At 55.6% G+C, this 69,968-nt stretch overlaps 1 protein-coding gene and 2 long non-coding RNA genes across 6 annotated transcripts; 1 reads left to right on the top strand and 2 right to left on the bottom strand.

Annotated features, from left to right (window-relative positions):
• Nucleotides 1–40,218: 40,218 nt before the first annotated feature.
• Nucleotides 40,219–52,582, bottom strand: LOC132678984 (uncharacterized). Of its 4 annotated transcripts, none has more exons than XR_013554059.2 (5): nt 48,562–52,582; nt 47,818–48,406; nt 44,319–44,456; nt 43,580–43,761; nt 43,351–43,457 (listed from the first exon to the last, which is right to left on the bottom strand). It is a non-coding gene; the product is annotated as an uncharacterized LOC132678984 (long non-coding RNA). The 4 variants fall into 4 exon arrangements; XR_013554062.2 differs by having other exon boundaries at nt 44,319–44,442; XR_013554060.2 differs by lacking the exons at nt 47,818–48,406; nt 48,562–52,582 and adding an exon at nt 40,219–40,326 and having other exon boundaries at nt 43,261–43,457; nt 44,319–44,889.
• On the top strand, nt 40,321–47,676 carry LOC132678985 (uncharacterized). The gene is made up of 3 exons (XR_013554063.2): nt 40,321–40,646; nt 40,707–43,470; nt 47,418–47,676. It is a non-coding gene; the product is annotated as an uncharacterized LOC132678985 (long non-coding RNA).
• Nucleotides 52,583–52,687: 105 nt separating the features above from the next.
• On the bottom strand, nt 52,688–64,403 carry RAMP3 (receptor activity modifying protein 3). Its single transcript, XM_060632060.3, has 3 exons — nt 64,184–64,403; nt 57,496–57,628; nt 52,688–53,331 (listed from the first exon to the last, which is right to left on the bottom strand). Exons 1-3 carry the CDS (start codon nt 64,245–64,247, stop codon nt 53,076–53,078), a joined length of 453 nt encoding a protein of 150 aa, XP_060488043.1. The 5' UTR covers nt 64,248–64,403; the 3' UTR covers nt 52,688–53,075.
• Nucleotides 64,404–69,968: the final 5,565 nt, after the last annotated feature.

The following is a 69,968-nucleotide window of genomic DNA, read 5'->3' as shown; positions in this document are numbered from 1 at the left end:
GCCCACCTTGTTCGGGCCACCTCTTGCCGTATTCCCAGGTGGAGAGGAGCAGGGAGAAACAGGTGTCCGCCATCGTGCCCCGGCTCGAGGTCTCACTCGTACTATTTTTACGTGGCAGAACTTTGGTGAAAACTCACACCTTTTACCCTACTTCTCCCCCTGCGCCCTGTGCCGTGATGACTCTTGAAGGCAAGTTTTTGAGCAAACGGGCAGCCTGACAATTCAGACGGTTAAGGGATTCCGACGCCATGAGCCCCTGGTGTTGTCTCAGAACTTGCGAACGGATCCGTGATACTCAAATGGGCTCCACTCCCCACAACACCCCGGGTGGCCGCGTGGACCGGCCTGCCCACATTGTTGTGAGGTTCGAAAACACCAAAAATCTGCCTTCTCTCAAGAGAAGATGGAATGTGACTTAAAGCCCTTGACAAACGTTCATTATGTAAATCTATTGTCACACCCAGTGTAGAAATAATAAAAATAAAAGAACTCAAGTCAATCCTACATAGACCAGCATCGTAACCATGACGCCAGGGCTCCAGGCCCCCCCCCAGAGCCCTATAATTAGTGTTCTCACCCCGCTACACCCCCACAGCCAAATGCTCGGTTCTCAGGGTGTGGCTGGAGGATGGGCCCACGGTGTGTGAGCTGCTATCAAAAACCTCGACCCCAGCTCCCTCCTCCTGACACGCTTCCCAGAAAGGCCGGCAGCATATGCCGTGCCTCCCTCTCCTCACAGAGTGTCCAAATGCCACGGATGGAGTGACGGGCCGAGGGTGTCACCAGCAGGCCACAGCGGCACACACAGCTCACTCCTCCCGCTGGTCCGGGAAAGCTCGAGGAGCTTCTCTGAGCCACACACACTGTCGAGGGCGCTCCAGGAGCCTTAGAACCCACAGGAAGACCCACACTGAAGAAGTACTTACAGATCATTAAACAAGAGAAAACGCTAGCAGCACAATTGCCCCGTGCAGGGGAACAGATGACCGGGCCCCATCTTGGTCTGGGAGTCAGAGAAGCCCAGGCTGAGGGGCGGAAGCTGGACAAGACACACAGTCTGCGAGTGACCAGCAGCCTGAAGGCACCTGTGACTGTCCCTACTCTAGGCCACGGGGCCATCACAGAGTCACCCAGAGCCAGCCTTCTCAGGGTCCCTCCAGGACTGTCCAGACTGGCGTCCCAAAACTAGTCCTTCCCTGATACATCCAGACCAGTTTTCCTACAACTTACCTCAGAAAAGCATAAGCCGACAGATTAAAGAGGCCCAGTGAACCCCAACCTCAAGAATGGTGATGAAAACTACACGAAGTCATATCATAGCATCTTGCCCAAAACCACTGACAAAGACAAAATCTTAAAAGCAGCAGAGAAATGAGACATCTACACAGAGAGGGAGGGAGGTGAGGGTGACAGCTGGCTTCTCGTGAAGCCCGAGGACAGTGAAGAGACTTGTTGCACGTTCGAAGAAAAACGACTGTCAGCCTAGAATTCTTTACCCAAAGAGAGTATCTTTAAAAATGAAAGTAGAATAAAAACTTTCCCAGCCACACCCTAGCCAGAAGAATTTACCTCCAGCAAATAGAAGAAGAATTACACCAGATGGGAATCTGGACCAAAGCAAAAGACAGCAAAGTGGCAGAAATGGCAACTCCATGGGAAATTAGAAAGACTTTCAAAATGAATTACCCTTTACAAAAGATGGCTGAATGTGTACACCAATAATACCCATATATCGTGGGATCTGTGACGTGTGGAAAAGTAAAATAATTATAAGAAGCCACAAAGAACGGAAAGGAAGAAGTAGGAGCATGTTGTGTAAATTCCCATTCACATCCTGAAGGGTACGGTCCACCCAGAGGTGAACTGAGATCAAGAACAGGTCATAAACCCTGAAGAAACTAGATAACCCACTAAAGTATCACAACAAAAAATAGCGAATAACCTAACAAAATAAATGCTATGGAATTAGAAAAAGAAACGATGAATCCAAGAGAAGGTAAAGAAACAAGGAAAAGAGAACAAAAGAGAGATAGGACATAAGTTTCAAGGTGACAGATTTAGACCCAGTCATGTCCAGCATCAACCTTCAATGTAAATGGTCCAAAACCCATTTAAAAAGTAGAGATGGTCAGATCCAGTGAAAAACACAGCCCAGACACATACCACCTACCAGAAAACTACTTTTTTAAATGTTTTTTTAATGTTTATTTATTTATTTTGAGAGAGAGAGAATAAGAGACAGACGTCAGATGCTCAACTGACCGAGCCGCAGGCACCCACTACTTTAAATATAAAGTCACAAGGGGCACCTGGGTGGCTCAGTTGGTTGAGCATCTGACTTCGGCTCAGGTCACGATCTCACGGTTAGTGAGCTGGAGCCCCACGTCAGGCTCTGTGCTAACAGCTCAGAGCCTGGAGCCTGCTTCGGATGCTGTGTCTCCCTCTCTCTCTGCCCCTCCCCCGCTCATGCTCTGTCTCTCTTATTTTTTGGAAATGCAATTTTACAAAAAGGAGAAACACTGGATTGATAGCAGCTACTTTTTGGGTGGGAGAAAAATAAAGGTTGGGAAGGCTGGGGGGCTCAGTCGGTTAAGCATCCAACTTCAGCTCAAGTCACGATCTCACGGTTCATTAGTTCAAGCCCCGCGTCGGGCTCGGTACTGACAGTGCAGGGCCTGGAGCCTGCTTCGGATTCCGTGTCTCCCTCTCTCTCTCTGCACCTCCCCAGCTCATGCTCGCACTCTCTCTCTGTCAAAAATAAATAAACTTTAAAAAAAATTAAAAGTTTATTTATAAAATTAGAATCTCAGGGTACCTGGATGGCTCAGGTGGTTAAGCATCAGACTCTTGGTTTTGGCTCAGGTCATGATCTCATGGTTCGTGAGTTCAAACCCCGCTGACTCTCTCTACCCCCCTCCTCCCCTGCTCATGCTCTCTCTGTCTCTCTCTGTCTCTCTCTCTCAAGATAAATATATACACTTCTAAAAAAATTAAAAACTTAAGTTAACCACAGTCCCAAATGTAAAGCCTAAAACTATCACACTTCCACAAGAAAATACAAGAAATGTCTTTTTTATTTTGTGTTAGACAAAGATTTCTCAGATACAACATAAGTATGAGCCATGACAGCACAAAATGGTAAATTAACCTTCATGAAAATGTACAGCTTCTGCTCTTACAAAGAATAAAAAGACAAGCCACAGATGGGAAGAAAATATTTTCAAAATATGTCTCAGGAAACCACAAAACTAAGGGAAGAAACCAAGAAAGAGAAAGACAGGCACCCTACCAATCAGAGAGCAAGCAGGAGGGAGCTGAGGTGTCTCCCAGGATGCTGGAAGGAAGAAGTCCCCAGGTGGCATTCTGGGGCGTTTAGGGGGTTTGTCAGGGGGCCAAACAGGAGAGACGCCTCCAGGACCAGCAGTATTTGCCACAATGGCCACTGTGTTTAAATGTGTTGAGAAGATTTTTCCACTCAGGATGAATTATTGATGGTGTGGAGGTTAATTTTATGTATCAGGTTGGCTGAGGTATGGTGCTCAGATATCTGGTCAAACACTTTTCTGGATGTTTCTGTCAGGGTGGTTTTGGATGAGATTAACTTTTATTTTTTTTATATTTATTATTTTTGAGAGAGAGAGAGAGAGACAGAGCATGAGCAGAGGAGGGGCAGAGAGAGAGGGAGACACAGAATCCGAAGCAGGCTCCAGGCTCCAAGCTGTCAGCACAGAGCCCGACGTGGGGCTTGAACCCCCAAACCATGAGACCATGACCTGAGCCAAAAGTCGGATGCTTAACCGACTGAGCCCCCCAGGTACCCCAGGATAAAATTAGCTTTCAAATCAGTCAACTTCAAGGAAACCAGATTACTCTCCATAATGTGGTGGGCCTCGTCCAATCAGGTGAAGGCCTGCATAGAACAAAGTCAGACTCCCCCCCGAGCAAGAGGGAATTCTGCTCTTCCTGGGTCTCCAGCGGCCAGCCTTCTCTAGCAGATTTTGGAGTCACCAAGTCTCCAGCATCGTGGGGGCCAACCCCTTAAGGTAAATTTATTTACACACACCCACCCCGTATTGGTTCTGTTTTTCCGCTCACACAGACGCTGTCCAGACCACCACATGCTTGGTCACCACCAATGGCCAGATTTCTAAGCCAAAGTCACACATGAACCACTGTGGCTATGGCAGCATCCTGCCTCAGGAACCCAATGAGTTTGTGTCAAGTAAGCGGCTCTAACAGAAAGCTGTCCAGATGCAGCGGCCTGAAAAATAAAGAGGCCCAGCCCCCCAACGCAGTGGCTCACTGCGAGCGTTCAGGTGGCTGGGCTGGAACCAGCACGGCACAGCTTCCCCCCGAGTTCTGTGCCCCTGTCTGCATGGGCTTTGTCGTTACCGAAACAGGACGCTGGCTTCATGGAGCTTGTTGTGGGGCGGGGAACAGTCCAAGGTCGCTGTGGCCACTCTGAAGGCCTTGGCCGGGGAGCTCGCCGCTGTGCTCGCATTCCAGCAGAAAGGAGCCGGTCAATGGCCACGCTTCCCTGAGAGGAAGGCCAGGAAACACCATGCGGCCCCAGAGCCCGAAAGACAGGACAGGTGTCACTGAAGTATAACATGTATAATTTAAAGAAATGAATGGAGCAAGAAGAACCTGAGTGAGAGCCAAGAGAACTTGGGTCCAGCTGTGAGTTTGGGTCGAGGCACTGCTGGGCTAATCAGGGGCAGGACCGACACTACCCGCCTTCAAGACTTCCCGAAAATCTGCGGCAATCAGTACGACGTGTCCTAGGGAAAGGACAGACAGACACAGAACAGGGCACAGAACAGGGAGCCCAGAAACAGACCCACCCAAATACAGTCCGCTCCTTGACAGAGGCAAGGGGGCAAACATGGTCTCTTCCAGAGGCGCTGCAGAAGCAGCCGGACATCTGTGAGAAACTGTGACTCAAGACCTGCACAGACCTCAGACCTGCACATCAAATACAGAACCATAACTCCTGGAAGGCACAGCAGAAATCCAGTCCACCTGGGTCTGGGGATGACTTTTCAGATGCAGCCCAAAAAGCACACTATCCACCGAAGAAAGCACCCATCATCGGGATTTCGTCAACGCTAAAGCCTTCCCCATTCCGGAGGCTGCCTTTCTGCCTTGTCGATGGTTTCCCTTGCTGGTCGCCAGCTTTCTGTTTGGGGATCATCCCAACAGCTGCCCGTCAGAGAGGGTGTGATAGGAGATCAATGAAGTACAGAATTTTATCAAATGACTTTCTAGCTTATATTTAATTTCTAGGGTAACCGTAAATAAAACTCAAGACTGAAACAGAAACTGGGGCACCTGCGTGGCTCAGTGGGTTGAGTGTCCAACTCCGGCTAGAATTTAAAAATTCTTAAAACTCAAGGAAACAACCTGATTTAAAAATGGGCCAAAGACCCTAACAGACACCTCCCCAAAGAAGGTATCCAGGTAGCAAGGACGCACATAAAAAGATTCTCCATATCATATGCTATGAGAGAAATGCGAACTAAAACAATGAGAAGGCAGCACTATATACCGATGAGAAGGGCCCAAATCCAGAACCTGACGACGCCCAGCTCGGGCAAGGACGCAGAGCGGCAGGAACGTTCACTCACGCCGGTGGGAGCACAGAATGGGGCAGTCGCTGTGGGGGACGGTCTGGGGGTTTCTCACAGAACTAATCACACGGGGCACCTGGGTGGCTCAGTCGGTTAAGCGTCTGACTCTTGGTTTCGGCTCAGGTCATGATCTCACGGTTCGTGGGTTCGAGTCCCATGTCAGGCTCTGAACGGGTAAATAAGGTGTGGTCCAACCAGACGATGGAGTATTACTGAGCACTACAAAAGAAGTGAGCTGTCGAGCCACGAAAAGACATGAAGGAGACTTACACCGTGTCACTAAGTGACAGAACCAATGGGAGAAGTCCATCTGTGGGAACACAACCCTGCAACATTCTGGAAAAGACACAGCCATGGAGACGGTAATGAGATGGCCAGCGGTTGGGGGAACAGGAGAAAAGGGACGAGTAGGCAGAGCACAGAGGGTTTTTAGGGCGGTGAAAATATGCCACATGATGCCACGAGGGCAGACACATGTGGTTATTTGCCGGAACCCACAGAACACACGACACCGGGAGTGAGCCTGTGTAGACCACGCGTTCTGAAGGATGGTGATGTGTTCATACAGGTGCACGGACCACAGCGAGTGCACCATTGAGGGCAGGGGGATGTTGATGACGGGGAGACGGCGTGAGGAGCAGGGGGTGATGGGAAATGCCTGTACCCTCCTCTAAACTTTGCCGGGATATAAAACTGCCCTAAAAAGGTAAATAAAGTCTTTCCTAACCAAAAACAAAAATGATGAGCTACTGGCACAGGTAACAACCTGGCTGTGGGAAAAATCATCTCCCAAGGTTCCATATTGTATTATTCCCTTAAAATCATGGGGGAAGTTGGATTTAAAGAGAATGAGATACCACTTTCTGTCCATCAAACTGAGGGAAAAAACGTATGAAACTCTTCCTCCAGTTGAGCAGCAACGTTGGGAAAATGGCGCCCTCACACACCCCTGTGACAATGCCCCACAGACAGCCTTTGGGGGGGCACTGGCACATACATTTAGGGGTGCCTGGGAGGCTCGGTCAGTGGAGTAATTGACTCTTGATCTTGGCTCAAGTCATGGTCTCACGGTTTGTGAGTTCGAGCCCCACATCGGGCTGTGTGCTGACAGCTGGGAGTGTGGAGCCTGCCTCATATTCTGTGTCTCCCTCTCACTCTGCCCCTCCCCTGCTCATGTTCTCTCTCTCTCTCTCTCTCTCTCTCTCTCTCTCTCCCAAAAATAAATAAACATTTTTTTTTTAAAAAGTAATTTTAAAACTTGAATGCGTGAAAATCCCCAGCCTCTTCTTCCGACCAAGGGTGGGCCAGCTGGCCGTCCAGTCCGTGCTCCATCCTGGGCTCCCTTCTCTCCCCAGGCATGACCCCCGCCACCTCGCAGCCCTGCCGGCCCTTCCCGGCCCCCTTCCCCAGCCTTACCCCTCACCCCTGAGCTACATCCTGGACACAGGTGGGTCCTTCTGCTGCCAGCTGGCCGGGCAGAGCCCACCCTTGACACACCCCCACCTTGCCCTCTGTGCCTCGCTGTCCCAATGGGAAGAAGGGGATTCGGGCAGCTCTGTTCACAGTGGGAGCATGGGGGTCCACAGGTGGTGGCCCAGGGAGGGTGCCCCCATGTCCCTGAGCTACAACCACCATCAGAGTGCCTGCCCTACCACAGCCCCCCACCAGCAGACCCTCCCGCTCTCCTGGAGCCCTAACGTCCACCGGGCTGTGCTATGGGCTCGGGGCCTGGGCCCCTCCCGGTGCTGCCCACCCTGGCGGGGAGACTCCAGTCCCCAGTGGCCCGCCTCGGCCCCTCGGCCCCTCGGCCCGAGATGCATGAGATGTGTGAGCCGGGGCTTCCAGAAGGTACTGATCACCGGCAACCCCTCCCCCGCATCTTCAGAACGGTTAGCACATCGTCCGCAGTGACATGCACTCAAGAGTTTCTAGGCTCGCTGTTAATAACTTGGAGTCTTGCCTTCAGCATCTGCATTTTAATAAGGGGCATGCTCTTGGCCCCGAGAACCACCACGTTCCCCGAGCGCAGTGAGGACTCCGGGGCACGGTTGTGGCAGAGCCGGGACCCAAACCCAGCAAGACAGCGAGTCCAGCTCGGGGACATGGCCACACGCACGGGCCACGCAGACCCACGTTCTCCCGCCCTGGTCTCCTCCCCAGGCCTCCCGGCGACCAAACCGGACCCTCGGGGTTTCTGAGGATACATGGGGTGTTGGGGGTCCCTGCCTGGCCTGGCCCCGACCCGAAGGCTCACCTCCTGCTCTGGTCTCACCCTGCTGGTCTGTAAGGCGAGTGTGTGGAGGGCGCCAGGTCCACCCATCTCTGTGGCCACTGGCGCCCTGGTCTCTGCGGCCCAGTGTCACCAAGATGTGTCCATGAAAACAGACGTCAGGAGATCTGGCACAGAAGTCCTCCTAAGGGCAAGACCCTCTTCTCTCCTACACGGTCGAAGACGGCAGCCTCTTTGTCACCACACCTGGGACTTGAAAAGCAGCAGGGAGGGCTGGCATCCTTCCCCCCCCCCCCACCCCACTCCTGCTGGAGGGGAAAAAGGATCCAGTGCCGGCCCAGCAGCAGGCCACCACCAGAGGGCAGCAGAGTCCAGGCCAGGCCACAGCCCTGTGCACCAGGCCGCTCTGTCTGGGATGCTGGGTCCAGGGTACTGGGTCCAGGGTGCTCTCTCGAGGATGCTGGTCTGGGATGCTCTCTCTAGGATGCTGGTCCGGGATGCTCTCTCTAGGATGCTGGTCCAGGGTGCTGGTCCTGGATGCTCTCTCAAGGATGCTGGTCCAGGATGCTCTCTCAAGGATGCTGGTCCGGGTACTGGTCCTGGATGCTCTCTTGAGGATGCTGGTCCGGGATGCTCTCTCTAGGATGCTGGTCTGGGATGCTCTCTCAAGGAAGCTGGTCCAGGGTGCTGGTCTTGGATGCTCTCTCGAGGATGCTGGTCCTGGATGTTCTCTCTAGGATGCTGGTCTGGGGTGCTCTCTCTAAGATGCTGGTCCGAGGGTGTCTTCCCTCCACTAAATGCCTCGGGGCCCCGCCCGAGTCGTCACCTCTAGTGCAGCCCCATCCTACGACCTCGTGAGCAATGACCAGTCTTGTGGCAGAATGCTCACGAGACACTGCTGAGCGACAGCCTGTGGAAGGGTGTGTGTGGGATGAACCCACCTCGCTGGGCAGCAGAAGCTTGCGTCTGGGAACGGTTCTCACACCCCGAGCCCTCCTGATGGCAGAGGACAGGGCCGCTTAGCATGTCCCTCTGCCCCGGAAGAGCTGGCCGGATCCAGAAGCCAGTCACATCTGCGACCTCTCAGAGAGAGGCTGCTGGCCTTATTTGCAGAACAGTGAGGTTCTAGTCTATCCTGTCTCACTGACCAGCTGGAAATTTCCATAAAAAGGAGCTTTGCATGTAACCCCTCCTCCTTCCTCTGCTGGTTGTCAGTGGCCCTGTGGCTTTCCGCTGGGATGGGACGTCCCTGGCTCATACCCCACTTTCCTGTCTCTCCCCGGAGCCCCTGCCCCGCGTAACGGGACATGGCTTCAGGAGACCGCAGGCCGGGCACAGAGGCAGTTAATGGGTCAGGATTTGGTTTCCGGGCCTTCGTGCAGACAGAGTGAGGAAATAGGTGTATCTTTAAAGGCAGTCCGTGTTCTTGTAGGGAATGGTCAGTGGGGTGAGCACAAGAGGAGCAAAGAGTCAGGAAGCAAAGGTTATTGTGCAGCAGATCCTGTGAATGGGAGACACGGCACTGAGGCCACAGAGAGGCGCGCCAGCGTGATCAGGAAGAGGGGAGAGCAGAGCCAGCCGTCCTCATCGGGGTTTCCACGGGGAAGGCAAGGCAGAGCAGGGGGAGTGGCTTAGGTTTGGCTCCCTTGAATAATTCCAACAGGCTGTAGGCTGTAGGGTGTCCCCAGTTGCCTGGGGGCCCTGGGGTGACGAAGGCAGGGGAGAATTGTCCCCTGGGCTGCGCGTCCAGACGGAGGAGGAGGTGTGGCTCCGGGATGCTTAGTTCCAGCATTGAAGACAAGCTCCCGGATGAACTTTTGCTGTCTCTAAGAACCTGCTTACCCCGAGGGTCGGTCTCTCCCCAGCCAGAAAGGGGTTTTAAGTTGCCAAAACATCACCATATCCAGAACAGACATTTTAGTATGTGCACGACAAAGGCCCAGCGCACGTGAGTTCATACCGATATTTCGAAATCCAACGCAGGGCCTCGGGGTCTCTGTATCGTGTTACAACTTACTCAGTATGGTGTTTACAACGCCTTTGTCTGCTGTTTAAAAAAAATGTTATTTACTTTATCCAATATTCCATGCACTGGGTTAAATTTGGACTCCAAATGGGTTCAGGACACAAATACATAAACAGATGTAAGATAGAATATATAATATATCCTGTTCATCATTTCCTATGTAATATTTAGCCTTCAATAAATAAACATAATGCCTCACACTCTGTCTCTCTCTCTTTCGAAAATAAATAAACATTAAAAAAAATTTTTAAGAAAAGGGGCGCCTGGGGCAGCTCAGTCGGCTAAACGTCCAATTTAGGCTCAGGTCAAGATCTCATGGTTCATGAGTTCAAGCCCCAAGATGGGCTCTATGCGGACAGCTCAGAGCCTGGAACCTGCTTCGGATTCTGTGTCTCCCTCTCTCTCTGCCCCTCCCCTGCGCATGCTCTGTCTCAAAATTAAACATTAAAAAAAATTTTTAATAAAATAAAATAAATAATCATAATGCACAAAATATAGTCTACGAGGACTTTAGGAAAACACAGCAAACAGAATGATTGTCTTTGGATGATCATATACAGGCAATTTTAGTTTTTTTATGCTTTTCTGAAATTCCCAGCACAATATTTAATATGTACAGTTTAATAAGCACTGATCAATGCTCTCCCAAATTGTAATTTGCACCCACGAAATAATTCTGCAAAAGAAAGATGAAACCAAGCCATCGTGAGTAAGTAAAGACCCTGTTGACGCTAAGAGACGTGTTCTGGTTTTAGTTAAACGTGTGGTGTAAGCGGAACTCACAGGTGCGGCTGTCACGGTGGGTGTCCCCGAGGGTCAGGGTGCCCCCACCCGTGAGAATGCCACGGACACCTGGGGGCTCCGGGCTGCATCCCCTTCCCTCCAGCCCAGAAGGCAGAGCCCCAGGATGAGGGGGGTGCAGGGCCCAGGGTCCCAGCCCCACTTTACACCATCAACGGCCCACACCTCCCAGAATGCTGAATGGACGTCCTCGCCATTGCCGTGACACACAGGCTTCCTGACCTCGGACCACCCTCTCCTGGTCCCGTCTCCCCAGACGCCCCGCCGTGTCCAGATCCTGTGCATCCTGCAGGGTCCAGATCACACACCAGGCTCTCCGTAGGTGGCCCATCTGTGGGCCCTCCTGCCTGATGGCCCAGCCGTTGGTCCACGGCTGGATGCCTGAGAGCCCCTCCCCGTCAGGCTGTGGCTCATTCACCCCTGCGTCTCTCAGCACTGAATGCACCATGGGCATGAAACGCACATTCACTAAAGAAACGGAGAACATCCTTCAGGAGCGGCGCACCGAGCTCCAGTGCAAGATGGGGTGTCCTGGCCCAGAAAGTTCACCGCGTGTGGCAGTGTCCACGTGGAGCCTGAGGCATGATGGGGTCCAGAGCAGACCCAGCGGGCCAGGCTGGGAGACCTGGTCATCTCGGCTCCTTGCGTCCAAGTCCACGTTGTGACTATTGTCATCAGTTACAAGGTACGGACCACAATAGACAACAGCCCGGTGACCTTCACTAAGAACCACGGAGCTCAAACTGGTTCCACAGAACCTTCTTGTTACCGTGAACACGTGAAGCTGCTGCTTTGAGAGCCTCTAGAGTTCACATCTTCGAGCCAGAACAATCCCCGGCACCCACGCACCTGCCGGCTCCATGGTGCGCGAGGCCCTCATAGGGGATGAGAACGGCTGGTCACCGAGGCAGGTCCTCCGCAGGCCCTGAGGTGACACCTATGTGACCAGGAGGCCAGAGCTGCACCATGTTGGGGGCTGAGCCGGGAGCAGCCATCCTGAGCTCGGCCAGCTGGGCCTGGGAGCCGAGCCTTGGGACAGAGGGCTCGGCCCCTGAAGTGCAGCCCACCGGAGGGAGGCCGGAGTGGAGGGGTGACCCCTCACCCAGCAGGTGCTCCAGGGACTCCTGGGAAGCCTTGCAGCCACAACCCCAGCACACTGGCGAGTCTGGTTAACATTCTTGGTTAGAATGTAGCACGTAGGGGGCAAAGCACTGCTCACCAGCGCCCTGCTGGCTGGATTCGCACAGGTGCACTCGGGGGCGTGCTGACACGGGGGGGGGGGGGGGCCGGGGGCGGGCAGCACCCGAGGACGGACAAGGCGCAGAACCGTATGTATAAAAATAAATGCACAAACACGACTGTTAGGACTTCAGCGACAGTATAGTGAGGGTGCCGCGGACATGAGCCTCCATCTGCGCATTAAATAAAGCAAGACCCACACCGCGCACAAGGCCTGTCACCTTCATTAGTGATGGAAATCAAACGTACTGAGGTTGTCTGCTCCAGCTGTAGCGGGACGTGGAACCGCGTGCGATCTCTCTTGGCGACAAAGTCACGGGTGCCCCTAACAGTACCAGAGACGCCCCTCGCGGGTGCTGATGGCATCAGTCACACCTCTCCTGCCACCTCGTCTGGAACCGACTCAAACACAGAAGCCAGAGTGGTAGAAAACAGGTGTGCGTGTGTGTGCATGTGTGAGTCCACGCATGCGTGTTGTGTTGTGTGGGTGTTGGACATATGTCAAGTTCACCACTGGTAAGGGGCTCTGGGGACTCCAGAGCTGGGCCTGCGGCCTCTGCTGGGCTCCTTCTGGTCCCTGACCCCCCCCCCACCTGTCACCCCAGGAACGTGGGACCTTCGAGCACAGAGAGGCTCCCTGACCTGCTGGCCTCGGGGCACCACGTGCCCCAGGCAAGTCTGCAGGGGCAGGCCCAGGGGCTCGTGCCCAACCCTCTCTTGTGTCAGAGCAGGGGAGGGGAGGCCTTCCCAGGTACTCCACCAGCCCCCCGCCCCCCCGGAAGCTCGGGTCTGCACGGCGCGCTGGAGTCCTGACTCCTGACTCTGCTCCCAGAGCACCACCCCACACCCCCGCCCCGGGCACCCGCCGCTGCTTCTGCACCACTCACTGGAGCCCCTTTCCTGGGAAGAGAGGGGACAAGAAGTGAGCATCGCCTCCCATCCCCTAAACAAAAACTTCATGTCAACTTCAGATCACACCTGTGAAGGCACATTTCATGTGTCTGCTGGGCTAGAACTTCACGCTCAGTGTTTGGTCAAACACCAGTCTAGATGTTGCCGGGAAGGTATTTTTAAGATGACATTAACCTTTACATCAGTGCACCCTAATTATAGCATAACATGGGTGGGCCTCATCCAATCAGTTGAAGATCTTAAGAGAAAAAGGCCGAGGTCCCCCAAGAAGGAGGGAATTCTGCCTCCAGGTGGCTTCAGACTCAAGATGCACTATCAGCTCCTTCCTGCGTCTCCACCTCCCCCCTGTTCTGCAGACTGGACTTGTCAGCCCCATGATTAGGGGAGCAGCTCGAAGATAGAGAGAGATGATAGACAGATGATAGATGATAGATAGATAGATAGATAGATGATTGATAGGTGATAAATAGATAGATGATAGATAGATAGATAGATAGATAGATAGATAGATAGATGATAGATAGATAGATAGATAGATGATAAATAGACAGATAGATGGATAGACAGATAGATGATAGATAGATGATAGATGATAGATGATAGACAGATAGATAGGTGACAGATACAAACACACACAGAGTGACAGAAAGATGGAGACACGAAGCAAGGGAAAGACTGACAGAGAGACTCACACAGAGAACAGGAGATACAGAAAGGGGAGGAAAGGCGGACAGCATAGTCCTTCCTGGAGGTCAAGGAAGCAAAATGCAGAGAAGGGGCAGGAGCCAGGTGGTCAGGTCCATGAGGGCCAAGCCACGCTTCTGTGTCCCTGGCGCCTTGAAGGGCCCTCGGACTGGACCCAAAGAGCAGCTCCCGGTTCCCCGGGCCCCACACCCCCGCGGTCCCCCCTGCTGTTCAGGGCAACTTCACCCCAGAGCGGGGCAGAGTCGGGCGCATCTGCTCCTCTGGGCCGGACCCAGGACTACATGTGATGAGATCAGAAGGCTCCCTTCCTCTGTGTGTCACTCTGTCCCGCCCCCCCAACCCTGTCCCCGGCCAGCTCCTTTCCCTGTGACACCAGAGGCTGTCCCTGACAAGCCCCTAGAGCTGGCTCCTGCTGTGCTAGGTGATGAGGCCGCCAGGCCCCACACCTGCGCTGTGGACACCGGTCTGCACACACTCCCCACCCAGAGACGCTACGCTGACATCTGTCTCGAGGGTGCCCCCCGACCCCAAGGCCGTGGCAGGTCCCCTGTTTTCCAGACACAGTTCGTGCCCAAAAACAAACACGGCGCCCTGGAACCCACTCGCCTCCCGCTGGAACCCTCCACGGCCACCCAGAAAGGAAAGGGACTTGGTTTGCAAATACAGTCAACCCTCGGATCGTGAGGAACTCTTTCTGCGAGGGTTCCGCAAGACGAGCAAACATTCCTGGTAAATAATAACTTGATCAACGAGCCATGTCTTGCAACACAAGTCGTAGGTGATGCCGAACGTCACATGATCACGAGTGAGCACATGGCTCTTGAAATTCGCTTTGATATACGAGGGCTTTGGGTGACACACGTGTTTCCGGAATGAATTATGCTCGCACACCTAGGTCTGGCTGTATTAGGACTGGCAGCAGTTCAAACTGGTCATGTGATGCATTACGGGCCACAGGGGATGATTCTGCGTGGGGGTGGTGTCATTCCCCAGCACATGCGGGGCATGCACTTGGGCTCATCCTTCTGTCCTGTCGCTGCCTGACCGTGAGCCCCGAACAAGGCTTCAGAATCAGCATTCCACTGGTGCACCTGGGAGGCTGTCGGATCAAGTGATTCTTGATCTCGGGGTTGTGGTCCAGGCCCCACACTGGGAGTAGTGATGACTTAAAAATAAAGTCTTTAGGGGCGCCCGGGCGACTCAGTCGGTTAAACGTCCAACTTCGGCTCGGGTCATGATCTCGCGGTCCGTGAGCTCGAGCCCCACATCGGGCTCTGTGCTCACGGCTCAAAGCCTGGAGCTGCTTCGGATTCTGTGTCCCCCTCTCTGCCCCTCCTCTGCTCGCACTCTCAAAAAAACAATTTTAATAAACATTTAAAATTTTAAGAATTAATTAATTGAATAAAGAGGATTCCTTTAAAAAACAAACCAGCGTTCCACCGGCTGGCACTCGGAAGCGTTTACCCTCTGTCCCCACAGGGAGCTGGTGTTACAGCAGGATGTGATCGTACCCTCGCTTCCCTCCACCCGGAGGTAATGGAGTCACGATGAGCACTAGACACCGGGTGTGAACATGTAACAAGTGGTGGGGACTGTTCGGTGCTGGGTCACCTCATTACTGGGGTCAGAGCACTAGCGTTGTGGAAGCACCTCGGTCCCGTGGGCACGACCTGGTCAGCCTCCGAAACCACCCCAAGCCAACCGGTGGCACGCAGCTCAGCGGAGAGGGACCGGTCTCTCGACTTCGAAGCCTTGCTCTTTCTACGCGCTGCTCCGTGGGAACACCGCACAGTGGCCCTTTCCTCCCAGGACACCCCGGTAGGACTCCTAAGCAGAGACGCCCCCTGCCCACCACCACCCACCCCTCCGGCACCTTACCACTCCCCCCCACCCCCACACCCCCCACACCCCACACCCCCACACCCTACATCATACCCCCCACCCCTCCCATCCCTAACTCACACCCCCCGCACCCCACACCCTTGCCACCCCTAACTCACAACCCCAAACCCCACACCCCCACACTCCCTACCCCACACCCTCACCCCTCCCAGCCCTAACTCATACCCCCCGCACCCTACACCCCTCCGACCCCTCACACCCCACCCACCCCACACCCCCACACCCCCCACACCCCCATACCTCCCTCCCCTCCCACACCTAACAACTCCCCCACACCCCCCACACCCCCAAACTCCCTACACCACACCCCCCACCCCCCACCCCTCTCACACCTTACAACTCCCCCACACCCCTCACACCCCCATACGCCACACCCCCACTCTCCCTACCCCACACCCTCACCCCTCCCAGCCCTCACACCCCCCCCACACACCCACACCCCCTACACAACCACACCTCACACCCCTCCCACACCTTACAACTCCCCCACACCCCTCACCCCCCCCACACCCCACACCCCCACACTCCCTACCCCACACCCTCACCCCTCCCACCCCTAACTCTTACCCCCCGCACCCTACACCCCACCCACCCCTCACACTCCCCACCCCACACGCCCACACCCCTTACATCCCCACACCCCCCACCCCTCCCACACCTTACAACTCCCCCACACCCCCCACACCCCTCCCACCCCTCCCACCCCACACACCCCACACCCCCAAACTCCCTACACCACACCCCCCACCCCCCACCCCTCCCACACCTTACAACTTCCCCACACCCCTTACACCCCCCATACGCCACACCCCCACACTCCCTACCCCACACCCTCACCCCTCCCACCCCTCACACACCCCCACACCCCCACACCCCCTACACACCCACACCCCCACCCCTCCCACACCTTACAACTCCCCCACTCCACTCTCACAACCCGCACCCCCCACACCTCCCCATACCCCCCTATCAGCCCCAGGGCCCACTGCCCCTCCAGCAGCTGGGGCCTTAAAGGCACTGAGATGAACAAAAACACCTGACTCTCGCTGGTGAGACTCCCCAGATCCAGATGAACTAAGACAAAGTCTGTGGCCTTGTAGGTCAGCGCCCTCAGGGAACAGGTCCCCTAGGTGTCTCCTCTGTGTCAGTGGGAGGCAGCTTTGCAGAGCTGTACCAATGTGAGCAGGGGAGGGGCAGAGAGAGAGGGAGACACAGAATCCGAAGCAGGCTCCAGGCTCTGAGCTGTCAGCCCACATGGGGCTCGAACTCACAGACCGCAAGATCATGACCTGAGCTGAAGTCGGACGCTCAACCGACTGAGCCCCCCAGGTGCCCCCAAAATAAGTTTTGAACTGTTCCCACCTCTCAATTTTTTGGATGAGTTTGAGAAGGATTGGTACTAATCCTTCTTCAAATGTTTGGTGGAACTCACCCACGAAGCCATATGGTCCTGGACTTTTCTTTTTGGGAGAGATTTTTGATCACTGATTTAATCTCCATACTAGTTATAGACCTGTTCGGACTTTCTATTTCTTCATAATTTAGTCTTGATAGGTTGTACATTTCTAGGAGTTTTCCCATATCTTCTCAGTTATCCAGTCTGTTGGCGTATAACTTCTTTCTTTTTTAGGTTTATTTATTTATTTTCGAGAGAGAGAGAACACGTGTGTGTGTGTGTGTGTGTGCGCGCGCGCGCGCGCGCGCGCAAGTTGGGGAGGGGCAGAGAGAGAGAAGAGAGAGAATCCCAAGCAGGCTGCACGCTGTCAGCACAGAGCCTGAGGTTGGGCTCGAACTCAGGAACCTAAGATCATGGCCTGAGCTGAAATCGATAGTCAGATGCTTAACCCGCTGAGCCCCCCTGGGCGCCCCAGTGGGCATATAATTTTGATAGCAGCCTCTTACGATCCTTTTTATTTTGCTGACATCAGTTGTAATGTGTCCTTTTTCATTTCTGATTTTACTTATTTGAGTCTCACACTTTTCTTTGTTAGTTTTAACTAAGAAATTGTCAATTTTGTTGGTCTTTTCAAAAACCAACTCAGTGTCGCTGATTTTTTCTATTATTTTGTGTTTCTTATCTCATTTATTTCTTCTCTAATAACATTTCCTTCATTCTGCTAAATCGGGGCTTATTTTGTTCTTCTGTTTCTAACTCTTTGATGTGTAAAGTAGGCTGTTTATTGAGAACTTTCTTCTCGTACCGTGAGCACTTACTGCCACAACCTTCCTTCTTAGTAATGTGTTTGCTGCATTTCATAACCTTGGATGTGCTATAATTCCATTTTCATTTGGTTACAGAGTATTTCCTAATTTCCTTTTTGATCCCTTCTTTGACCTCACCGTTGCTCAAAAGTGTGTTGTTCTATTTCCATGTATTTGTGAATTTCCCAGTTTCCCTTCTGCTTTGATTCCTAGTTTCCTTTCATTGTGGCTAAAAAAAGATATTTGATATGATTTCAACCTTCTTAAATTTGTTAGGACTTGTTCAGTGACCTAACAAGTGATCTATCCTGGAGGAAAAAAATGTGTGTGCACTTGAAAAGATTGTGCATTCTGGGGTGCCCGGGTGGCTCAGTCAGTGGACTGTCTGACTCAGCTCAGGTTATGATCCCAGCTCAGGTTCATGAGATCAAGCCCCACCTCAGGCTTTGTGCTGACTGCATGGAGCCTGCTTGGGATTCTCTCTCTCTGTCTCTCTCTCTCTCTCTCTCTCTGCCCCTCCCCAACTCATACTCACTCTCTCTCTCTCTCTCAAAATAAATACATGAGCTTAAAAAAAAATAAAGAAAAGATTGTGCATTGTGCAGCTGTTGGGGAGAATGTTCTGTGCATATCTGTTAGGTCCATGTGGTCAATGGTGTTGGTCAAGTCCTGTGTTTGCTTATAGATCTTCTGTCTGAATATCCCATCCATCACCCTCACCTTCTGGATCTGATATACCGTCCATCACCCTCACCTTCTGGATCTGATATCCCGTCCATCACCCTCACCTTATGGATCTGATATCCCATCCATTATGGACAGTGGGGGCTGAAACCTCCTGTTGCTATCGCACTGCTGTCTATTTCTCTATCTCTCCCTGCCGCTCTATGGTTGTTTGCTGTAGGTATTCAGGTGCTTTGAAGTTGGGTGCGTATATAATTATTATCTCTTCCTGATGAATTAACCCTTTTATGATTCTATAATGTCTGTCTTTGGCTTAAAGTCCACTCTGTCTGATAAAAACATAACCATCCCATTCTCCCGTGATTACCATTTGCTTGGCATATCTTCTTTCCTCCCTTCATTTTCAGCCTGTGAGTTTCTCAATCTTAAATGAGTTCCTTATAGACAACATATGGTTGGGTCTGGTTTTCTATGGGAGGAGGGTTCTTTATTTTAAAGAGCAGGGGAGAGGAGCAGAGTGAGAGAGAGAGAGAGAGAGAGAGAGAGAGAGAGAGAGGGAGAATCCCAAGAAGGCTCCACACTCAGCACAAGGCCCAAATTGGGGCTCAAACCTGTGACCCTGGGATCATGACCTGAGCCAAAATCAAGAGTTAGACACTCAACCAACTGAACCACCCAGGTGCCCCTATTTTTTTTTAATCTGTTCAGCCATCCAATGTCTTTTGATTGGGAAGTTTGATCCATTTACATTTAAATTAATTTTTGATAAAGGAGAATTTAGTTTTTCCATTTTATTAGTTGTTTTCTGTTAGTTTTGTAATGGTTTTTTTGTCTGTCTTTTCCTCTCTTGCTGTATTCCTTTGTGTTTTGTTGATTTTTCTTTTTGTATTGATTTGCTTTGATTCCTTTCTCTTTTTCTTTTACATAACTTCTATAGGTTTTTTTGTTACCTTGTGACTCACACAAAATATCTGATAGTTATAAGTGTATTTTAAGCCAATAGCAACTTAATTCCATCACATACAAATACTCCACCTTTAACGTCTTCTGACAAATGCATTGTTACTGTTGTCACAACTTATGTCTATTCGTATTGTGAATTTTAACAGTTTTACAGTTATTTTAATACTTTTGTCCTTTAACTTTTATACTAGTATTAAAAATTATTTACCCACCACCATTACAGTAATGCGGTATTCTGTATTTGTCTGTATGTTTACCTTTACCAATGTGTTTCATGTTTCCTTACACTATTGTGTTACTGTTTAGCATTCTTTCATTTCAACTTGAAAAACGCTCTTTATCATTTATTGTAAGGCAAGTCTAGAGGTGATGAATTCCTTCAGCTTTTGTTTGGGAAAGTCTTTCTCATTTATTTTTGAAGGACAGTTTTGCCAGGCATAGTATTTTTGGTGGGCAATTTCTTTCTTCTACAACTTTGAATATATTATCCCACTCCCTCCTGGCCATTAAGGTTTCTGCTGAAAAATTCACTGATAGTCTTATGAGGGATTCCCTTTTATATGATAAATTCTCTCTTCATCTTTTGACAACTTTATTATAATCTGTCTGAGTGTAGATTTCTTTGGATTCCTCTGATCTAGTATCCTTTGGGCTTCTTGGATCTAGATGTCCATTTTCTTTCTGAGATTTGGAGACTTTTCAACCCTCATTTCTTTGAATAAGTTTTCTGTTGTTTCTTTCTCTCTTCCCCTTCTGGGACTCCCACAATAAGCATACTGATTTCCTGCTATTTCCCTGTAAGTCCCTTGAGCTTTTTTCATTCTTTTTCATTTTTTTTTCTTTTTGATCCTCAGACTGAATAATTTCCAATGACCTGTCTTCAAGTTCACTGATCCTTTTTTCTGCTTATTCTTGTCAACTGTTGAACTTCTCTCGTGAATTTTTCAGTTCGATCACTATGTTATTCAGCTCCCTGGTTTCCATTTGGTACTTTTTTAACTTTTTCTCTATGTTTAAATTCTACTTTGTTCGTCCACTGTTCTCCTGACCTTGATGAGCATCTTTCTGACAGATACTTGGGATTCTCTTTCAGGTGAATCATTAGGGTTGGTTTCTGGATATCTTATCTTTTTCCTTCGTTTAGGCATCTTTGCTTGATTGTCCATTTTCCTTGGCTCTTTGTGTTGATGGTGGCACATTAGACGAAGCAAGTACCTCTCCTGGCTTTTCTTCATGGATTGTGCTTGTACAGAAGACCTCACCAGTCATCCCAGCCAGAGGTCGGGGGCAGGGGGAGCTCTACCAACTCTCCCCAAGGAGAATTGAGCAGCTGTGGTTTTGGGATGCTCAAGGGATCTTTGCTGAACTAGGGGGAAGCTATGGCATCTACCAATCCAAATCTCTATCTGCTCTCCCACAGGGAGCTAGACTGTGTCCAACCCTTCAAAGCCACAAGATTGAACAGACAGGTTCTAGTTCTTTGGGCATCTCCAGAGAAGTTGGGACACTGGATGAATGGATTGATCCTCTCCCCACCCAGAGAAGAAAGATGAGAGCTTAGGGGCTTTTTATTGCCTGTTTACTCTGTGCTGAGCAGGGGAGAGAGTGTACAGCAGCCCAAGCTATTGCCTCTGGCAGCTAATACTCTGGGCAGTGGACTGTGTAAGATCTGCTAGATCCCCAAGACAAAAGCCATTCCTCTGGGGGGCCCCTCAGAAAAGTTGGGATGCTAGACACATGAACCAACCCCCTTCCTCCCCCTGGGTGAAGCTGGGAACTAAGGGGTCTCTTCCTGCCCTGCACTGAGGGCAGGGGCTCCAACAAGAGGGTTCCAAAACCTCTCTTCCACCCTCAGCAAGTCTGGTGTCACAAAATCTTAGCATGCAGAAACCTTTCCATTAGTTCTGGACTTCTCGCAAAGGGAATTTGCTGCGCATAGTTGCTGAATCAGTGTGTTTGGGGGGAGGGTGAGATTTTCCCGGGCTTCCTTTTCCAACATGTTTCTGACATCGCCCCCTCCTTCATTTTTTCTTTCTGTTTCCTCAGACCGAAGATTCTCTATTAATCTGTCTCTGAATTCACAAATCCTTCCTCCTGCCGGCTCAATTTTTTTGTAAACCCCACTAGCAAATTTTTCATTTCAATTATTATACTTTATAACTTCAGAGTCTCTATTTGGTTCTCTCTAGTATTTCTCTATATTTATTGATAATTCTCTATTTGGCGAATCATAGCTGTCATACTTTAATTCTTTAAACATATTTTCCTTTTGTTCTTTGCACATATTTCTAACTACTGATTCAAAGGTGTTATTTACAAAGTGCAATATCCAGGCCCTTCAGAAACATTTTCCGTTGGTGCCTTTTTTTTCTATGTATGGTCCACACTTTCTTGTTCTTTGGGGTTTTGTTTGTTTGTTTGTTTGTTTCATGTCTTCTAGCCTAATTGTTGAAAACTGAATGTTTTAAATTACTTTTTTTAATGTTTATTTGTTTTTGAGAGACAGAGAGAGAGCGCGCACGCGCACATGAGTGGGGGTGGGACAGAGAGACAGAGAGACACAGAATCCAAAGCAGTCTCCAGGCTCCGAGCTGTCAGCACAGACCCCGATGTGGGGCTCAAACTCATGAACTGTGAGGTCATAATCTGAGCTGAAGTTGGACACTCAACCGACTGAGCCACCCAGGCACCCCAGAAAACTGAGCGTTTTAAAAAATATATTGTAATAATTCTGGTTAGCTTTCTCTCCCTCTCTCTCTCTCTCTCTCTCTCTCTCTCTCACACACACACACACACACACAAATAGACACAATTTGTTGTTGCTGTTATTTCACAGTTGTTCTTGTTGCTGAATATTTGCTTCATGATTTTCCTGGATTAATTCTATAGATGCTGTATTCTCTGCAAGCTCTTTTTAGTTCTTGTTTTTATTTTTAAGCCTGACTTCCTAAGAGTCACCCTGGATCCGCATAATTTAGTGATCAGCTAATTATCAATCATAAGATATCCCTCAATGTCTTGCACCACTCCTTGCCACGAGGATCTGTTTGTAGAGGTGCACCCTGTTCGCACAGGGCCCTGGGGCCAGGCTGACCTCTCCCTCCCGGGTCCCTCCTGGGCGTGTACACCTCCCTGATTGTGCCTGGGAATACATCGGCGTTTCTCAAAGTTCCCTCCACTCACCTCCTTCTCCAGGTTTTCCTTTTAAACGTTACGCAGGCTTTTTCCACCCCAACTGAAGGAATAGCCTTGTGCGGCTGCGTATTACCAGCAGATCACCCGTTTCCTGTAATGGAATAGGGCTTTTTTTGTTTTCAACTGAATGCTGAGTCAAATCAATCCAGATTGTTCTATGAGAACGAGGACACTGCAGGTTGTTTCTGGTAGGTCAGCCTACTAACTCTGCTCTGAGGGTGGGACTCTGTGGAGCTTCCTGAGCAGCCACCCTCTCTGCTGGCTATGTTGCTGTGGCTTCCCACGGCTCTCATGCCACGAGCTGGGAATGAAGGGCAGGCAGTCGTGGCGGCCCCACCTCACACCCAGCTGCCCTTGTGCAACGTCCATAGGGGTGTTTTCCCCAGTGGATGCCTTTCAGCTAGTTCTGTGCCTCTGGTTAGTTTCCCCCACACGAAAGTGGTGGATTCTCATTGCTTTGTCGTTATCCGTATTGCTTTTGTGGGAAGGGAGTTTCCTGAAATCCACCGTTCCAGAAGCCAATCCTTGTCAACAGTCTTTATGTTGAAGCTGCCTTGAAATTCTTTAGGAATCAAGTCAGGTATAGAGCATGGAAAGGCTATGATAGGCATCCTATAAAATCATCCTTGAAAAATGTACAGCACTATTAGAATATTTGAGAGACTTTCCAGAGCATTGAGGGGAGATTTTTATAAGCTGTATCTTCAGCCTGAACTATTCTATTTTTTAAGTGGTTCTAGTTTTTTCAACAGAATCTGATACGACATTCGAGACAAGTAAGACACTTCCATGAACTTGTGACCCTGACTCAGAAGGACCCCTTGAAACTTGATCAAGAGGCTATTACCTTAAGATTTCCTTGGTATGAAGGGGTGCCTGGGGCCTCAGTCGGTTGAGCATCCGACTTCAGCTCAGGTCATGATCTCACAGTTTGTGAGTTTGAGCCCTATATCGGGCTCTGTGCTGACAGCTCAGAACCTGGAGCCTGCTGTGGATTCTGTGTGTGTGTGTGTGTCTCTCTCTGCCCCTCCCCCACTACACACTCTCTCTCTCTCTCAAAAATAAAATAAAAACATTAAAAAAAAATTTTTTAAGATTTCCTCGGTGCAACAAGAGCAGATGCTTATAACAAAAAATCTGCCAACCAGCTGCAGCCCGTGCAAACCACTGGTAAATCGTGTCTGATTAAAGCGACAGAATGGAAAATCTTGGCACACCTGTGTCTAGAAAGCCACTCTTACCAAGATGCCTAACGAATGCCCTGGTGAAAGAAAATCTGCATCTTCTCTTTGAGATTATTAAGAACAGAAACTGGGGCCCCTGGGGGCTCAGTCAGTTGAGTGTCTGACTTCGGCTAATGATCTCACCATTCGTGAGTCCGAGCCCCGCGTCGGGCTCTGTGCTGACAGCTCGGAGCCTGGAGCCTGCTTCGGATTCTGTGTCTCCCTCTCTCTGCCCCTCCTCTGCTCATGCGCTCTCTCTGTCTCTCAAAACTGAAAAAACATTTTTAAAATGTGTATAAAAAAGAATAGGAGTGAAGTCTGGAGACAGCCAGTCAACTGCTCTTGAGGCCTGTACAGCTCAATCGTCATCATCAGAGAGTCTGAATACTTCTAAGAGGATGGACACAGGGGGTCCTCAGGAAGCTTGCTTATTGCTTCTCCGAATTTGTAAGGGTGACGGCCCACGTCAAGGAATTCACACATTTCTGGGACCAATACCATCAGCCTCGGCCCCGTTGTCATTTAGGGAAACGATCTGAAGGATTATTGGCTCTTAATTTTGCTCACAGAGAGGAAATCAGCAAAGATACCACCAAAACTCACAGAGGAACTGAAACCTAAAACTTATGCAGCCAGTGGGGAATAAGAGTCACACCCAGCCGATGTTTATTGAAGATGCTCTCATCTGGGCGCCGTCCTTCATTCCAAGGCTCAGGGAAGGGAGGCACCAGGTGACCCCCTCAGCCTGCCCAACCTCCTTACCCCCCAGCTGCTGACACCAGCTGCATTTCCAGACATGCGAGTTCACTGGCCACAAAGAAGGCGCTAAACCCTGAGGCCCTCTGCTCCTCATGTGTGGGACCCTCTGCTTCCCAGCTGCCGTTTCCGGCTTGTGTTTTGGGAGCTTTATTAGCTCTCATCTCTGCTTCCAGATCCCCGGTCACTCAGCTACCTAAACAAACGTTGACCATGTACTTGTGCAAACCACACACTGAAGGCGTGAAACAAGGATGTGGCCAGGACAGTGCGCCGGGTACCACAGAAAATGTGAATTTGGGGTTTTATTTATGCAAAAATTTTGTGTAGCTTCTCCCTTGACTAAATTCCCAAGTGGTGAACTCTACTCAGGTAACATCCCTTCACGCCTGCCCACTGCTGGCACCGCTCGGCCCTGATGGTGAGACCTGGACCCCCAGAGAAGGAGCTCAGTACAGATGCATGACCGGGGGGAGGATGCAAGGGTCACTCCAGGACACCAGGAGGGTTTTATTATGAGGATGGCATACTCATTTAGCACAGAGTACACACAACAGGCTTGTGAGCTGGAAGATTCACCGATAACCCGAAATCTCTATATCCGAGTCCCTCAACGCACACTCACGGGCGTATACACACAGACACATACTTACAGACACACACAAATATGCATGCACACTCATGTCCGGACACACTTGCATACAGGTGCACGCCCATGCCAACACACAGATACACATGCACATAAGTACATGCAAATGTAGGCATACAGACACCCAGACAGACACACGGACAGAAATGAACACAGCAGATGCACACACACACACACACAGATGCACGCATATGTGCTCACGCAGAGAGCACACCAGCCTTGAATCCCTGGAGCAAACCTCTCTTTATCATGGTGTATAATTTTTTACATATTGCAGAGTTCCATTTGCTGATGACTTTTGTGTCTAAAATAACAAAGCTTTAGGTGTTATGGTGGTGCTGGCTCATAAATGAGTTAGGAAGTGTCCCTCCCTTCTATTTCCTGGAAAAGGCTGGGTCAAGTTGGTGTTAATTCTTTAAATATGCAGTAGAATTTTCTAGTGAAATCATCTGGGTCTGGATATTTCAATTTGGGGACTTTGTCTTTTTAATTACAAATTTCATTTTCTTAAGAGTTACGGAGCTATTCAGATTGTCTGCTTCACACTGGGGGAGAGGCGGTAACTGTGCTTTTCCAGGAACTAGCATCATCTAAGTTTGATATTCTTTTAAGTTTTTTTTAATTTGTTTATTTTAAGAGAGAGAGTGTGTGCAAGCTGGGGCTGGGCAGAGAGAGAGAGAACCCCAAGCAGCCTCCGCACTGTCAGTGCAGAGCCTGACTCGGGGCTCGAACTCACGAACCGTGGGATCATGACCTGAGCTGAAGTCAAGAGTCGGACGCTGAACCCACTGAGCCCCCCAAGCCGCACCTGAGTTTGAAATTTCTGTGTGTCGAGTTGTGTATCCCATTCCTCCCCTTCTTATCCCATCAGTGTCTGAGGGCCTGAGGGATACTCCACTGGATAGTTTGTGTCTTCCCTGTTTTCTTTGTCAGTTCAAGTGCCACTTATTCCAAAAAGTCTTTCTAAAAGGCTCCCTCAAAATGTATCCTTTTCCTTCCAACAGGCACGTGAAAAGACCCTTGATATCAAGAATCATCAGGGAAGTGCCAGTCAGAACCACAGCGAGAGACCTCCTCCACCCATGAGGAGGCCTCTTATCCAAACAAGAAGAAGAGAAAACAGCAAGTGCAGAACGCTCACCGCGAGGTCCGGGCCAGACCCCGAGGGCTGGCGGCAGTCCCATCCACCCCAGACTCGCCCCCATCTGGAAACACATGGAGCTGGGGGTGCGGGAGGTTTTCCAGAAGGGCCAAAGCCCCAGGCATCCAGGAGACACTTTCCGTGGAGGGCTGTGAAGGTGCCGGGGCTCCGGCTGGAAGGGGGAGGGGGCAAAGTCACGGTGTGGCCACTTCCAGGTCCAGCCCGAAGGACAGAGACGGAAGGGACGCTGTCTGACCGCGGCTCTCGGAGGTGGGCCAGGCTCCTCTGTCATAAGGAAGGACAGGATCCGGCTTGCTGTATGTAGTTGGCTACTCCATGCAACACATGCTTGGCTCCAGAAAGTTCTCTCTAGAAGAGGTGACACTGTGATGGTCCAGTTTGCCTCTAGGAAGGGATGCTGAGGATTTAGCTTGTTTCCTCTGAAAAAAAATGGCACGAATTGGGGGGCAGGAGTGGAAAAGGGGTCCTGACCAACAGCCAACGCTTTCTCCCTGGCTGAGGGTTGTTTCTGGGGTGTGGCCTTCCAAGACACTGGGATTTCCACTCTGCAGCTCAGGGAGGTGGTGGCCTGGGCACCTGTTGGCCACGGTCCTGCCCCAATGCTCTAGGTGGCAAGGTGACAGAGGTGGGGGCCCTGAGACACCCCCCCCGCAGGAACCAAGGAGGGACATGGAGAATCTGGAACCTCAGGACGGCTCACTCCACCTGGAGCTCTCTCTGTGTGTCTCTCTCTGGGTCTCTCTCTGCATCTCTGTCCGTCCGTCTCTGTCTTTCTGCGTCTCTGAGAGTGTGTCTGCCTCTCTCTGTGTCTCTGTGTATCTGCCTCTGTCTCTCTGTGTATCTGTGTGTGTTCATCTCTGTCTCTCTCTGGGTCTCTCTGGGTCTCTGTGTCCGTCTGTCTTTCTATCTGTGTCTCTCCTTTTGCCTCAGGGAAGAAAACAGAATAAACAAAGTCACAATGAAAAACAGAGCAATAACTAGCCCCACAAAAAGTACGCTTCGGTTTCCTTCAGGCAAACAGGACCTTAATCCCCAGGACGTTTTCATTTTCATCTTTTTTTAATATTCATGCCACGGGGGCTCAGTAAACACCGGCTGAACCTGACGAATCGAGACGCTGCTCCAGAAAGCTCAGGTCGGAGCTGAGCGCCGGCTAGCTTCTCCCCGCGTCCCGCCGTCCGGCAGGTGCGAAGTGACAGCTCACTGTGGCTTTGGTTTCTGTTTCTTTCATGACAGGTGGCATTGGGCTCCTCGTCTGCTGGTCACCTGGATGTCTTATCTGGAAAGCCCTCTGCTCAGGTACTGCCCATTTTTTAATGATGGTGAGAATCTTACGTTTTAAACCTTACAATGTTCAAACTCTTCTGAAAACGCTGGGGACTGAGCCTCCTCTAGGAAACAGTGTGTTTCATGAAATTAAAAATGAGACATTAGCGTTTCTTCCCATGACAGTCTCAGGACACGGGACCATTTGGTCGTCCCCCACGTATCCTCAACACGGAGACCAGCCCCCTCGCGTGGTGGGTCCCTTGAGCTGGTCTGTGTCTGCAGGGGGTCCACGGCTGCGTCCCTGCCCATCCTGGCCAGCTGTACCCCACCATGGGGTCCATGGCTCTGTGGAACCCTCCACCCTACAGCCCCTCCCGTCCCCAGAGGCCCCCTCCTCACACACATGCCTGCCGAGCCCCCTGAACTCACACCACCTCCACCGAACCCGTGGTCTCCAGCCACGTGCTGGGGCCCCCGACAGCCTGTCCTCCAACAGAGAGACACGGATGTAGATGTCCGCACATCCACCTCCCTCCTCTGGGGCTGTCCCTCTGACAACAGACTTCAGGTGGGAGGCTGAACGCGCCCAGTCTCTCCCGTGAGCCAGGCTTCGGCGCATGTTCGGCTCGTGTTTTCCCTGAGGCCAGACATGACTCTACAGTGGTCTTATTTCTGTGGGTCCGTCCAGGTCACGGAGGGGCCCTGATGGATGCTGATTTTCGGTGGGATTGTTTATGTCCTACCGGGGAACCCCAGGCTTAGCCGTGGATACCAGGCCAGCTTCCGGAGGCAGGTGCTTGAAAGCAGCTGTCCCCCATCTGGTGGCCGTGGACTCTTGTCCCCCAGAACGTGGCCAGAAGCAAACTCATGCGCACGCCCAGGCTCACGTAAGGGTCCCCATGTCCCAGAGCCTATGGATTTGACATTTTTGGGGAAGCCTTGTTAGCCAGTATCGGTCACCTCCCACATCATCCTGGGCAGAAGTCTCTGAAGTGCCTCCCGCCATCACCAGGGGCTAAAGCCTGGTTTCTGCTTCATCAGGAGAACCAGGGAGGCTGGTCAAGAAACACACAGCAGCTTGACCCTTGGCCCACAGCCCGCGGCAGCCGCCCGGAGCCCTTGTCTACACAGTCTGCCCACCAGCCAGCCGCTGTCTACATGTCGGCCTTCAGGAGGCCAGCCTGCCACCTCCTGTGACGGTCCAGGAAGCCACATGGTGACCCCGTAATGATCGATGGGCCAGCCCCTCGCCTGGTCAGCCATCCTGTGTTCCCACAGTGAGCAGATGTCACCACCATCACCGTCTTTATCATCCCAAGGTGACCAGGACTGTGTCTGCAAAGTGGCAAACTTAGGACTCAGATGGTGGCCTGGATCTCAGGGTCTGCAGTAATAATGCGCCTGTGCACAGCCAGCTGTTGGGAGGGAGACCCCAGCCCCCCACCCCCAGCCCCCAGCCCCCAGCCCCTGGTCCCTGGCCCCCCAGGTAGGCACCCAGAGGCTCTCCTGTCCTCTGTCCATCCCGAAAGAACAAGAAGGAGATGATAGTCTCGGGATTCAGCCCAACATAAAGAATACCCGTCCCCACATCAAACGTCTCGTCGAGGCCACTGGGAAACCACATAAGTGACATTATTAAACCAGAGAAGTTTCTTTTTAGTGAACAGAGATCCTCACGTTCATGCAAAGAAACAGTCTTGTGTTCTCTGCACACCGTAAAGACAGCTCTGGTGACCGTGGACTCTCAGGGGACGAAGACGCCCCCAGACTGCTGCCCACATGGGGCTCTCATTCCCCCTGAAGGAAAATGACCTGAAAGCAATGCCATCAATGCTGTTCTTGGTGCCGTGTCAGCATTACCAGCGGGTCCACTGAGGCACCAGCCTGGAGCCACCAGAGAGCTCTGGTCACTGCCGTCACTGACCAACGTCCACCGCCCAGGTCACCACCGTCACCATCCGAGGTCCACCGCCAGGTCACCGCTGTCACCATCCAACGTCCACCGCCCAGGTCACTGCCATCACCGTCCAAGGTCCACCACCCAGGTCACTGCTGTTACGCCAAGGGAGGCCACACATGGAAATGATGGTGTCCGCGGAACCCAGCTTCCCTGAGGACCGATCTTCAGAGGAACGGTCCCCAGGACACTGGCAGATACTAACAATAAGACTGGAAGAGGCTGGACTAAATCTCCAAAAGCAAGTGGGTCATTTAGAGCAATTATATCTCTAAGAAATGGTGCTCTCCAAGGTGACCTCGGCGTCGCCAATTCAGTAGCCGCTGCAGCCTGCCTCCCGGTGTGTGGCAGGAGATGGCTCCAGACCCCACGGCACTGTGTCTCCTGGGTCCCCACAGTCTGCGGCTGACCCGCTCTCCTCACCCCATGGATGCAAGAATCCCACCCCTTGGATGCCCCGGGACCAGGCCACGTCTCTGCCCGAGGCTCAGCCCCTGAGCTGCCTCCCCGACCTGGCCTGGGGAATTCAGCTTCCCCCCATGTGGTGAGGGGGCCGGACCCCACCTTCTGGCCATGGGGCCACCAGCTGCGTTCCGCTTCCAGTCCTGCTTGGAATTTCCGGGGTCCCACGTCCACGCACAGGCACCCCCACTCTACAGAATCCTCGGTGCACACGTCCTCCCATGGCTGCACAGAGCCTCTTCCAGCACCCCCCCCCCCACTCCTTTTGGGATGTTTCCGAAGGTCAAGGAGCCCAACTGACCCCTGGCGTGGCCGTTCCCATGTGTGGCACCAGAGGGCACCAGCATGGTCTGGGGACAGAAGAGGCTGGAGGGTACAGCCAAGTGGGTGCACTGTGGGTGCAGTGACACTAGGGCAACTCACGGAGCCCCTGGGGGAAGGGGCCAGAAAGGTCCAAAGGGCGCAGGGACCACCCACCAGGCCACGTTCAGAGGGGCTGGGAGGGCTGGTCCCCGGACCCGGGGCTCCGGGCTGCAACCAGCAGGAAGGGGGCATCTGCAGCCCTGACACCAACTCCAGACCCGCCCCCCCCCCCCCACCGGGCAGCCTTGTCCCAGGGGTATTGCCGAGTATGTCAGAACTGTCCCTGGAAGACAACAGGGTCTGGCCAACCCCGCCCCCCCATCCCCACACCCGACCCCAAAACAACTCAGACCGGAAAGAAGTGGTCAGGTCACAGAAACTTCACCTCTTATGCACCCAAGGTCAAAGAGGACATCCAAGCAAAACAGCACGTCACAGCCAGACCTTCAAAGACAGGGCCCGTCAGGCTACAAACTGGCCCCCATTTCCAGGGTTCCACGTAGCAGGAGTGTCTCCTGTGCCTTCGTGGCAGACGTAAAACTGTATAAAGCACATCCCAGAAGAAGGGCCTGGTCATTTTTGTCCAGCTCACGGACTCGCACCCACGAATCTGGGCGGCTCCGTGTGGGGGGACGCGCAGACTCAGGAGGGACAGAGAAGCCCATACCGGGTGTGTGTCCGGTAGCGGGAAAGGGTTCTGAGTCCCCTCGCCTGTGCTGGCTTTCGCTGCAGGGCCACGGACCCCATCTCGGGCCAGGCTCTCCAGCACCCACGTGTCCCCTCCATGCCCACCCCCGTCCACAAGGCAGGACAGTCCGCGTTGTGACCACCAAGACCAGTAGAACTTTCACCCACCCTAGACTTATTCTTATTATACCAATATTTGCGCTTTTAAATTCTGGAATCTATGTTAGTGGCAAATCACATGAACGTTACTTGTGGTTTTCCACAAACCTTAACATCCCAAAATAAGTAAGAATCTGGTCTGCTTATAAATGCATACATACAATGCACTTTTGTTATGTTAATTAATGTATTTTTGTTTCTGGTCTTTCCTGTTACCCCCACGGCCTGTCCTCCCACAGAGCTACTAAGGATTTCCACCATCACCGACCCAGAAAAGGGTAGGTATCTAGGATGGAAGCAAATGCAAAGGCCCTGGGGTTGCAGCCAGCATGGCCTGTCCAAGGATAACCAGAAGCACATGTGGCCTGCATGACGGGAGCCAGGAGAGAGTGGATGAGGTCAGGAAGACCATGAGGCATTTATTCCAATGAGTCAGGTCAAAAGGCATCTGGCAGAAGCAGGGAGCCCCTTCAGGAGACGGTCATACCCAGGGCAGGGGAAGGTGGCGGGACCTGGGCGGCGGCCAGAGGTGGTGATGCCAGCGGTGAGCCAGGGACCAAGGTCGGCTGAAGTATCATTTCCACGGAGGCTGATTGGCTCTAAGTCCTTGAATAGTGAATGATCTTTGATTACCTGGGAATTTTCCAAGCCATGAAAAATCTGCACAGAGGGAGGAAAAATATCAGGAACGCTTGTCCATCTAAAAACAAATTTGCTCTTTTTCGACTTTGCGCCGGGATGGTAACTCATGTGTGGGGGTGCCTTGCGGGCTGACAAGCTTAAGGCCACTGTGCAGGTGTAGTGGGGCCGTGACTGTCCGCAGTGTCACGGACCCTGCAGCTGGAACTGTGGCCTGGGGGCTGGACGCCTGGGCGCCTGGTGGGCAGTAGACCATCCCGGCCTGTCCCCGCTTCTGGGGGTTGCCCACCTGTGGCAGGTGGCGACCTCACCCTGACACCCCGTCTTCACACGCCCTTCCCTGCGTCCAGATCCCTTCTTGTCCGAGGACACCAGGCACCGGGTTACGGGCCACATCTCCAGGATGACCTAACAAACTATCCCCTCAGCAGGCTCCCTCAGCATAAGGCCGTGTCATGGGTCTGGGGGGACGCCCCAGCACCAGTGCCCACCATCAGAGCGCCGTGCAGGCCCACCGCGCCCTGTGAGGCCAGCGGCCGTGCTCAGGGCCTTCGGGGCCGGCCTCAGGGGGTGAGGAAAGTCCGTCTCACAGGCAGGGACATCGGGGACAGGCCCCGGTCCCCTCGGAGAACCTGGCGGACACAAACGGTGTGGACCTGGTGGAGAGACTGAATTAGTGAATCTAAAAACAAGTTTTCTGGACCCTGGAGCCTCCACAGGGGCGCCTGTGTGATGTTGGGGGGCAGAGTGGAGAGCAGGGCCGAGCTGTGCTGGCGCTCACCCTTCGCCCAAGCAGAGCTGCAGGTGCCAAATCGGCAGGTGTTCTCTGCGAGCTGCAGGAGGATGGCGTGGGGAGCCCCTCCCCAGGGCCGTGGCAGCCATGCGCTGACAGAGGATGCAGGGGCAGCAATGGCACCACGTCTGATTTCCTCGGCAGGATGAGACTGAGTCACACGCTGGTTCTGGTTCGCAGGCAAGGCCTCCGGGGACTAAGTCTGAGGAGTCTTTAAGGAAAACTTTCTCCAAACTTGGAAAACAGCCCTCGGGCTTCAGGGTTTCCTCCTCGTGGGGGAAACTTTCCTGAGCCGTGGATTTGGCCAAGGACATTGTGAGGTTATCTGCACCGTGAGGTTGGACGAAATCCAACAAAACATCACAAAGAACAGAGGCTTTCTTCGAGGACGTGGCCCCGCAGCACCCCTCGGGTTCTCAGATGATGAGGGGCCTCCCCAAGGGGGGCCGGGCCATGAGAGCCCAGGGACGGCCCAGGGGACACCGTCTGTCCATGGTGACTAGCTCAAGAGCAGGTGGGGTGAAGCCCAGGCTGGGGCTGGAGCCTCGTCAGGACCAAGTGACCTTCCCAGCTGCCACTGAGGGCTCTCTTGGGGCGTCTCTAGGGGCTCCTCTGCCCTAAGCACAGCCTCCAGCCCCTGGGAGGACACCCCTTCCTGCCCTCCAGCCACCCAGCCCGGGGAATCCTGACTCGCCTGCTTTCTACCCTTGCCGGCAGGCACCAAACCCCATTCCTTTGTCAAAGGAACCCCAACTTTATTTGGGGTACCCATATGTCCAGATGCAAATGCCCACCCCCAGACTCTCTCGCCGCTGGGAGCACCTTGAACAGAGCCTGGACACTGACACTTGGGTGAAGGTCTGCTGAGCCAGATCTCCTGGGAAAAGACGCAGGTCCAGGTGTGTGTGCGACCCACCCCCCCCCCCCCCTCCTGGGATGCCACTGGTATAGAGGCCCCACCATGGCCCGGAAGCCAAGACCTCGTGTCCCCTGGATCTGCTCCCGACCCCTCCCCCATGCTGTGTGGCCCCTGGACCTGCTCCTGACCCTTCCCCCATGCTGTGTGGCTCCTGGACCAGCTCTTGACCCCTCCCCCATGCCATGTGGCTCCTGGACCAGCTCCTGACCCCTCCCCCATGCTGTGTGGTCCCTGGATGGGCTCCTGATTCCTCCCTGCACTTCAAGCCCTGATCACTGCTATCCACCCCCAGGCCAGCATTAAACACCAGCAGCCCCACTGCCACCCCTGAACAGACAGCTTTCTCTCTGTCTACTGACATCCAAAGCCCCATTTCCAGGATATTTTTAAAGCTTGGGGAACAAGGATGTTTTTGCTCTCATTATCTGAACAATTTGGTCAATTGCCACCTTCTGTTTGCTGATGCAGACCAGGTCTGGCTCCAGAGAGACACAATCAGACCTTCTCATCTGCAGAGCCTGAACCCCCTGGCCCAGGCCCCAGGGCAGGGCGTCTGCAGAGCAGAAACCAAGCTCCCAGACCCTGAGGCAGCCCGGGCTCCCCAGGGTGGGACTTAGAGGTTTTTTACTGAGTCCAGCCCAGAGCCAAGAGTGATGGGATGTGAGAGGGATGGGGGGTGAGCCCATGAGCTGTCCTTCTGTCCTGACTGAGGCCTCTCCGATCGTGCACAAAACAGGCTCAGCCTACGTGTGGGGGTCGCTGGAGCCCAGGATCAAGGCCCCTCGTCACTCCCTCAGTGCTGCTGGTACCCACCTCCCAGCAGGCATGAATGGATGAATGAATGAATGAATGAATGGGCTTCCCCACACTTTCAGACAGGAGGCCTCCCCCCATCCCCGACACACTTGACACAAGCCCAGGCCCTGTGTCCTCACCATCTGTCCACCAAGCGGACAGCTCTCAGCTCTGGGGCACACAGGTGCGGAGGTCCCAGGAAGGACAGCTCAGCTTCCACAGAGGGCAGCCCAGGTGTAAATGGAGTGAGGACGCCTGGGCACACGGGTGACCCTTGAACAATGTGGGTGTTGGGCACCAACCCCCTCCACGTGGTCGAAAACTCACATCTAACTTTTTTTTTTAACATTTATATTTATTTTTGAGACAGAGAGAGACAGAGCATGAACAGGGGAGGGGCAGAGAGAGAGGGAGACACAGAATCCGAAGCAGGCTCCAGGCTCTGAGCTGTCAGCACAGAGCCCGACGCGGGGCTCGAACTCACGGACCGTGAGATCATGACCTGAGCCGAAGTCAGACGCTTAACCGACCAAGCCACCCAGGCACCCCTCACATCTAACTTTTGACTCCCGAAAACTTAGCTACCGACAGCCCCCCAGTTGACCAGAAGCCTTACACCCCGTTAACACATTTTGTAAGTTATACAAACCACATGCCGTATTCGTGAGGAAGAGGAGATACACCTGCAGTGTGTACTGTATGCTTAAGTGGACCCGTGCATTTCCAGCCCAAGTTCGACGTCAGCTGTCTACTTGAAGAGGCCAGTGCACACCAGCCAGGCCCTTCGTGTGCGCTGAGCACTGCTGTGGCCGAAGGCAGCGGTCATCTCCGCAGGGCCAGAATCAGGCTTGTACGTCTGCAGAGAAAACTCGTTCGTGGTGGACGCACCTGAAGGGTGCTGGGCCAGGCAGCCCCTCTTGTCTGGAGAGGCTCCTGGAGGGGCGGGGCGGGCTCCGGGGGCCTCCACGAGGGTGTCCCCGCGTGGCCAGGTGCTGGGTTCAGCACAGCCTCTGCTCTACGGGCCCCAGGGAAGCTGCAGGTGGGTAGTGATGCCGGGAGGTCAGGTGGCTGATGGGCCCGGAACACGGCAGACGGCAGAGCCCTGGGAGTCGGGCCAGGAGGGCTCCTAGGGGTGCGGGGAGCCGGGCGGAGCAGGACGGGGCTCGGGGCGGCCCGCACACCAGAGGACACTGGACTGGACGGCCGGTCTCCCCGCTGGATTACATGCTTTTTGACCGGCGCCTTCCAAAGCTGAGGAAATTGTACCTCTGCTCTAAGCAGCCAGAAAAACTGGTGGATTGGCTTTTGGCTAAAATTGTATGCCATTTGTGTGGGAACATTAGCTACCTGCCACCAATTGAAAGAAAAGCATGGCCACCTGACCCGCTGCACGGTCAGGATACCGGGGGCCTCCTGGTGGAAAGGAGGACACGGGGGCACCAGGCGTAAAACCACAGGGCCACCCAGGTGCACACGCCGTGGTGGGCGTCCCCCAGGCTCTGACCTGAGGGAGGGAGATTTCCGCTCGCCGTGTGACCGTCCAGTCCTCCAAACTGGGGGCGCTGCAGCCAGGATCGTGTCCCAGTCCCTGGGACAGTCGTCAACCCCCCACCCACACCCACCGACCCCCCGACTTCCGCACGCAGCCCTGTGCCCACGGGCAGGAGGGGTCCGGGGCTGTCTGGGGGCCCACCTGCCAGGCGGAGAGACCCCCTGCTTGTCACCAACCTCACGTGCAGGTCTTGGAGCATGTTAGGCAGAATCAGAACCGACACCATTTATCATGTGGAAATGTCAGCCGGCTGAGGGTCGTCACGGGCGCTTAGCACGCGTGGAGGGCAGGCCAGAGCCTCTGGGGGACCCGGGATGTCGGGGTCTGCTCGAGTCCACAGTGCACTGGGAGGGGCCGCCATGGGGGCTGGAGGGCGCCGCACGAATGCCGCCCTGCCACGCCCCCGGCCACGCCCCTTCCCCGGTCCCTCCCTGGGACCCCACCCCCCACCCCAGGACACCCTGCCTGCTGGAGACACCTGCTTTAGGAGCATGACGGGAGTGCTGGGGGGTGGTCAGGACGGGAGGCGGGTGTGTCCAGTGTGATGCAGCATGGCGTCCAGTGACATCCATCCTTCGGCCCCAGGACTTCCTGAGGTCAAGACCGGCAGGGCGCCTGAGAGCCCCGGGACTTTCCTCGGGAACCACACATTTCCTGGCAGCGCGCAGGCAGCCCCCACTGCCCTCCTGCAGTCACTGGGGGCCACAGATGTGGCCAGGAGACAGCAACGTGAGCCGGCCAGGGGACTGGACACCTTAGTGTGGGGGTGACCTCAGGTGTGAGGGTGACCCGGGTGACAGGGTGTGACCCTGGGCATGAAGGGAGGATGTGCCCTTCTGAGCTCCCCCGGCTGCACGACACAGTAGTTGAGGGGGGCGGGACAGGCAAGGGTCCAGGCAGGAGCCCCGCCCCCGCCCTGTGGTGCACCTGCTTTCACATAGGGTCAGCCAGTCTCTGTTTGCAGAAAAGAAAAGCAACAGTCTGTCCCATAGAAATGTGCATCACAGTAGGGTCCAGAAGGTGCTGTCACAGGCGACCATCTGGCGACAATGGCCCTGCACACACCCCCACGCTCACGGCATCTCCCGGGACATCAGCATCTGTGGTGTCACGATGCCCCATGAGCCGGGACAGTCCATCCCTTCCACGGGGAGGATGTGGCCACCAGCTCGTGCAGCACAGCCTGGAGCTCCCGACCCCTCTGAGCCACAGATGAGCCAACGTCCTGAGACGCATAATATGATCAAATGGCTTTTCCTCAAGAGCTACTTCAGACCATGCTTTTCTCATCCCACAGGCAGGACTTTGTAAAAACAACAGACTTGAAGACGTGGCCTTGGCAAATCCCTGGCCCTCCCCCTGGACCCAGTTTCCATCTCCCCATCCATGGCTTCTGGGACGGGGTTTATTCAACCAGCGTTCACCAAAACACCCAGCCAGCCCCAACTTTTCGGGGTTCTTTGACGGCAGTGGGAAGGCAGCCAGTGGCCTTTCAGATGGATCCCGGCTGGTCTTATCTTCTCAGACAACTTAGGAATTCAGCTTGCGGTGAGAGGCAGCGGGACGGACTGGGGACAGAGGGCAGGCAGCCGGCTGCGCCCTGCGCTCCCTGTCCTACGGGTATGGTCACACCCTCCCTGGGCACGGAGGGCCCCCCCACCTTGGAAGCCTGGGCGTCCGCCTTTGAACTGGCAACAGACACGAATCTTCTCCTCTGAATTAAACCCCAGAAATTCAGATGTTGAAAACAGCCACCCGAGAGGACTTTAAATGAGATGCTTTGTCTCTTTCTGGAAGGAGTCCTGCCCTGAACTACGGGGCACCACGAGCAAAACCCCAGTCTGTCTGGGCCCCAATTTTCTTGTCTCTGAGGCAGAGAGAGCCCTGCCTGGGAGCTAGAGATACAAACAGGGAACCTCGTCCAGCACGTGTTGTGTCATGTACTAGTTCCCGGAAATACAAAAATAATGTGTCTTTTCCCTTCTTCCGGAAGCTCCTCACAGTGGGTTCTGGCTTTGCCCTTGGTAGTTGAGTGACAGGTGCCTGAGCCAGGGCCCTGGGGAGGGTTGCTTTGCATGAGAAACGGGTCTGCTAACAATTCAGATTCCCCAACCTGAAGTGAACACCCACCCCAAGGGGAACGCCCAGTGGAAGGAAAGGTGCAAGGCCAAGTCCAGGGAAGGAGGGACCACAGTCCCAGCCAGTGTCCAGGAGCAGCTGCCCCAGGGATGGCCCCGCTGGGTGGGCGCTCTCGGGACCTCTCGCCCCTGATGCCCTGGAAACCACCCCTCCTGCTTCCACTGCCCGGAAGCTCCTCCCTCCTCCCCGCTTGCTGGGCTTTCCACACGTTGCTGCCGAGTTTTGTTTTCCACATCCACATGAGTTCTCTCCTTCATTCTGAGAATGTGGTGATCTCTGCTCATTTTTTTTTATTGTTTATTTCTGAGAGAGACAGAGCGTGAGCAGGGGAGGGGCAGAGAGAGAGGGAGACACAGAATCCGAAGCAGGCTCCAGGCTCTGAGCTCTCAGCACAGAGCCTGATGCAGGGCTCGAACCCACAAACCGTGAGATCATGACCTGAGTTGAAGTCAAACACTTAACCGACTGAGCCCCCCAAGCACCCCTGCTCATTTTTTAATGTAAAACCAACCTTGCATTCCTGCGATCAAACCCACCTGGTTAGGATGTGTTATCCTTGCTCTACAGCTGGATTTGATTTGCCAAGCTTTGCTAACAACTTCTGCATCTATGTTTATGAGGGATAATGGTGTATAATTTTCTTTTACTTCCCTTGTTCTGTATCAGAGCTCTGCTGTCCGGTGAGAGGAGTCGGGAAGCAGTCCTTACTCTCCATTTTACTAGTTTAAGACTACTGTTAGTAGTAGTCCTACCTCATGTATTTGACAGGATTTACCAATGAAGCCATCAGGTTCTAGAGTTTTTCTTTCTACAAAGGTTTTTTATTAAGAATTTAATTTCAGAAGGGCGCCTGGGTGGCTCAGTCAGCAGAGTATCTGACTTGATTTCGGCTCAGCTCATTATGTCAACAATTCATGAGTTCGAGCTCCGACTCGGGTTCTGTGCTGACTGCTTGGGATTCTCTGTCTCTCCCTCTCTCTTCCTCTCTCTCTGCCCCTCCCCTGTTCATGCTCTCTCTCTCTCTCTCTCTCTCTCTCTCTCTCTCTCTCTCTCAAAGTAAATAAATGCATAAACATCAAGTAAAAAAATAATTCAGTTTCGGGGTGCCTGGCTGGCCTCGCCAGAGAAGAATGTGACTCTCAATCTCAGGGACATGAGTTCAAACCCCACGTTGGGTGTAGAGATTACTTACATAAACAAACAAACAAACTTAAAAAAATATATTCAATTTCTTGAGCAGCTACAGACCTATTCAGATCCACTGTTACTTCTTGTGCCTAGTTTTTCAAAGAATTTGTTCTTGGATCTAAGTTGTCAAACTTACTGGCATAAATTTGCTCCTAATATTTCCTTATTACCCTTCTAATGTCTATAGGATTTACTGTGATGGCCCCTCTCTCCTTGACACCAATAATTTGTAGATTCCTTCTTTCCTTCTCCATCGGCCTCGCTAGGATTTTGCGAATTTTACTGATTTCTTCTGGTGGCCAGGTCTTTGTTCTCCGGATTCATCTACCAGCCATGTGGTTTCTGTTACCCTGATTCCCATTCTTGTCTTTAGTATTTCCTTCCTTCACCTTATTTTTGGGTTTAATTTGCCTTTTTCCCTAACATCTTCAGATGGAACATATCGATAATTTTTTTTAATTTTTTTAACATTTATTTATTATTGAAAGAGCATGAGCAGGGGAGGTGCAGAGAGAGAGAGAGGGAGACACAGAATCTGAAGCAGGCACCAGGCTCCAGGCTCTGAGCTATCAGCACAGAGCCCGACACAGGGCTCAAACTCATGGACCACGAGATCATGACCTGAGCTGAAGTCAGACGCTCAACCGACTGAGCCACCCAGGCACCCCAGAACATATCAATAATTTCAAATTGTGCTTCCTTTCTGATGTAAGCGCTCAAGGCTATGAATGCTCACTCAACGCCGTTCTGGGGTGCTGCACAAACGCCGATGTGTTTTTCTTAGGATGAGACATTTCCTAAGAATTACCCGGGGACTTTTTTTCTCTGACCCATGGATTCTTTAAAAGAGTTTTGTTTAATGTCCAAATATCTTGGGGGGTTTCTAGATCTCTTACTGGTTTCTGGTATAATTTCATCAGAGGAGAGGAGTGCACTAAGTATGATTGTAAACTTTTGAATTTTATTGAGCTTGTTTTTACGTTCAGGTAGGGAGTCCATGTTCTGGAAGGTGCCACATGCCCTTCTGAGTGTCTGTTGCCACGTTCGCAGCTCTGAGGATACCAATGAGGTGACGGTGACAGATGCTACTGTTCAAATCTTCTATAGTTTTGCTGATCTGTTGGCCTGAGTGGTTTGGCCATAAAAGAAAGAAGGGTGTCAAATATCTCCAGACACAGGATTCAACTCTCTCCTCCCCAAATGATCCAAAGTAGCCATGACATTTCTGTGCAAAACCCTCAGTGTTACTTGGGAAAAGGCAGAATGCTAACTATATCGGAATTAAAATAGAAATGAGTAATTAATTAAAAATAAGTCAACAGGACTGCAACACACCTGTAAGAAGAAGAGACGTGATACGCCCCCAGCGACACAGAGGCTGCGGGCCAGACCCACGGCCGCGGGAAGACCAGACTCAGCGGCCAGAAAACCCTCGGATTCTGAAGGTGGTCCAGGGCCAGCATCGCATGGGGAAAGCAGGATTTGAAGGAAGCCCCCTCCCAAAGGCCTCATGGGAAGGAGAAGTTCTGCTGGACTTTGAGCAAGGGGAGGAGTGGTGTGTGCAGGTGACCCACAGGGGGTCCACACCCCCTCCCCCCAAAGCAAACTCCCACCAAAGGACCGTAGTCCCCAGACACGCAGGAAAGGCCAGGTCTAACTGCAAACTTCGTGCGGAATAAACAAGGAGATGAAACGCACAGAGAAGGCGGCTGGGCGGCAGGAAATGAACGCACACAAATGGAGGGAGGAAAGTCCGCCCGATCTCGGAGGAGGCGGGAAGAAGACGGAAGCCAACGGCATGACTACACTCGAAACGGAATTACATACTACCACCCAACAAGCATCTGAAGACATGAAAACCCAGCCCAAACCTCAGAGCGCCTGGGTGGCTCAGTCGGTTGAGCATCCGACTTCAGCTCAGGTCATGATCTGGCAGTTCATGGGTTTGAGCCCCACGTCGGGCTCTGTGCTGACAGCTTGGAGCCTGGAGCCTGCTTCGGATTGTGTGTCTTCCTCTGTCTCTGCCCCTCCCCCGCTCATGATCTGTCTCTCTCTCTCTCTCTTTCTCTCCCAAAAATAAACATGTTTTTAAAAAAAGAAATTAAAAAGGCAAAGAATTAGATTAAGCCTTTCAACCATGGCCAGACTAAACAAGACAACCACAGAGTCAAATTTCTCCAAAACCATGGGGGCAGGAGCACGGGTGAGAATTTATGTCCAGCCAAGCAGTCCCATGAGTATCAAGGCCGCAGGAAAACACGTCTCCACACACAAGAATGAAGGGAATCCTTCACCCATGGGCCCTTCCGGGGAAATCCCAGTTAGTTCTTTTTCTCCTGAGTTGAAAGCAAACACTTCAAATTCTTGACACACAAAGGGAGGAGCCTCCCAGCTGTCGCGTCACGCCCCTTCCCAGATGCACACGAGACCCCGGGGCGCACGCACGTTGGACAGACAAAAGGTTGGGAGCGAAGTGGGAGGACAGAGTTTGTAAAAGAGAAGGACGGAAACCCTTTATCCCTTCACCAACCCTCCCGAGTAGATCAGCTTCAGGAAAGACCAAGGGTCTGGGAATTGGCTGGTCAGTCTCCGCGTGCGCACGTCCTCAGGAAGGTCCTTGCGAATTTCCAAGTCACACCTGCCCAGACCCAGGCAACAGTAAACGAGGTCCTCAGAGGTCTCTAAAGAGAGGCTGACGCCTCCCCACCAGAGCCCTGATCCACCCAGAAGACACTGAAACCCTGCAGGCCGGCGGCTGTGACCACGTGGGTTTTGGGATGCAGAGGCACAGACCTCCTCTCTAGCAACTCTTTGTAAACCCTGTCTCTGGGCCACAAGTGGGCAGATCTGGAACCACGGTGGGTGCCCGGCTGCTGGTGGTTCGGGCACTGTCCCCCGCAGCCGGCCAGCTGGGGTGGGAGTGTGCCCTCCGTGAGAGCTCCAGGCCCCCTGGTGCAGAGTCTCCTGCAGGCAGATTGGCGCCCGAGAGCCGACCCAGTGTGCCCGTAAGACGAGGGCAGAGGACCTGTCATAAATAAAACAGCATCAGGCACAGAGCGGGGCAATGACCAGCCAGGGTGCCGGGGATGGGCCCGAGCCCACTGCTCCCCTGTTCCCAGCGTCCCCTGAGACTCGTGTAACATCTAGGACCAGGTTAGAGTGAGCGGATGAGCCTACACTCGAAGGAGCCTTGACAACTCCAGGATGCCCCGCGGTGAGGTGGTCACCACCTGGCGACCGGGAGGGCCAGTCGCTGCCTCCCTCCGTGAGGAGGCTTTGGTGACTCTCTTGTGCCCAAGTCAGTAGAGGAGTGGTCCAGGGCATTGAGGTCAGATAAATCAGGGTTTAATTTTGTCTCCACCATTAGCCAGCCATGTGGCCTTGGGAACGTTACCTCACCACGCCGGGGCCTCAGTTTCCTCATCTGTAAAGTTGCAGTAAAACCGGAGTGGACCCCGAGGGTCACGAGGGGATCACAGGATGCCGGGCACTCGGGCACCATTCCCAGAATGCAGGAAGGACGTGCTATTATTATGTTCCAGGAAGCCCGGGTCCCACGTTTCTCCTCTGGTGGCTTTGTTATTGGAAACCTTTTCATTTCCGGCTAGAGAAGCTGCCAAGATCCCTGCCCCCTCCGCCCCCTCCCCACATCCCTGTCCCTCCTTCCCTAACCTCTCCCGGCCCCCCAGGTCACCCTGCTTTCTCCCTGCCGGGAGCCCCCTCACAGGACCTGAAAGCGGCCCCCAGCCCCCAATCCTGGTGTCTCCCAGGCATGTTGTGTGAGCGTCACTCACAGCCAGAAAACAGGCCAGGAGGAGACAAAAGGGAGGACTCAGGAGTCCAGAATCCCCCAGACGCGTTCACTTTGTGCCTGAGCTGTCGTGGAGTCGTCCTACTCATGAGCGACAGCGGCCCATTGGACCCGGGTCCTTGTTCTGCCGCAGAGGCCAGCGCTCAGGGAGAACACGCCTCTGCCCACCCCGTCTGCAGTCATGCCCGCTGCTTTGTTCATGGACTCTTTCTTTCAAATGGTATTGAAGCTTCTGCATCAATTATCACCTGTGTGGCTCGGTACGTGTCCCATGAAGTCACGGGCCACAGAGGGGCAGGGGCCAGCCAGTGACAGGGCCTCCGGACCACTGGACGGGACCCCGTTGCTCTTGAAGAGACCAGCTACGGGTCTTTCCCAGGGCACTTGTCCCGTCGTCAGGCCGAAGGAGGAAAACCAGAGAGGTGGTGGCTTGTCCCCAGGGACCCTGCAAGGCAGAGGTGAGGCGGGCCTGCCCTGCCCCCCACCCAGCCCCTGACTGAGTCTTCAGGGGCCGCGAAAAAAATACCACAAACCAGGCGGCTCTAGAAACGTGAGTTTACTCCTCACCGTCCCAGGGGCTGAAGCCCGAGACGCAGGCCTCCCCGCAGGGCCTCTGCTGGGCGAATGGACGGCCACGCTCTCCCCGTGTCCTCCGTGGTCTGCGATCTGTGCTCACTTCTGGAGGAGGGACAGGAAGCTGTGGGGAGCAGCGCCCAGGTCCCAAGGAACTGGAAACCCGATTTCTTGACCTGGTGGCCGTGGCTCCGTGTGTTATTCTTCCTCTTCAGTGTGGGCCCGCACTGACGTGCTATGTGTCTTCACGTCATGCCATAAGCTCTAAGGGCCTTTTTCGGATGTTCTGTGCCCAGAGCCGGTGCAGACACGGCTTTCGGGGGAACTGGCGGCTGTGTGCGTTCCCAGGCCCCCTGGAGGCCCTCCATGCCCCGATGCCTCCCTCCGTGGGGTCCTGAGCAGTCCTGCCGTCGCCAGCCCAGAGCCCACGGACCTCTCAGACCCCAGGGCTCCCACCCTGATCCATAAGGATGCCGCTGGGATTCCTGCTCCCAGACGTGGGAGCAGGGGATTCAGACAGTCCTCAATACCTGAGAAACACCACTGGCCCCCAAACGGAGCTCTGAGCAGGTGGAGGGGCTGGCCCTGCAGGGAGTGGGGGTCCCTGGGAGGCACAAGACGACTCAGGAACTCAGACCCCGAGCGGCTTTGAAACCCTCCCCAAGCCCTGCACTGGGGGCGAAGGGGAGGGGGGTTGCCTAAAGGTGGCGGGTCCACCCGGTTTTCTGCTCACCGTCACTGGGGACGTGTCTGGGCCGGCTGGTCACCCCACACAAGCAATCCAGATGTGACAAAGGGCAGAGAAGAATGCCGTCCAGCTGCGTTGGCTTTGGGCCTTCCCAGAAGATGCAGCGTTCCTGGACAGCAGGGTCTCATATGGGAGACATTTCACAAACGTGTCATTTTCCAGCCACGTCCCATGCCAGCCGGCCTTCCCCGAATGGTGGGAACTTGCCAATAAACGTGCTGGGTTTTTTCCCAAAAATCTTTATAGATGTGACTCCAAGGCAAAGCCCATCCCTGTGCTCGCAGCTCAGGGATTCTGGAACAGGGTGGGCCCAAGTGGGAGGCAGGGAGGCCCAGCCTTTCATCTGCCGCAGCCGTCCACACCTGGCCTGGTGTCCCCAGGGCTCCAGCAACGACGTAGCCCCAGGCAGGTCCCCGTTGGACAGGTGTAACAAGCACGTGCCCTCCAGGACAGTCCTGACCGCCGTGGTCTGGCTGGCCGGCCAGGGTGGGGGTCTCAGGCCTGATGCCTCACAAGCCTCACACATTCACCATCGCAGAAGCCCCAGGGCACACAAACCACACACATGAGGTGTTCGTGCCCTGTTTAAATAGCTTAATCAGGGGTGCCTGGGGGGCTCAGTCAGTTGAGCATCCGACTTCGGCTCAGGCCATGATCTCATAGTTTGTGAGTTCGAGCCCCGTGTCAGGTTGTGTGCTGACAGCTCGGAGCCTGGAGCCTGCTTCGGATTCTGTGTCTCCCTCTCTCTCTGCCCCTCCCCCGCTCATGCTCTGTCTCTCTCTCTCTCTCTCTCTCTCTCTCTCTCAAAAATAAATAAACATTAAAAATTTTTTAAACAGCTTTATGAGGTTCATGCATAAAATCAGCAGCCTGGCCCTCCACCATCTCCTCCCTCCTGCTTTGACCCCTCCTGCAGCCGATTATTCTGGTATTTTTCCAGCTTTAGGGAGATATGATCCACACATAACACTGTGTAAGTTACACAATGTAACATGGTGTACTGTACGTATGTGTAGGACGTTCACTTTACCATACGTGGACGCTATACATTGTGAAGTGACCCATCACCTCACAGAGTTACAATTTTTTTTATGGTGCAGAATTTTAAGATCTAGCCTCATAGCAACTTTCAAGTACACAACACAGAATTATTAACTCTATGCACCGTTCTGTGCCTTAGGTCCTGAGGACGTACTCGTCTTGTAGCAGGAAGCTTGCTCCCTTTGAGACCAACATCGCCCCCCACCCCGCCTGCCCTTTCCCCCTGCCCTCCTCCCTGCTCCCTCCTCCCCCCGGGGGGCCTGGAAACCGCCTTTCCAGTCTGTCTCTCTCTGAATTCAGAGTTTCTTAGACTCCACATGGGAGCAGGATCGGATAGAATTCATCTTCTCTGTCCGACTTATTTCACTTAGAATAACCCCCTCAAAGCCCACCCATGTTCTTACCCATGTTAGCAAGGCAGGATTTCCTCCATCTTGCTAAATACCGCACTCGCAGGTGCTGCCTGGTTTTCCATATGCATGGACTCCCCACCATAAAGGAGGAAGGTTCCACTCTGTTTTGGCCCCGCGGCCCCAACACCCACGGCCTCATCCTCCTTATGGCGTCATCGTATTCGGCTGAGACTGGAGGCCAGGATCCCGTGATGAGAGCCTCAAGGAGCCAAATACAAACTGGGCTGGACCCCCCTCTCCTGCCCCCCAGGGCCCCCCACTGAGTGCAGTTCACCAATGGCCCCTACGCCCTCTGACAGCCGGCACCTTCCTGGAGCCGCAGATCCCAAGGCCCTGGTCAGCCACGTCTAGACCAGGATGCCCCGGGGGGTGCCCCTGCTCACAAGGGTGTCCTGGGTCCTGGCCCACGCCCCCTTGTGGGCTCCCTCATGCCCAGAAGCTGGACTCGGGCACTTTGGTGCCCATGTCCCTGTCTGACCGATGACGGCACCACAGACGGAGCTTTGCCGGGGAGCGTGTTGGTAGGTGTGGGGGCTTCCGGAGAGCAACCCAGGGGTCGGTCCAAGAAGTCCCGGCCAGCCTCTCACTAACCTCCTTCCCAGAGCGTGGAGCCCGCTAAGCCCCCCAGCCCGTTTCCCACGCCTCCTCCTGCAGCAACCTTCCCGTCACTACCTGGCAAACTCTTCGCCAGGCCCCAAGGCCAGATGGGCACCCGTCCTGTGAAGGCTTGCTGTCCTGCACCATGACCCCTCGGAGCCCTCGGGGCACCACTCTGTGTCTCTGTACAGAGCATGTTGCTGTCACCAGGGAGAGACACCAGCTTGGCGGGCTCACTACCTGTTCCACAAGCTGCAGCGTGTGCCGTGGTCTGAATGCCATCCGGCCCACTGTCCAGCCACTCCTCCTTGAAGGACATTTCTATCGTTCCCATCTGTCGCTGCTGGAACAACACTACAGGCCTCGCCACACCTCTTATGCTTTCGTATCCGTGCCCCCTGGGGAGAAGGAATGCCCCCTCCTCCACAGGGACCACCAAATCGCCCACCAAACGTGATGCACTTACTTATTGTCAAGCCAGGACCCTTTCAACACATCCTGCCAACACCTGTTACTAACCACCTGTCATTTTCACGATGAATATTAATATCTCATGCTTTAACTTAATTTCCCTGAGACTTAGTTCCCTCTCGTATCCTTGTGGGCTGTTTCCACATCCGTTTGCACTTCCTTTCCTATCAATTGCCCATGTAAAAACTGGGTTGTCTTTTTCAATTGATTTCTAGAAGCTCTTTATATATGTATAGGTACTAGGTCTTAGCTGTCTGGTAAACAATCAGCTGTCCTATTTGGTTCATTCTTAGATATTTTACAGTTTGTGGCCGCTATGCATAGGGCACCTCCTACGTGAATTTATGTTTGAACATTGCTGTGATCCACGTAGATTGTTGATTCTGTATCCAGGCTTTGCCCCATTACCACCACAAAAATCTCATTGGTTCTAATTATTTGTATTGATTTTCATGGATTTTCTAGGTAGACAGTCACATATCTGCAAGTAACTGACAGTTTTGACCTTTCCTTTTCAATACATGTCCTTTTTTTCTTGTTGTGTTTTTTTGGGTTTTTTTAGTCTTACTACACCGACTAGTACCAGTCTCGAATGTGAGCATCCCTGGTTCCTTCCTGACATTAAGAAGGACACGTCTGGGGCGCCTGGGTGGCTCAGTCGGTTGAGCGTCCGACTTCGCCTCAGGTCATGATCTCGTAGTTCATGGGTTCAAGCCCCAAGTCGGGCTCTGTGCTGATAGCTCAGAGCCTGGAGCCTGCTTTGGATTCTGTGTCTCCCTCTCTCTCTCTCTGGCCCTCTCCTCCTCTCTCTCTCTCAAAAATAAATAAATAAACTTTAAAAATGGTTTTTAAAAAAAGGACGCATCCGATGTTTCGCCACTAGGACACACGTGAAGTAGGTGTCTGGGGGCCGCCAGTCTGTGCACCCCCTGGGCCCGTCCTGCTCCGCTTATGTGGCAAACCTGGGGCTGCTCATTCCCTCTCCTCTGTCCCGTGTTTCTCCTCTGGAACATTGATTCCCAGCCTGTCCAGCGGCTACGAGTGGGTCCTTGAGACGAGTCTGGCCAAGAGTCACAGGGAGAAGCCCTGGAAGAGAGAGATTTCCTGAAGAAAAGGTGGAGTCCTAGGGTGCCTGGGTGGCCTAGTGAGTTAAGCATCTGACTCTTGATTTCTGCTCAGGTCATGATCTCATGGTCTAGAGTTTGAACCCTGCGTCTGACTCTGCACTGACAGTGCAGACTCCGCTTGAGATCTTGTGTCTCCCTCTCTCTCTGCCCCTCCCCTACCAGCACTGTCTCTGTCTCTCTCAAAATAAACAAATAAACTTGGAAAAAAAAAAAGGGTGAAATCCCAAGAAGAAACTACCTCTGCCCTTCCTTACCCCTGCTTTCACGCGGGTGAAATGCTCCAAGATGAGCAGACGGGCAAGTTCAAGGAAGGAGGTCATGAAGCAGGTCCCCTCATGACATCCCTGGGTCACTGCCCCAGCCACTGGCCGTGTTCTTCAACGGGATGCCAGTCGGTGCGCCACAAGAGGAGATGCAGGAGAGGCTCGGGAAACAAAGGTGATTGTACCTCTAGGGCCCAGAGACGGGGAGGCACCAGGTGGTCAGGTGGGGGGAGCCCAGGCCGGAGTCTTCTCTGGGATTTCCACAGGGCACAGGTTAGCACTCACAGGGCAGGCTAATCAGCTCAAAATTGGCTACCTTGAATAATTCCAGCAGGTTCGAAACTTCGGGTTGTCCCCAGCTGCCTGGTACCTGGCCCCGGGCTGATGAGGTTCAGGCACTGCCTCCTTGGTCCACACAGGCTGGCTCTGGGCTGGCCGGCAGGCACATCAAAGGCAGGACTCCACTGGGACCTGCGCCTGCCCTGAGAACCGCTGGCCCAGGGAGGCCAGCCTCCCAAGCCAGAAAGAGTTTGTAAGATGCTGGAACATCGTAAATCACAGAAAATGAAAAGTGTGCTCAATACAACCACACACGTGGTTAAGCCGCTTCTTGTCGGTCAGGCCCCTGCCATCTGCTACCTTCTCAGACCGAGTCCTGGTGGGTCAAGGTGGCCCTGGATGAGCACCATTATTTAGGGAACTTCCGTCTTTGTCTACGATCTGGCAGAAAGTACTCACAAACCCGAAAGGCCTGCGGTCCTACTTGAGAGGTGGAATCTAAGTGACTTTCCAACCTCATCTGCGGAGACCATCCTATTCAGGTTCCCCACCACAACTCCGAACACAGACCCCGTTTTATTGATCAAAGCCTGTCTGTCTTTTCGATTTCATTACCTCTGTTTCCATCATTTCTTATTTCTTCCTTCTACACTTTCCGTGTTTCCTTTGCTATCTGTTACTAGTGTATTGAGTTGCACGCTTAGTGAATTTTATTTCCATCTTTCGTATTTCCTGGAAATGCATCTAAGGCTACACACTGTTGGGTCTGTGCTGCGGTTTGGGGCCCTGTCAACACTCACCAGCGCTTACCTACCCGTGCTGGGCAGGGGGCTGGTATAGGAGGGGTGCTGCCCACTAGGGGACCCCCTCAGTCACACTGGGCACCAGACACCTCACACGCCCTCCCCATTGCCGAGCACAAATGCAGCCCGTGTGAGCTGATGGAGATGGTGCTTTTAGCGGTACGGACTCGAAAATGATTGTGATCTCCATCTTTATTACCCCTTGATCCCAAAATTACACAGAAAGTTTGTTTGTGGGACGCCTGGGGGGCTCAGTTGGTTGAGCGTCCGACTTCAGCTCAGGTCATGATCTCGCAGTCTGTGAGTTCGAGCCCTGCGTAGGGCTCTGTGCTGACAGCTCAGAGCCTGGAGCCTGTTTCGGATTCTGTGTCTCCCTCTCTCTGCCCCTCCCCTACTTGTGCTCTCTCTTTCTCAAAAATAAACATTAAAAATTTTAAAAAAAATGGGCAGAAGAGGGGTGCCTGGGTGGCTCAGTTGGTTAAGTGTCTGACTTCAGCTCAGGTCATGATCTCATGGTCTGTGGGTTCGAGCCCCGTGTTGGATTCTGTGCTGACAGCTTGGAGCCTGGAGCCTGCTTCGGATCCTGTGTCTCCCTCCCTCCCTGCCTCTCCTCTGCTTGCGCTCTGTCTCTCTCTCTCTCAAAAATAAATAAACACTAAAAAACAATTTAAAATAAAAGAAAGTTTGTAATTTCCAAGTAAAAAGATTCTTTCTTCCACTCTTCAGTCCTTTTAACCCAAGACTGTGGCCAAAATCATTTCAACCTTTGTCGGTTCCCCTTGGGTGTTTCAAAAGGATGAATATTTCCACTTGGGAAAGACAGGTTGATAGATAATCGATAGATAATAAACATTAGATGCAGATTGAGTCAAACTTGTTAGCGGTTATACATCCCCACTTTCCGTGTGTGTGTTTATGTGATCTTTCGATTTGGGGAGATCTGTTTAATGTGCTCCATTTCTCCTCGTACCTGTAACAACCCTTGATCCAGGTCCTCGGGTCCTCAGAGGCTCCAGGCTGTGGAGTCCTGCTCAGCCTCTCACTGCGTGTTCCTGGACCTTACAGGGCTGATCCCGCCCCAGCCCCCCGCCCCACTCCCGTCTCTCTGACGGGAGCCCTTGAGACACCAGCCACCTGGTTAATTGGGGCTGGGTAACCAAGAGAACAGTATGCTTCCCAGATACCTCATTGATCATCACTAGTATCTATTTGGTTTCCGTTCCTTGATTGAGAAGTCGATTCTCCAACTGTAGACTAAAATAGCTCTCCTAAAGGAAAGCAAATTCAGGGGCGCATAAGCGGCTCAGTGGGTTGGGGGTCCGACTCGGTTCAGGTCATGATCTCGGTCCATGAGTTTGAGCCCCGCGTCCGGCTCTGTGCTGACAGCTCAGAGTCCAGAGCCTGCTTCAGATTCTGTGTCTCCCTCTCTCTCTGCCCCTCCCCTGTTCACACTCTGTCTCTCTCAAATATAAACATTTTAAAAAATTAAAAGGGAAAGCAAATCCATGTAAGAAAGACACCATGAATGCACCGTATTGGGACCACAGCCACAGAGCGCTCTGCAAAAACTGTGATGTCACTGTTTTATCTCGTCCTGACTGTCCCCTGGCATAGATGGGGCCACTGAAGAACAAGGTCCCTTCCACATCTGCTGAGGTCAGAACATCTGTGTCCTCCCCAGACTCCCGTGTTGACTCCCCAGTGCCCTATGGGATGGCATTCACAGGTGGAGTCCTTGTGAAAGAGACCCCAGAGAGCCCCCTCACCCCTCCGGCTGAGAGGGGACACAGGAGGACATCTGTGAGGCAGAGGCAGGCCCTCAGCAGATACCTCGCGGAATCTGCAGCCGGGATCCTGGACCTTCCAGCCCCTGGAACCATGAGAAATAGATTCCTGCTGTTTACAAGGCACCCAGTCTGTGGTATTTTGCTGTAGCCACCGACACAGACTAAAACGACATCCTTCTAAACACACGGAGCCCAGAATTTAGGCCAAAGCAAGCAGCCTCTGGTGCTCAGGTGACACCCACTCAGCATCAGGGATGAGAGACCCAAGGCAAAGCCGGGGACGGGGGTTGCTGAGAGAGGCCAAGGTGGGAAGGGACGGAGTCCAGCAGGGTCCTCGCTGACAAGCAGCTGACTGCACAGTTTGTCAGCTCCATGGAGCTTGGGTTAGAGGTTACTACAAACAACTGCACCGGGGACATGCCACAGCCCAGGGAGAACCAGAGGAACACCCACCCACCCGCAGCAGGGGCCACACATTCTCTCCTTCGGTCACCGAACATGGGACTCTGAGACCTCCCAGGCTGCTCCGTGACCTGTCGTCCCCTCAAAGCTGAGCAGGGGACATTCATACCTCACCTCAAGCCAAAGATGATTCTCAGAGCCACGGTGGACAGACAGACGAGGGTTCCCCAAGGCAGGGACCCAGCCACACAGCGGGGAAGCAAGGAGGCTCTGGTGGCCAGGTGAGGGCAGAGAGCCTTTGGGAGGGGACCGCCACATCCCAGCCCACAAGATCCCAACCCACGAGATCCCAGCCCACGAGATCCAGCTGTTGCCTGCTCCATTCTGCTGGGACCTTGTAGTGAAGGCCACCAAGAGCCCGGCTGGAAGAGGAGCATGGCCTCGGGAGGACAAGGGACCTGCCTGCCAGGTCTCTCTCGCCGCCCCACCACTCACCCCAGCAAGGAGCCACCAGCCGGCATCCCAGAGACCACCCTGGGACACGGCCAGCCACTCGCCATCTGGAAAACAGGTATGAGGACCTGTCAGCCCCAAGAGGCAGGACTCTCTCTGAATACCCCGAAATAAAACAGGATGCCCCACAAGCAGGATGACTGTTTACTCAGAGAAAGCACACAGCACAGACAGAGCTCAGCCAGCACTGGGGCTCACAGGACCCCAGCTCAGAGGGCCTGGCTCGCAGGGGCCTAGGAAGGAGGCCTGCACCCACCGCAGCCCAGTCTCTGGTTGTGGGCGCAGACAGGGGGTCTCAGGCGGTGCACGGCCCCCGGGGGACTCCGGCCTGACCCTCAGTCTCAGGATTTCTGGCCACAGCATGAGTGTGGGCTCTCGGCCAGGAGGGCTCAGACACAGGGCACCAGGCAGTACAAACATCCAGCTAACAATCTACCCCACCCAGTGCAGGTGGGGGTGGGCAGGCCAGAACAGGGGACCCACAGCAGTGACAGAATAGGGTGAAGCCCGGACAGGGGGTGGGTAGGTCAGGAGGTGGAATCAGGGCCAGGGGGGGGGGTCAGAGCGGGGGGGGGGGGGGGGGGGGGGGGTGTCAGAGCAGGGGGTGGGGTCAGAGCAGGGGGTGGGGTCAGGGCAGGGGGTGGGGTCTCGGCAAAAGGTGGAGTCAGAGCAGAGGGTGGGGGTCAGGGCAGGGGGTGGGGTCAGGACAGGGGGTGGGTCAGCGCAGGGGTTGAGCTCAGGTTGGGAGGTGGGGTCCGAGCCAGGCTGGGGCTGAGATCAGGGCAGGGTGCCTGGGCAGGGGTCAGGAGGGCCCGGAAACCCTGGAGGCCCCAGCCCAGCGCGGGCGGAGGGCGCAGCAGCAGCCAATCGTTCCCTGCACAGCTCCGGCCTCGGTGCGCCTTCTTCCCAGGCCCAGGAGAGGACAAGCCCGGGTGAGCCACACGAGGCTCTCAGGTAGCCAGACGGGATGGGGGTGCGGGGGGCCGCCGCAGCCTCCGCCGGCTCTCCGGCCCCCCCGCCCGGCCTCCCCCCCCCTCAGGACGCCTTCACAGCAGCTGGCCAGCGCGTTTGCTGCGCCACACCACCAGGCCGGCCATGGCCACGGTCAGCAGGACAGGCACGACGATGAGCGGGATGAGGACCTCGTCTGGAGGGTCCTCCCAGTGTGCCTTGTCCACCGTGCAGTTGGAGAAGAACTGCCTGTGGATGCCAGTGATGAAGCCTTGCGCCAGGGGGTTGGGCCAGTAGCAGCCCACCACGTTGGTCTCCACCTCGGTGCAGTTGGTAAAGCTCTGGTAGTACCTGCGGAGGCAGAGCGGTGACCACCCGGCTCCCTGCGCCCCCTCCTGCCGGCCTTAACCCTGGAGGGCAGGGGAAGGGGGCACGGTCCCAGGGGGCCAGGGGGAGGAGGGCAGGGGAAGGGGGCGCGTCCCAGGGGGCCAGGGGGAGGAGGGCAGGGGAAGGGGGCACAGTCCTAGGGGGCCAGGGGGAGGAGGTGTGTCTGGACAGCAGAGACAGGAGCGCCCTCCGGGCCCTGTCGGACCTGCTGGGACCCAGGCGCCCATTCTTTACCTTCTTGCCCAGAGGCAAGGGTGAGGGGACCCTGCTCTGCCGCAAACCTTTCTGCCCCGGGGCTCAGCCCCGCTCTCCCCGAGCCTCACCACCTCCCCCAGGTGTACAGCTGTGCTCTACTTGGCCTGGCAGGATGCCCCCACGCCAGTGACGATGACCTCTGCACAAACCCCAGCATCCTCCAGCCCAACCCCGAACTTGGCATCTCAACGAAGAGCAGCCAGAGCAAGGAAGCCCCGAGGCTGAGTCCCGCCCACACCTCAGGTGGTGACCTGCTCCCCATGAGGCCGAGAGCCCCCAGAGCCTTCCCAGGTCTGCCCAGAGGACACAGGCCTGCCCCTTCTCCAAGGCAGACGCTGCACGACTGGCAGGGCCCTCATCATCTGGACACTCTCTGGGCCCCAGGGGAGGATCTCTCTGAGGCCAAGCGCCAGCCGCCTCATTTGCCAGGTCAGGAGGAGACAGCCCCCTCGGACAGGACAGGCTGGAGCCGCCTCCCCCCACAGGCCTCCCTGTCCCTCATCAGCAAACCACCCAGGGAAAGCCTCATCTGTCCAGCAGCAGGTGGGCTCTGGACGGTCCTAACAGCCGACAGGGTGCAGCCACCAGGACCCGCCTGGCCCTGGACACGAGTGGCCTCTGGAGGTGAGGCCTCGACTGCCACCCACCATCCAAGACGCTCTGGAGAGAAGGCCAGATGGACACCTGCTGGGGTGCACCCGCTCTGTCCACTGCCCGTGCTGCCCCCTGGCTGAGCCCCACACACAGGGCGGGAGCTGGAGGGCGAGCGCAGGCTGGGGTGAGGCCGGCCTGAGGCTCTGCGCCCCATCCCCTGCTTCCCCGCACTGTCCTGAGGAACGTGGCCTGGCCTGAGCCACCAACAGGAAGGAACTGCTTCCCACAAGGAGTTTCCTACACAGACGCCATCTGCCCAACGGGAACAGGAGATGGGGGCAGCAGACCCACTTGGCCAGGCCCTCCCGGCGCCCGCCCCTCCTGCCAGCACCAGGTAAGGCCTACGAGGAAGAGCCCACGCAGCCTAAAGAGAGCCGGAAGCGAAGGGGACGGCCTAAATCACGTCCAGAGCCTGGGATGTGCCCAGGACAGGTCCGCGGGAAGCCCAGGACCCCCAGACCATCCCCTGCATGTCCAGGTTCAGCGACCTGCCGCCCGGGAGGCATCTGACCTGACACCCGGCCAAGGCCTTTGCCTGGAGCAGCCCCCGTCCCTGGGTCTGCCAGGAGCCCTGTGTTCTGACTCCCTTGCCTCCCAGAAGGCCACCACCACCCTCCCCAGGCTCCAGGGGAAAGGGGAGGGGGGGGTTGCTGAGACGAGGTAGGGACACAGGCAGTGGAGCCCGACCCCACACCCCCAGAGGGCAGCTGGGAACAGTGCACCAGACAGGCTTCCTCCAGCCACATTTCTTATGTCCCTGAGCCTCAGTTTCTCCTCTATAAGTGGGGCTCCTAGGACGTACCCAGTAGGGTAGCCGAGGGGCCACACGTGCAGGTGCACGCAGAACTGAGCACAGGACCCATCTCTGTGGATCGACTCACAAGGGCCACGTGCAAAATGCCCCGCCTGCTGCCTCTCAACACTGCCAGTCGGCTGGGTACACGACGAGGGCTGCAGACAACACGGCTCCGGGCCTCCTGCCATCCCCACAGCCCCAAGCCCTGTTAACTCACCAGCCCCGGCTCAGGCTGGACACAGAACTGGGGGGGTTGTTCACAAGGAAGGAGGGGTTTGCTCCATATCTTTCGTCCTCGTGTCCCCTCGTCACCCAGGGCCTCCCCGGTCCCCCCCTGCTGCAGCTCCCAGAGCCCTCCCTCCCCCTCCCGGGGTGCAGCTGTAGCCCAGACGGCAGAGGGGTGCACACAGCCCAGAAGCCCCCCACAGATGCCCTCCCCCACCAGGCAGACGCGTTCCCTGCTTGGCTCCTTGCTGCCTATGCTTTTGCTCAGAGGCAGCAGAGAAGGGCATCTGGAAACCTCGATAGCGGCCACCCCTTGACGGGGTGGACGGGGACGCGGTGGCGGGAGTCTCCATCCTCCACGAGCTGGTTGCAGGGCAGGGACAGAGCAGTGACCTCAGACATGGAAGGCCCTGGTGCAGGCCGCCCTCCACCCCTCATGCTCGCTGCCCCTGGGACCCCCTGGCCCCTCGGTGGCTCCCCCTCTCTCTCCCACTCTGCACTCATCTGTGGGGGGAGGGGGCACAGCCACCCTTGTGCCTAAGCAAAGGTGCCCAGGAAACACGAGGTAGGAGCTCTGCCTGTCTGACGGTGTCTTCGTGAGGACAGATTGGCTGGGAAGTGTATTCTAGAATTCCGAAGCCCCGGCCCGCCATCTCCTGGTTTCCAGGGCTGCATGGGGCCTGATTCCTCACCCATGTGTCCAGCCCGCTCTTGTCTGTCTGCACACGTGGCCCTACCCCTTCGTGGCCCGCTCCTTGGTCCACGCCCTTGGTGCCCAGAGAGCCCTTGGGGTCTGTAGACCCACATCCCCACCTGGCAGTGTCCCTGAGTTCCTTCTGTGTCTCCTTGCTCTCTTTCTAGAACTCCTGCCCCCAGGGTACCAGGCCTGGTGGCTGGCCCCTGACTGCCCCCTGCTTCCTGGGAGACTTCCTCCCACATTCAGCTTCGGCACCCTGCTTCACTCCCAGTGGCTCTTTCTGTGTCTGGAGCACTTCCTCTCTTGCTTGTCACTCTGTCTTTGAGGCACTGGTATGGCCTTGGGGTACCCCTCTTGCTGTACTAGGGTCTCGGGTTCTTGTCCCACGGGAGGTTCCCAACCAGGAGGGGCCACGGCAGGTGGGCGCTCGGGCCCCGGAAAGGGTTGCCTGGAAACTTCCCGGGCTCCACTGGGCCCTCCGAGGAGACCCCCGCTCCCCTACGTGTCAGAAAAGAAGGCTCACCCAAGGGGTCACCTCCTGGGTCCAGCAGGGCACCAGCCACTCTCCCCAGGTTCCCGGCTCAGTCCCAGCAGCCCAGAGGACAAGCCTCGGTGAGGGGCTCTGGACCCCCAGAGGCTCCCCAGACGGCCCTCAGGTGCCGTGCTGCCCACTCAGGGCTCTGGAGGTCAGCCCCCCTTTTGGCGTGGGGCCGGGCTTGGCAGGTATGGGAAGTCGGCTCCCGCTGGCTCTCCGACTCCAGATGGCCCCTGGCCCTGTCCTCTGGCCCCGGGGCTGGACGTTTCCTTGACCTCCTCGTCGAGGCCTTAGCAGTGACATCTCACCCTCCCTGACCCTTCTCATGTGTCCACTCCAAGCCTGATGTCCAAGCTTCCTTCTCCAGAAGCTTCCTCAGGGCTCCCAGGACAAGAAGGAGCCTGGGATCGTGCTTTGCATCAAACATCAAGACACGCTGGCTTTTACCTCCTAGCAGACGGTCAGCGATGGGCCGGCCACCCTGCCTGCACCCTCCCACTTCAGCTTCCCGCTCTGCTGGCGGCCACCACGGTCTCGTGCTGTCTCTGCCCCATGCCTGCCGGGGGCCCCCGCCCTCCCCAGGAGCCCTGGGTCTGCTAGCTGCATCAGCCCGTATTCCTCCAAACCATCCCCCCGCTCTCCATCCCCAACGGCTGTTCTAGGGGCTTCCATGCTCTGGCAGCAAGGTCCACACCCACACCCCCTGCACGGACCGGCACAGTCGGTGTGAGGGAACTGTTCCCGAACCAAACAGAATGAAGTTTCTGCACCTGTTAGGAACGGGCAGGGGTGGACAGGGGAGGGCGGCAGGGTCAAGACCACCGCCAGGAGGGCAGGGGAGGGTGACAGGGGCAGGGCCGAGGCCGGGAGGGCAGAGGAGGGCAGGGGTGGGTACAGAAGGGTGGCACGTGCAGGGCTGCAGCCAGGAGGGCCAGGAGGCAGCAGGGGCGGCACCGGGACACTCACACAATGAATTCGGACAGGTGGCACCACTTCCAGACGTCCACTGTGTGCATCATGTCGGCGAAAGCCTGCCCGCACTGGGGTAGCTTCTCCAGCATACGCGTCTCGTTGCAGCCCCCCACTCGGGGACACCCACCTAGAGAGGGGACAGTGTGGTTCTTCCACTGCTAGGAATGGTTTGCAAGGTGACCCTGGGGCCCTCCTGTGACATCCCCCCCATACCCCGCCCTGCAGGCAGCTGGGTCTTCCTCCCTCACCTGGCCTCCCGTGTGGCCCAAGGAGGTAGAAGCCAGTGCAAAAAGGGCCCCCCATGGGTGTCACCAAGACAGGACCTCCCATGGCTGTGACCTCCCACAGGGTGGGGAGACAAGTCAAGGGAGAGCAGGGGATGCACCTCCTGGGGGTCCAGGAGGCCGAGAACAGACAGGGGTGTGATGGGGGTGGGGAGTGGGTCCCACCAATCAGAGATGGCAGAGAGGCCCCACTGCAGCTCGAGGGTCGAGAGTGCCCAGAGCATGTCCCCAGAAAGATCCGCAGGGTCTGCTGACCATCCAAGACCGTGAGGGCATCGGCAGGGGCCCTGCACATGTGAACCAGTGCCCTGGATTGCAGGAGGCCCAGGGCCAACGTGACACAGGGACTCATGTTCCAAAAGCTGAGGCCAGATCTTTGGCCGCCCCCCCCCCCAGGCTCCCCCAGGATTCCCAGCATACCCCTCCCCCCCACCTCTGCCCCCATATCCGATCCCTCCACCTCTACCTTCCCCCAGCTCATCTCCCCACCTACAGCGCCCACCTGTCTCCTTCAGGACCGGCCACCCTCCCTCCCCAGGTACCCTTCCAAGTGTCAGGCCCCCCTCATAAACTTCCATCCCATGACCCCTGCAGCGTGTGTTCTGGGGTGTGTGCATACGTGTGCACGTGTATGTGTGCACACAGCCCTGCCACCTGTGTCCGGGTATCTGTGAGTGTATGTGTACATACGTGTTTGTGTATGTGTGTGCTTGGACGGCCCTGTCGTGTGTATCCTGGCACAGGGTACTGTGTTGCAGGAGAAACCACGGGGAAGGAAACAGGAGAAAGGCCTGTTTCTGTCACCCAGAACCGGGCAGACCCACGCTCACACCCAGCATCACTGGTCACCAGCTCACCTCAGTTTCCCCATCTGTAAAGTGAGGGAAACAGGCTGTGCTGCACAAGGGGGCTGTGCTGACAGGCGTTAGTCATGTGCCCACAGAGGCTCCCGTCTTCACCATGTCATTACTGTAGGTGTTTGATAATTGCCGGCTGCTCCCTCACTCCCCTAACCACCAGCGCCTCATTGGTATTCCGAAAAGACTTTTCGAGAGAACGAATGAATGAATGAATGATCAGGTCCTGAGGGCAGCAGCGCAAAGTTATGGTCACGTGTTCTACCGAGTACTGCTCCCTCTAAGCGCAGGAAGTGCAGAAGAAATGTCTGTTACCAGGAAAGGCAGGTTCAGAACCACTCTGATTCTGCCCTGCAGGCCAGGTAGTCCCCATGGGAGGCCACAGTCCTCCTGATGTTCCCACCACACAGACCCAGAAGCCCTTGCTGGCTCAGGAGGGGCTGTGTGTCATACAGAGGGTGGGCCCGTGACCACAAGGGCAGTTCTGGGGGGACAAAGGAAGGTAAGAGTGAAGAGGCCAAGGCAATGAGAAGTTTTTCTTAAAAATTAAGTCCAAAAGGAGACAGATGAAAAGAGAAGAGAAAAAGCACTGATGGTAAAAATGATAGATTTAAACCAAACCACATCAATAGTCAGATTTAGAGTCGATGGTCTAGCCACTCCAATGAAGAAACAAAGATTGTTAAATGAGATCAATAAACAAGCCCCGACCATAGCTGTTCACAAGCATCCTACTTTAAATAAAAAGACTCAAATACATTCAAAGGAAAAGGATGGGAGAAGACATATGCTGCTACTAATCCAAAGAAAGGTGGGGTGGTTATATGAGTATTGAACAAAGTGTCTTTCAGAGCAAAGAATATCACCAGAGATAAGGAGGGCCTTTCATAATGATAAATGGTTCGATTCACCAAAAAGACACAGCAATGCTAAACATGTATGCACCTAATAACAGCATCAAAACACAGGAGGCAAAAATGGACACAACTGCAAGGGGAAAAATGAGAAATCCACAATTATAGCTGGGAATTTGAAACTCCTCTCTCAATAATTTACAGAACAAATGAATAGACCAAAAAATCAGTAAGAACAGTGGGAAAGTGCCTAGTATAGATAGGAGGCCATGAAGTCAGAAGGCACTGTGCTTAGGGGGTGGGCGTCCGTGGTTATTAGGGGTGAAAGAGAGGCAGTGTGGTTGGAAAGGTGGCTCCCAAGCCAGACTGGAGTGCAGGCCTCCCAGGGCAGTTTTCTCTTTATTTTAATGTTTATTTATTTTGAGAGAGAGAAAGAGAGAGAACACACAGGTGCAAGTGAAGGAGGGGCAGAGGGAGAGAGGGAGAATCCCAGGCAGGCTCCACGCTGTCAGCACAGAGCCTGATGCAGGGCTCGATCTCACAAACTGTGAGATCATGACCTGAGCAGAAATCACTTAACCAACTGAGCCGCCTAGACACCCCAAGTTTTCAACCCCAGTGCTCTCCCCCTGAACCCAACCTCAGAGACTTTGCATCACAGGGTCCCAGGCAAGCAGCAGCCAAGACCCAGGCTTACGTGCCTTCAAGAGGAGCCTCGCCATCTCCACAGAGTGCCCTGTCCTGTCAGGTCCCCCTCTCAGAGGCACTTAAAGACAGGGTCACCACACGGGGAAGGGCACCCACCTGCCCAGTAACACGATGGGGAGTCCAGCCCAAGCCACCTACCTGCAGAGCTGCCCCCAGGGGCGTATCACACCAGCCTGGACTTGACACCTTCATGCCAACCCCATCCTTGGTTTGCCTGAGGAACAGCATCATGCCTCCTGCCCCCATCCCCCCAGTTTAAAGACCCAAAGGAGGGGCACCTGGGTGGGCCCAGTCAGTTAATCATCTGGCTTCGACTCAGGTCATGATCTCATGGTTCGTGAGTTCGAGCCCCATGACAGGCTCTGTGCTGACAGCTCAGAGCCTGGAGCCTGCTTTAGATTCTTTGCCTCTCTCTCTCTCTCTCTCTCTCTCTCTCTCTCTCAAAAATAAATAAACATAAAAAAACAATATGCTAAATATCTCTATGTAAAAAAAAAAAAAAGGCCACAGGAAAAGTGACTTTCCCACAGCCAAGTGCAGTCAACATGAGCCAGGGTGTGCAGGGCGGGCCTCCCCCCACCCTGCCCAGCTGCACTCGCCCAGCCTTCTGGCAGGAAGGCAGCCCCGGGTCCAGGGCCACGTGGGCCAGGTGTTAGTGACTCTGGGGAGTGCAGGCCCCCAGGGGCCATGCGGCAGGGACAATGATGAAGCCAGCCTGTGTTCCTGTCTCCCATTGCCACCCTATTCCAAAGGCACCTTTCTCTGCAGCTCCCCAGTGGGCGTCCCACCGTGGGTGCTGGAAGCCCACCAGCATTCCCCACACCCGGCGCTTGGAGCCATCCCTGGGCCTGGCCTATTCCCTCATGGGATCATCTCAGCATCCCATCCGAGTCTCCCACACGGGTCCATGCTGTCACCTCCTGCCGGCCACTGCCACACCTCCCAGCAAGAGCTTGCCTGGACTGGACCCCGACACCGGGACCTGCTCCTCTGGACCCCCTTGTCCCCAAGACCTGGACCTAGAGCCCCTAAGCCTGGAGCCCCTGGACCCCCCAGCATGCCCTAACCACCTGCTATCAAACCACTAAGACCCAGCTCAGCGCTTCCTCCCTCTTGTTCTCCTCTTCCCCCTGCCCTTGGGCCCCCTTTCTTCCCTCCCTCCTCCTACTCCTTCCTGGACCAGAGTCTCCATACCCCACAGCAGCAGGAGCTTGGGCAGGGCTGGTCAGAAACGTGCGGTTAAGGACCGCAGGCGCGCTGTGCAGATGCCAGGACAGCACCACCCCTGGGCCTGTGCGAGGCGGGCACCACGGGACACCTGCCGGACCAGCCAGAAGTGTCCTGGGTGAGGGAGGGGGCGCTCTGGCATCATTTCTGGTGCACAACCTGGGCTCCCGGAGAAACCCAACAGCCCAGCCAGGGTTATAACAGAAGGTAGAGGCGCAGCCTCCTTCCAGGGAGTCGCCGGCTGCATCAGTGGCGGGCTTGGGAATGCGAATGAAACACAAAACTGTTTCCAATGGTCCATCGGGGAAACAAAGAAAAGACAGGTCTGTGCTCCTTCTGTCTCAGGGTCTCCCGGGCTCCAGGAGACGAGAAGCAGCCTAAAGGATGCGTTTCCCGGAGGAAGGCCTTTTACGCCACTTGGAAATGAAATATGGGAGCCCTCCGTGCTCCCTAGGTGCCCATAGCTTCTGGAAGGTTCTGCCCCTGCCCCTGCAGTCTGGGCAGGGCCCTCCTCATCCCAAGCCTCGGTTTCATATCTACAAAACGAGGAGTGGACTCAGGAGACCTGCAAGGCACCTCTCGGTCACCATGTCTGCACGGTCACTGTGTCACTGGGGTACCTGGGCCCAGCTGAGTCCTTACAAGTCAGAGTGACAGGAGAGGACGGGGCATGAGGACACCATGACTCTTACCACCGGCAAATATTCGGTGCTATGTTCACACCGTCTGGGGGTGCCGTGAGCCCCTGGAGCCACGGCCGCTGCCCATCTCCGCTTCCCACGGCGCGTGAGCCAGGCACTGCCGAGTGCTTTCCCCAGTCTACGCCCAAGCCCCCCTACGCAAGCACGGGGTATGGGGACTAAACCGACAGACTCCAACTGAAGGTCACAATAGTCCTTCCCAGGTTCTTCTTTCTGTATCCACACTGCACCGGGGAAAACTGAGGCGGTAAGTGCCTTACGATCTTGAGGTTAAGCAGCTGCAGAGAGGCCCTGGGATTCGCACTCGGACCAAAGAGCTCAATCGGGGACTGGGCGCAGGGGCGAGCCCCAGCCAAGTGGGCCCAGCTGGGCGTCACCACCACCACAGTAGCTGCCGTGTCTGAATGGAGTTCTGGAATTTGCCCAAGAAACCCAAATTCACCTTCCTCGCCCGGCCCTTCATGGCCAGTGCCGGATGGGCCTCCGCCGGCAAGAACCGGCCCCCCAGCTGGACCTGCTCCCTGAATGGCCAGGCTCCTACTCCATGGAGATGTCGCAGCCCTGGGACCCTCCTTCCCGATGCAGCACCATCCGGAGCTCAGCCCCACCTCTGACACACGTCATGTGACCATGAGCGGACCTCTCACCAGCCCAGCAGCCACTTCCCAAGACCCTGGCTCTGGCGGGACCAGTGCTGGGCTGGGTCTGCAGGGAGGCTGGCCTGGCCCCACCCTGGCGGGGGAGGGAGGCCCTGGACCCACCCCGGGCAGGCCCGGTGGCCCTCCAGACACGAGCCCCGTGTTGGTAACACGGATGTGTGTAGGGTCTGGGTCTGGTCCTTCGTGATCCCATGCTGAAAGCAGGTCCTGGGAATGAAGCAAGGGTTCCCTTTCCTGGAGGAGCCAAAGCTCCAGTCCAGGGGGCTCGCTTTTAGGCTTCCTGCAACCCCAAGTCAGCGTGCTCCCGATGTCCCGAAGCCGCCACACACCAGGCTCTTGCCTTCGGCCAGAAATCCACCTGACCCCAGGCTCTCACCCTGCGAGGTGAGGCGAAGCCACAGTCCCTCCACCCAGACATCTTGGGGGGGGGGGGGGGGCAGCCCAGAGACTGGGAAGCCGAGGGGCTCACCGGTCCTTTCTCACAGCTGCAGCCAGTTCCAAACCAGCAAAGCCGACGACGACTCCACACAGGCTCAACTTGGCGTCTCACAGCCAGGGCGATGCGCCAGAGAGGGCAAAGCTGATGCCCCAAAGGACCCAGGGGACAGTGGCCCCTCAGAGGGGCCCTGGGCCCCTGGCCCCGGGGTCAGGCTGCCCACCTCACCTCAGCAGCCTGCCCGGCAAACTTCTGCAAGCAAGCCCTCCCCAAAAGCACACACACCCTCTTACTTGATCTTGGATCATCTCTCTAGTAAAATTTTCCTAAGCCAGCTTTTCATTCAATCCATTCCTGATTCGTAAACAATGTATCCTCCCTGGAGCCCCATTTTCTTGCTGGAGAAGGGATCTGAGGGAAGCCTCAGAGAGCCGCCCCCTTCCCTGTCCCGCGCACACACTGAAGGGCTGTCCTCCGGGGAAGGGACGAGCCCTACGGGGTCTGGATTCCTCTCACCCACGCCCTGAGAGTGGTGTGCACGCGAAAGCCCCAGGACGGGGAGCTCACTACCCAACAGGGAAGCGGCAGCCGACCGCCTCTGCTCGCTCGGTGTCGCGACGGCAGGCCGTCCCCAGCCCTCTGGCGGCGATTCCGGGGACATCGCAGCTGCGAGGAGCCGACCGGGCAGATCCTGCAGGACCCCCCGCGCCTCCCTTCCCAGCGCCGGTCGGTCGCCTTCGGCTCCTCCGGGGAGAGCGGACAGGACCCTCCCGCGGAGGCTGGGGACGGCGCCGGAGTCTCCCCTCGCCCCTCCGGAGCCGGGCGCGCCGGGCAGGCCGGGATCCGTGCAGGGCAAAGGCGCGGCCAGGCGCGGGTGCTGGAAGTCGAAGCCCGCGGGTCCCCGTGGCCCCGGAGGGGGTCGGGGCGTCCCGGAGCCGGACCCCGCGTCCCCTTACCGCACAGCAGCTGCAGAAGCAGCGGCAGCAGAAACCGCGGGCGCCACCGCTCTCGCGTCTCCATGGCCGATGGCTGTGGCGCGCGGTCGGCTCGGTCCCGGCTGGGTGCGTGGGGGGCGCCCGGGGACGCGGTCGAGGGTGGGGCCGCCGAAAGCCCGCCCCTAGCTGCGCCCTCCCCCTCGGGGACGCGCCCACCCCCTGGGGACACTCCTTCCAGAACGCGCGCTCGCCCAGGACGCGCGCTACCCCCCTCCAGCACGCCCTCCCTCCAACAGGACTCGCCCCCTATCCCGGACGCACAGCCCCAAGACACTGCCTCGCACCCCGGGTGTGATCCCTGGCCCTCCTGTTCCGGGGGTGCTGCCCGCACGAGCGCGTGGGTTAACAAGCCGGGGGCAGGCTGGGGGCGGGGGCAGGCGGGGTGATGGGGGGCGGCCTCTGGGAGCGCGCCTGGCGGGGGAAAAGTGTAGGCAGGTGTCGGGCGGGAGTGCTGTGCTCAGAGCCTGTGAGAGGCTCTGCAGGGCTGGGGGCGCGAGGGCGGCTCCAGCCGGAGGAGCTTGCAGGCGGAGGGGCGGGAGCTCAGTGCGCTGGTGCGGGAAGGGGCCACCGGAGTGCAGCGGCTGATCCCCGAGTCCTTGTTGGCCCCAGGCCTCCAGGATCCTTTTCTGGGGGCTTCTCTGTGCCTTTGCACGCCTCTGTGGGGTGGAGAGGCATGGGGACCTGGGCAGGTGCAGCGGGCGTGCCTACACACACACACATACACACACACCTGCCACCGGTGGCTGGAAGCCTATCCTCAGTTCCTGGCCCCCCTCCTGTGACCGCTGGGAGACCTCGAAGGACAAAATGAGGGCCAGGAAAGTGGCTAACCCAGAGGACCTGACGGCAAGGAGTGTGTCATGGGCCTGGAGTGGGGGAGGGGGGCTCATCTGGTTTGGTCACCTCTGTCACGTTCAGCCCCTAGCACAGATCCTGGTCCCAGTGGACACCTAGTCATGTTGTCACAGGTCGCTGTCACTCCTGAGCACCTTGCAAGGAGGGCCCTCCTGTGCCCACAGTCCAGCCCAGGGAGCATGTACTGGTGCAGGGGCTCACAGAGCGGGGCCAGGATGCCGGGGTGCATCCCAGGTCAGGGGTACCGAACCAGTGGGCTCCTCCTCCCCAGACAAGCCTCCTCCTCTCTGAGGGCTAGGGGTGGGGAGTTATAACACCTCATGGGGTCACACCACGGTCCAGGTGGTGGTGGCAATAACAGCACTCCTGGCCCTGTGAGCAGATTGGACTTTCCTGTGTGAGGAAGCCGCTCAGTAAGGGATCGAAGCTTCCTGTGCCTTTTCTGGCAGAAGCCAGAATTATTTCGACAGAGGCTTAAAGCTAATTAAAATTGATCAGCCTTCCTGCCAGCCTGCTCCCAGAGGCAGTGGGGCAGGCAGGTACCGGAACAGCCCAGAACCTCCCATGACCCAGGCCTTCAGCTCACTCAGAGGGGCTGCGGGCTGGGCTCAGCCACGTGCCTGTCACCCCCCTCTCAAATGCCCTGCACCAACCCAGACAAAGCAAGAGGACAGTACAGGTGCCCCCCAACAGCATCCCAGGGGGCTGCGGGCTCACCAGGGCACGTTCCTCCCCAGGAGAGGATCAGCCGGACCCCAGAGACCCCCACACAGGCAGCGGGCTGCGACAGCAGGATGGGCCACGAGAAGAGGGACAGGCCTAACGGCACCCAGAAGCCTGTGCCAGACTGGGAGCTGGGGCTCAGCGTGATGGGACTGGGGCCCGGGCCAGGCAGGGCTGCAGCGGCAGAGGGTACCCGTGCCCGGGGACCCGTATGCCCCACCTTGGACTCAGACGAAGTTGCTCACCTGTCTGGAAGCGCTCCCCTCCCCCATTCTGATGTTCCATCCACCCTGCAAACTCAGGAGCTTGTGCTCCGAAGAATGTCCCTTGTCACCACTAGGGGCAGACCCTGAGAGGCAGGGCCCAGGCTTCTGACCACCGCCTCCCCCCCCCCGCCCCCCCCCTTCCCCCAGTGCTCCAGCGCCCAACACAGCAGGGGTTTGCTGGAAGGGGGCTTGTGTGAGTGAGAAAGGGTGAGGAGAGGCCCAGAGGCCCTCCCGCCTCCCTTTGACTCCTGTCCTGGCACCCTCGGGGCATGCTGACCCCCCCTGTGCTGAGCTGTTTCCCTGCTGCTGGCTCACTGCTCCTCTCCTGACCAGAGGGGTGGACCAACAGTCATGGGAGCGGCCGCCACCCTACTCGGACCCAGGCTGGCATCAGTGCCTGCTGGGACCCCTGGATCATGGCAGAAGGACATCCTGAGACCCGGAGTCTGGGACGTGAGAGATTGAAGGCTCTCCCTCTGGGCTGCCTAGAGCTGCTTCGCACGGACAAGGCGCGGCTGTGTGGGCATCGCTAGGACCAGAGCTCACCACGTTCCAGCCACGGGGGGTCGGGCTGAGTCGGTGTCTGGGCAACCTCAACGCACCCCGAGCAGGGCGGCCTCCCAGTGCAGCCCGGACCGTGGGAATGGATGCCCACTGGCTGGGTAAGCTGTATGTAAGGGTTTCCCCTTACCCAGACAGGTGGCTTGAGGTCAGTGCTGGTGACAGCGGGTGCTGGCTGACCCGGGGGCTGTCTGAGGGTGGCGCGTGTTGAGTCCACAAGCAATCAGAGGGGCCACAGCCTGGATGCCTCCAGGGACAGAAGAGAAGCCCCCACCCCACAGGACAGCCCACTCCTAGAGCCAAGCCGACATGGGATCCCTCCGAGGTCTCAGAGGCCAGCTGCAGCCCCCAAGCCTCAGGGCAGAGAGGACAGATCACGCTCAGCACTGATGCTGGTTCCCTCCCAGAGCTCACAAGCTGCGCCTCCCCCAGGGCCGTCTCCTCGCCACAGAGAGGATCTGCCCCCCCCCCGGGCCAGCTTATCCCCAGGCCTAGACCCCGCTTCTCTCCTCCTGCCCGTGCACAGAGACACTCGGAGTTGTTTCTGCCGAGCCGCCGGACCACCCTGACCCCCCCACCGCCCACTTGCTGGGACACCCTCCACCTTGGATACTCCTGCCTGCCTGGTGCCTCTCCTCTCCTGTCCCTGCGTGGGCACCACGGCCCCGTCCAGGGCCGTCAGTGGGCATCTGAGCAGGAGCACCGCTCTCGTTCTTGCCTGCCTCAGCTCCAGAAGGTGCATCCCTGCAGCGCAGCCAGCCCTCCCCGGTCCCTCCCCAGTCCCCTGTTACTCCTGCCCTCTAGGAGGACAATGCCACGCTTGGGTGAGTTTCATGCCTCCCCAGTTGCCCACGGCTCAGCCCGCACACCCTTGAGAACAGATCCAATCAGCTCTTAGAGGGACCCACCCCGAGCTCCCAAAACTCCCTCTGGAAACGACTTGCTCACTCCTCCTTCGAGAGGCTTGAACTAATCTCATCCACATCCTGGTGTCCACTTCTCTGTTAGACGCCCCCCCAGGCCCGGCCCCCTCCCCACATGGTGTCCAGATCAGCAGCTCTGCTCCAGGTTTTAGAGCCAAGGGGGGGGGGGGGGGGGGGGAGACGTACATCCAGCCAAGCTCCATTGTCCTCTAAGCACAAGACCCTCACAGTTTCCATCTGAACCTGGAGAAAAGAACCACCCTGCCTCCTTCCTGGATTACAGGTGAGGACGAAGGCCAAGGGAGCCCCTCCATGATGAGACACATGGGCACAGGGGAGTGGAGGGGGAGGAGAGGGGGGAGGAGGAGAAGGGGGGGAGAGGAGAAGGGGGAGGGAGAAGGAGGGGGAAGAGGAGGAGGGGGAGGGGGAGGAGGAGAGGGGAGGAGGGGAGGAGGAGGAAGCATGTGGGGGTGGGGGGATGGAGAGGGCTGGCACAGCCTCCAGCCGCTGTCCTGGCTGGTGGCCCCATGGGTCCCCTGCAGCCCTGTGGCCCTGCACAGGTGACTTCCCCATCAGAGAATCGAGGCCATCAGATCCACCGTCCTCCCTCAGGCCTGCAGGCACTCCCTGAGCATCCCGTCCCTCTCCTTACCCCTCCCTCCACCATAGGCCACCAGAGGGAAGGTGAGCATGTGGTCTCTTCAGGGAGGGGTCTTTCCAGGCCCTGGACCCCGAGCCAGGTCCTCTGGGAAAGAGACAGGCACAGGCAAGCCTGAGCCCCCTGGGTGGGCCAGGTGCCTGCCCCGGGGCAGGGGCCACAGGCCCTGTGGAGGCAGTCAAGCCCTGGAGGGTGACCCCGGGTGGTCGTGCTCCCCTGTGCGCAGCCCAGCAGCCCAACACGGCACAGGCTGGGAAGGGGGCGATCCCATGCCCCAGGGGAGGGGCGGGGCCACTGCGGGGTCCTACGGGGGCTGCTGTCCATCTGCGGGACCCCAGGGAGGAGGCAGCCGCCCCACATCCTCTCACAGCCACCCCACGTGGCTGTGACTGTGAACGCGGGACGGGGCGCTCATCTGGTGGGGTGGGTGCCCCAGTGCAGTCCTGCTCCCACCCGGCTCGGCTCACGTCGCGCTCTCCCCAACTCCTGAGCCAGTCCCGGTGGCTCCTCTTGCTTAGGCCGGCCCGGACTGACACGCTAGTACCACGATATTTACTCCGTAATTTTTCTTACTTTTACACAGGTTTTGAAAAATTTGTTTGACCCCAACGGGACCTCTTCTCCAAGGGGAGGGCTGTGACCGGTGCCATCCGAGAACCGTCCCGGTGTGTGAGGGTCTCGCGTGTGCACCAGTGTGGGAGGGCCCGGGGTTGGCGGACCCCCCACGGTTCCGGAAGGTTCCCCCCCCCCTCCCCCGCAAAGCCCGGGCCTGAGAGGTCACAGTAGCCCGCAGGTGCATGGGGGCTTGGCGCCCTCTGCCGGCGGACTGTGGCCACTGCACCTCCATCGTCCTCAGTGAGGGAGCCCCCACAGCCCAGGGCTAGGGAGGGGGGACCCTCAGCCACTTCCCAGCTGCCCCAGGACCCAGGGGTCTGGGTCTCATCAGCAGCAGCAGCAGCAGCAGCAGCAGCACAGGGCCCCCGCCTCGCCACCTTTGCGCTCCAGTGGCAGTGAGCACATCCACGCTGTGTGCGGCCACCACCACCGTCCATGCCTGGACCTTTTCCATCCACACGGAGGCTCTGTCCCCATTAGACACCAACCCCATGTCTTCTCTGTCTCTGTGGACTGGACCCCTCTCCGGACCCCACGGAAGTGGACCCCTCCAGCGCGTGTCCTTCTGTGTCTGGCTCCTTCCACTTGGCGTCAAATTCTCCAGTGTCAGAGCGTCCTTTCCTGTCAAGGCTGACGATGCTCACACATTCGTGCACACACACACACTCTCTCTCTCTCTCTCTCTCTCTCTCTCTCTCTCTCTCTCTCCACATTGCCTTCACCCCTTGTTTTTCTGTGCACACGGCTTCCTCCCCTGTCAAGGCTGACGGTGCTCTGCTGTCCGGATGTACATGTGATGTGTGTGTGTAGGGGTATGATGTATATATGGTGCATGTACGTGTGATGTACATGTGATGCTGTGCTATACAGATGGACCACATTCTATTTGTTCACCATCACCCACTTTCTCTTTAAGTGAACGAAGCAATTTTACTTTCATTTGATTTCAATTTTGTAAAATCCACCCGACAATGTTTTGAGGAGAATACTCCACAGTATTATTCCCGGTCATTTCTGGATCTGGAGGGATTTGGAGTGATTTTTTTTTCTTTTTTCAACGTTTTTTTTTTTTTTTTTTTTTTTTTTTTTGGGACAGAGAGAGACAGAGCATGAACGGGGGAGGGACAGAGAGAGAGGGAGACACA

This window comes from Panthera onca, chromosome A2, assembly GCF_046562875.1.
Source record: "Panthera onca isolate mPanOnc1 chromosome A2, mPanOnc1 haplotype 2, whole genome shotgun sequence".
Taxonomy (NCBI): Eukaryota; Metazoa; Chordata; class Mammalia; order Carnivora; family Felidae; genus Panthera; species Panthera onca.
Note: the sequence above shows the minus strand (reverse complement) of the source record. Positions and strands in the feature narration are given on the sequence as shown.

Coding starts and splice junctions, on each gene's coding strand:
- RAMP3 (XM_060632060.3), bottom strand. CDS start 64,247: ATGGAGACGCGAGAGCGGTGGCGCCCGCGGTTTCTGCTGCCGCTGCTT. Junction 57,629..64,183: donor GCTTCTGCAGCTGCTGTGCG/GTAAGGGGACGC, acceptor TCCCCTCTCTAG/GTGGGTGTCCCCGAGTGGGG. Junction 53,332..57,495: donor CACCTGTCCGAATTCATTGT/GTGAGTGTCCCG, acceptor CTGCCTCCGCAG/GTACTACCAGAGCTTTACCA.